This window comes from Nansenia antarctica (genome assembly GCF_963989245.1).
Source record: "Nansenia antarctica genome assembly, chromosome: 7".
Taxonomy (NCBI): Eukaryota; Metazoa; Chordata; class Actinopteri; order Argentiniformes; family Microstomatidae; genus Nansenia; species Nansenia antarctica.
Window position 1 is genome coordinate 27,295,014 of NC_137677.1, and position 72,089 is coordinate 27,367,102.

Sequence of the window (72,089 nt, forward strand, 5' to 3'; positions counted from 1 at the left end):
CAGTAAACGGAGCTCAGTTTGTATACCTGTGTGGATCTACATTTATTAGCACAACACAAACATAATAGATACTCCTGAACTCAGTGGTGTGCCGTCAGGGCCAGCAAGGCCTTCTCTGCTGGCCTAAACATCATCAGAATATACATTTTATTTTAATATATATTTTCCACAAATATGTATTAATGATTCCCCATAGTCTATTCTCTTCATTTCATAGCTTTCCTCTTGGTTGCGCTGCTTCCAGTCTCCGATTGAGATTTGGAGGGCTGGCCTTTATGTTAGAGCTTTTATCCAATCAAAATGTGTTGCTAGGGGGCTCAAAAATCTGCCCACCTGCACATTAAACGGTGCCGCGGATTCGACCTGTAACTTAACGTTGGAACGAGAAAACCTGTGGCGTACCTAGTAAACCTACGTAGATGCGAGCAAAAGCAACAACGGCGCCTGCTGTAAGGCTCAATGATGTCAGCACCCAGCACGTCTTTTGATTGGATCTGCACTATTGATACGCACTATTGATACGCACTATTGATATTCACTATTGAGATGCGTAGATGCCGGTAGATGTGAAACTTTTGAAAGTGCGCAGGGAAACGGAGCCTCACAACGAAAGCTTTCGTTGACTGATCGATAATACTGATCGATTGTGTCCTGTTTTTGGGTAAACAATAACTTTCATTTAGGGGACACAATGAAAGCGCCGAGTCCACAAACAGAGGAAACTACGTTGAGCTTCTTTCTTTTCTGGCTGATGTCGTATATTTCTAACCTGTTGGCTACTAAAATGAAGAATAGTTATTGAGCAGGTTAAGACCATTTATTCAAAATGCAAAAGTACACAGACATCAAAGATGGACGCTGGTCTGGCAGAGAGAGACAGAGAGAGCAGAGAGAGGGGGAGGGGGACCGAGAGCAGCTGCTGGGTTAGGCACAGAGAGAGAGAGAGAGAGAGAGAGAGAGAGAGAGAGAGGGGGGGGGAGGGGGACAGAGAGAGAGAGAGAGAGGGAGCTGCTTGGTCAAGAGGTGAGGGAGAAGAGAGGCAGGGCCAGAGCCCACATCCTTACTTATAAACTTGGTCAAGATGCAGTCACAGCCAGTGGTCCTATCAGGTCAGGGGGAGGGGCCAGGAGGTCATAAATACCTTGCCCCACAGTCAGGAGCAAACATATAGGCCCATTATTAAGTACAAATAAACTACAGATTCCCCCCTCGGAATACCCAGAGGGTGTTCCGAAACTAAATGACCACAAAACAAAAACAAAAACACAAAACTCCACCGACTGCAACTAAGAAACCAAAGAATTTTCTTTTTTTTAAAAATAAACAACATGTTCCAATAAACAACAGAAAAACTACATCAACACACAACACAAGAAACATAATAACACAGACCAACCCATCACCAGTACCAGCAACCAAAGATATCATATAAACCAAATACAAAACAATCAACAATAAAAAAGAATCCTAAAAATAACAATACAAATTAATCTAAACACAGTACATCATACATATTTCAACACAAAAACTTCCAACGACCGATGTCTTCTCTGTCCTTGAAGCGTCAGGGTCAGAGGTTGCTAGCACGTGTACCCAGTTGGAGAACAGCCTTTACCGCTGTCTCAGATTGATAACACTTTCATAGTCAGGAGCTTCCATTTTCGTTGCGCTAGGAACAGAACCTCTCTCCTAGCTTTGTATAACCACCACATCACTTCTCAACTGACCTCAATCACACGATATAGAAACAAACAAACAATACACAAATAATGACATTCAGTTATCATAACACATAATTCTCCAACAGTAAGCATAGGACAAAGGGAATGCATTAATGCATAGATCTTCACCTCAGGTGAGGACTAGTCTTCTGAAAAGTTCATTAACGTGGACTGAGTGACTGATTTCCCAAAAACAGTCAATGAGGCCCTGCCTCCTAAGAAAGTCAAAAATCATGTCTGCTATAATAGGTGCTCCTATCTTAGCAAAATAAGTTTCCCATGCCCCTAAGACCGTTTCCAGCCATGCTATCATCTGCTGTCCATTCCCGTCGTTCCCTTTGATCTGCTGCTTCACTACCCTATTCATAGTCTTTAATCTTTTCCTAACTGGTCGTCGTCCGTCAGTGTCATTGAGGTTCAGGCAGCCGCCTGGTCCCCTCCCACGCTGATCAAGGTCTGGGGAGTCGCCCTCAGCATCATCTGAAGCATGGTGCAGGCACTCGCCAGCATCCCCAGTAGCACAGGTGTCCAGGCTTTGGACACCCCCAGGCTGGACCTCCAGACTGTCAACACTCTCTGCTTCGTTGGTTTCTGGTTCATTGGCATCTGGACAGCTTTCCACTGTCCCCTCGGTTTCAGGCACTGCCGGTAATGTCACTGGCTGTAACACTGGCATTGCCACTGGCTCAGGCAACACCACAGCATCTCGTCGTAGCTCCTCCTTCTCAGGTTCTCTGGGGACCTCGGCACCTGTTGGCACAACATCCTGCCTACTCTGTACATCCACCCCCCTGTCCACCACCCGTGGCCCTATTGGGGTAGGGATATGCCCAGACACCACTGGTGTACCCACTCTGATGTTGTTTCTCCAACAGACCCCACATTGACCTAAAGCATGGTCAATCTGTTCCATCAAATATGGACTCCAAAACCCATATTCCTTGGTGATCTTGCGTCTTACCTCCCCCCTAGCCACATGTGCTAATCCATGAGCTTCCCGTATTAACATGCCTATTAAATCTGAGGGTGCTACAACCAACCCCTCATGATTCCTCCATAGACCTGTGTCATCCTGACTTGCCCCCCTTGCTAAGCCAAACGTTCTTGTCTAACATAGTTGCTCTACTCTGTAACATCAATAAATCCTCAAGTGTGACCATGCCCTGTAATTGCTTTTCATGTGTGACCAGAAGACATCTTCTGCAGCCCTGTTACCTTGTGTGACATGTGATGAGTCAGACCTGTGTGTGGCACACTTCACTATGGCTAATTCCTTTGGCTTCATCATGGCTTGTAACAGCTTCATGATCTGTGCGTGATGCTGTATAGGCGTACCATCAGTTCTCTTAAAACCCCGCCCCCTCCATACAGCCCCATTAAAATGACAAACATTATGTGCATAAGCAGAGTCGGTGTACACTGTCACTCTCCGTCCGGTTCCCAAGTTGCATGCTTCTGTGAGGGCAATCAACTCAGCCAACTGAGCCGAGCAAGGCTGAGGAACTGCCTCAGCCTGTTCTACAATAAACTTTGAATTCTGTGCTTTAACTAAGGAATACCCAGCGCACAACGTTTCTCCTACCCCGTAACAAGACCCATCAACCCAATATTCTATATCAGCTCCCTTTAAAGGCAAAGCTTGTAGGTCTGTTCTATGCTTAATCACTCTGGCTGTCGATGGAATCTGAACATCGGATGGCACCGTCACCTGACAGCCGTCAGGTGTGCATTTTACTGTACAGTTCAATTGGCATAGAGCATCTCTCCCTAGCAGCCCTGTTGGCGTGTGTTCTGACACAGGTGTTGACAGAGTTGCTCTCTGTCCCTTGTACTCTAAGTCTACAAGCTCAGTTGTAGGAATCAGCTGTTTAATTCCCTCAAATCCGATTGTCTTGACATATTCTCCAGACATAGGGAGGTGCGTGGCGTCTTCAGGCTTCTTTGTCACCACCAGCTGGCACCTCCCACTCGGATCTTCCGGGCACCCCTATAGGCCAGCTGCTGGGCCTCCGTAAGGGTTCATCACTCCTGGAGCAGGTGTAGTAGGGGGCCAATATCCTCCTCCTTGGCTCCCCCCTGCGCCCCCCTGGGGCCTGTTGCAGCAGGTACAGGCTAGATGTCCATTCTGGTCGCATTGGTAACACGGTTCTAGCATCTTCTTCCCTGCTGCTGTCCATCCCCCTGGTGGTGGTCCTTGGCCAGGCTGTGTGTACGGCTGGTATGGAACCGCTTGCACCCCTGGTGGCCCTTGTGGGTATGGATACCCCCCTTGTGGCCCCTGTGGGTAGGACTGGTAAGTAGCAGGATACCCCCCTTGTGGCCCCTGTGAGTAGGACTGGTAAGTAGCAGTCTGCACTCCAGGTGGCTGTTGCTGTGGGGCTAAAGCCTGCACTCCCTCTATGTTCCTCTCGCTTTCAGTCAATTGCATATGAGTCAATATTCTGAGTGTTTCTTCGTCTCGTGTCTTCTGTATCTGAATATTCTTTCGATATAACTCAACTTGATGAGCTACGTGGTCTATATAAACAGCTTTGTTCATGTGTCGTAGCCCCACCACTTCTGCTAGCTTATCCTTAACTGGGGTAGGAAGCCCTTCTTGTATTTTTTCCCTGATTATGGATTTTTCTAAGGGGTTATCTTCAGCGTCTTTCCCTGTCACACTTCTCCATTGAGAGTGCACACGGGCCACAAAACCCCGGGGATTTTCATCCCCCCCCAGTGGCTTCACAATGATATTGTCTGGGTGAATGTGAGTAGGGTAGGTCTCTCTGATTGCTTTCCACAGCCTGCCTCTGTTTGCTGCGAAGAGCTCTGGATCATAAACTGATGTATTGATATATCTATGAAGTCCTGCCTTCATCAATATTTCCTGCATTGTATCCAATCCTGCAATAAAAGCTAAGAGTCTTTTCAGGTCTCCCATTGCGGCCTGCGTTCCTGTCAGTATCACGTCGACCTCTCGCGTCCACGAATGTCCTCCCTCCTCCAGAACTGGGAGTTTCTCGATCACTTCAGACAGATCTGTATGATGCCACGGATGATATTCCATCTTGTTACCCCGAATCAGCACTGGACAGTTCTTTAATGTATTTGATGACATTCGGTGACAATCTTCCTCTTTTTCCGCTTTCTCCGGGCGTCTTCTCCCACCTTTCCTTTCGGCTGTGGCTATCATCTTCCTGACCTGCGCGTTGTAGCCTCCATCTGCATTGTCGTCATCACTTGAGTCTTCACTGCCATCTTCGCTGTCATCTTCCTCGTCACTCCTGTCGTCCCCTTTTCCCCTTGGCTCCTTCTTCTTCTTCTGGGAATGGTCCTCCAGTGCCTTAGCATATGGAGGGGGACTGGAGACAGGACACATGTCTGGGGATGAAATGTTCAATTTCTGTTCCAGTGTTCTGGCCAATTCTTTTTTCTTTTCCGGTTCCATCTGAGCTATTTTCTGTCCCTCTACCTTAAATAGATCTAAAATAGCTAACTCTAACTTGCGTTTCTCTGATCTAATCTTTCCTCTTTGATGTGCTTTGTGCCCATTGATAAGTATTTCCAATGTTGCAATTATTTGTAAATTAAGGCTGCCCTCTTTCGGCCACGGCTGTTCAATGTATGCCCAACGGCTATTCCATTTCGTAGACATTTTGCTAATTTCCCTAACAAGAGGATTCATTTTTTCCACTACAGCCATAGGGGATAACGTAGCCAACATTCCACGATGTTCACTAATATCTTTTAACAGCTTCGTTGAATTCGACCCCATTCTACTTGCTCAATATGCTGACAATATTCTATATTAGATAAGGTGTACGCTTCTTACAACCCACCTTCCTATTGTCTTGTTTGCTAAACAAATGCTAGTCCAATATAACTGTATTAACCATCCCCACAAAACCCTGCAACTCAGAATAACAGATTTGCCTCTTGTGTATGTCAGTGCAGTATTAACTTAAATCTAATCTCTGTGTAAGTACTTTATACTTAAATGTGTTTCCTAATTGTTTATGAATATGTGTCACTTAATTACTCATTCAATACTAATTACAGTTCTGGTCAACACAATTATTAAATCACAAAGGCTGGTCAACACCTAAGTATTCACCGATTTACAAAAACCCTTTTACTGCTTAATTATCAATACAAACTATTCTGCTATTCCTAATCAAATACTGTGAAAACGAACTTAACTTGAAATAAAAAGATGTAAAACACGAATATTAATTACAACCTGTAAAGAAATCGACTTGTTATTTGGAAAAGAATGAATGATTAATTATTAATTACAATCTGTAAAGAAATCGACTTGTTATTGGGAAAGAATGAATGATTAATTAGACTTAGTCATTGTACAATCGTACACTTCATTGATGTAAACCTGTGAAGTCATTCAGCTATTATCGAAAAAAGAAATGATTATTATTAGATTATCACAAAACAATTGATCAAAGTTCTGTGAAACAGAAAATGAAATGATCTGAATAATTAATTCAATCAATTAGTAATTAATTAAATTAATTAAAGTAATATATAACGATCATTTACAAACATCATCAATGAAGGAGGGTTGTATTTCATCAATTTACAGAGAGCCAATGTTTTAAAAATGTCTTGTCGTATTTTGTCCAGCAGGCGGCGCCAAGCAACCGACTTGCGTATCGATTGCGCATGCGCCAGCTCCTCCGTGTAAAATGGAGTAGGGGAAGGAGGGGCTAGTCTTTGTCCTTCTCCTCTGAGGGGAAACCCGCTGCTGTGAAAAGATTAGTCTCACAACATATATTTTGCTTTCCACAATACTTGTTATTTTCCACGACACAACAATTTCACGATTATCTTTCAATCCAGTTAAACTATTATTTATCTCATTCAAATATTCTACAATGTATTCACGTTTTCCTCATAGAGATGGCCTCTGTGTGTCCGCGCGTGTCTGCGCGCGTGCCCGAGCGTGCGTGTTATCGCTCCGTTTACAACAATGGACAATGCAAATGGCGCCTAAGCTCCGCTGAAAGGACACTGCAAATGGCGCCTAAGCTCCGCTTACACAATGGCGTCCTTTCACACATACAAAGAGTCTCATATGTTTTTCACTGCTACAATACAAAATAGACTACACAGTCCATTTATACTTTAACACAATTCTACACACACACTCACGATATTCCGTAATACCGTCCAAACAATATCTATTAGTTACAAAACTAATATCTTAACACAATATTACACAAAACAGCGAATTACCAAATTCGGCTCTCTCCCCAACCCCAGCTTAAAGACTATGAAAGATGTGTTTCCTTTTCCAACAAGTTACTTTACTTTAAACCTTAAAGTTGAAGGTTGTTTTAGTCTCAAAGAAAATGCTTGAAAACACAGCTGTTGCACACGCGCCTCTAGCAGTTTAAACAGAAAATAGCGCTATTTTCGTTCTTACCGTCTTCAGAGCTGTGGCTTCAGCTTAAGTTTTCAAACGTAGATTTCCCTTTTTAGACTCCGTTGCTAGGCTCGCCATGTGTCGTATATTTCTAACCTGTTGGCTACTAAAATGAAGAATAGTTATTGAGCAGGTTAAGACCATTTATTCAAAATGCAAAAGTACACAGACATCAAAGATGGACGCTGGTCTGGCAGAGAGAGACAGAGAGAGCAGAGAGAGGGGGAGGGGGACCGAGAGCAGCTGCTGGGTTAGGCACAGAGAGAGAGAGAGAGAGAGAGAGAGAGAGAGAGAGAGAGAGAGGGGGAGGGGGACAGAGAGAGAGAGAGAGAGAGGGAGCTGCTTGGTCAAGAGGTGAGGGAGAAGAGAGGCCGGGCCAGAGCCCACATCCTTACTTATAAACTTGGTCAAGATGCAGTCACAGCCAGTGGTCCTATCAGGTCAGGGGGAGGGGCCAGGAGGTCATAAATACCTTGCCCCACAGTCAGGAGCAAACATATAGGCCCATTATTAAGTACAAATAAACTACACTGAAAACAACCCAGATTTACATTACCACCTGTCCACAAACAAAGTGTTTACTGGGACGTCAGGCAAAATACAAAACGACCTGATTTTTGCTATTGCTGAAGTGATGGAAGAAGAGATCAAAATGGAGATTAAAAAGGCACCCTTTGTCGCTATTATGGTGGACGAGACGACAGACGTGGGTAATGTAGCGATCTTAAAGATGTTAGTTTAACACTCTTCATTGTAAATGCGGATTTATTGATTAAAAATGCTTCGGAAATATTAATATAACTCTGTTGTACTTGTCTGACTATGTTAAGGTGATGCAACGCCCGGTTATACTGTGTTTCTGTCTAGTTTCTAGAGCCATGGCGTCATAACTGTTATGACACGGGGGCGAGGGAGCTCAAGGACACGACACCGGAGGCAGAATATAGTGTTAGCCCCGTAGGGTATTTATTTACAGTGCAGGTGGGTGGAAACACAGATGATGAGTCCGGAGGTTTCAGCCTGGCGGGCTGGGGGTTTCAACCTGGCGGGATGGCGGTAGTGGTTGGCATAGGCTGTGGAGGAACAGGAAAGCAGGGTAAGTCTCCACGGTAGGCCAGTACACAAGATATCAACGAATCATAAGAATAGGCACAAGAGCAAAGTTCATAACTAATCACAGCGGATACTTGCCAGGTCATTCTTAGGGAAGAACTGACGGTGATTGAAGGGAGTCCAGGGTAGATGTAGCCAGAGGGTTGATTGGGGAGTGGAGACAGGTGTGTGGGTTTGACTGTGGCTGGATAACCCTCCAATCACCGGGAACGAGCTTCACCTGCGGCGGAGAGCACGCTGTGCTCGGGTTGTGGGGGCGGGGGAGGGCGTGTGTGACGGCCCAGCCGTAACAGGACCCCCCCCCGAGGGGGAGCCTCCTGGCGACCGGCCCGGAGCCTCCGGGTGGGCCCGATAGAAGTCCCTGAGGAGGACTGGGGACATGATCTGGGACCGGGGAATCCAGCTCCGTTCCTCTGGGCCATATCCTTCCCAGTCCACCAGGTACTGGAAACCCCGGCCACAGCGACGAGCCCTGAGGAGCCTCCTTACCGCCCACTGGGGGTGGCCATCCACCAACTGAGGAGGGGGCGGTGCAGGGGCTGGTGGCATCAGGTCGCTGGCGACATGGGGCTTAACCCGGGAGACGTGGAACACCGGGTGGATCCGACGGAGGGAGTGAGGGAGGACCAGCCGGATGGCAGCGGGGTTGATGACCCGGTCGATGACGTAGGGGCCGATGTACCTCGACGCCAACTTCCGGGAGGGGACATTGAGGGGGAGATCCGCCGTGGAGAGCCAGACCCTCTGGCCCACCTGGTACACCGGAGCTGGAGTGCGACGACGGTTGGCGCTTCGGGTAGTTCGGGCGGTGGCCCGAAGCAAGGCCGAGCGTACGGAGGTCCAGACCCGACGACAGCGAAGGAGGTGTGCCTGGACTGATGGTACCGACGCTTCGCCCTCCTGGGTAGAAAGCAGGGGTGGCTGGTACCCCAAGGAGCACTCGAAGGGGGACCGGCCGGTGGCTTCATTCACCATGGCGTTCAGGGAGTACTCCACCCAGGGTAGGTCCTTGCTCCAGGAGGATGGATGGAGGGAGGACATGCAGCGGAGTGCCGACTCCAGGCTCTGGTTGGCTCTCTCCGCCTGCCCATTGGTCTGGGGATGGTAGCCGGAGGAGAGGCTGGTCGTGGCCCCAATCCCCGAACAGAAGGCCTGCCACACCTTGGATGTGAACTGGGGGCCACGGTCGGAAACCACATCCTGGGGAAGCCCGTAAAGCCGGAAGACGTGGGTGGTGAGTAGCTCCGCCGTCTCCGCCGAGGTCGGTAGCTTTGCCAGAGCTACCAACCGCACGGACTTGGAGAAGCGGTCCACGATGGTGAGGATGACCGTGTTGCCTAGGGACGGGGGAAGGCCGGTCACGAAGTCCATGGCGAGGTGGGACCACGGTCGACCGGGCACGGGTAGAGGCCGCAGCAGTCCTGAAGGCGGCCGGTGGGATGCCTTGCTGCGAGCGCAGGTAGGGCAGGCCGAGACGAACTCCCTGACGTTCGCGGCCATGGTGGACCACCAGAACCGCCGGCGCAGGAAGGACAGTGTGCGTAGGGCCCCAGGATGGCAGGCGAAGCGGCTGGCGTGGCCCCACTGCATCACCTTGGTTCTGACGGCGTCCGGGACGAAGAGACGGCCGGGGGACCCCGGTCGGGGATCTGGCTGGGTGCGCTGTGCAGCTCTGACCACCGCCTCGATCTCCAGGGTGACCACTCCAACGACCCGGGAGGATGGAACGATGGTGTCAGGAGTGGTGGGTTCCTCCTCTGCGGCATGGAGCCGAGAAAGGGAGTCAGCCTTGGCGTTCAGGGAGCCCGGACGGAACGTGAGGTGGAAGTTAAACCGCCCGAGGAACAGGGCCCAGCGTGCCTGACGGGAGTTCAACCGCCTGGCCGACTTGATGTAGGTTAGGTTCTTGTGGTCCGACCAGACGGTGAAGGGGTGCTCTGCGCCCTCCAGCCAGTGCCGCCACTCGTGGAACGCCTCCACCACCGCCAGCAGCTCGCGGTTCCCGATGTCGTAGTTGGCCTCGGCGGAGGTATAACGGCGGGAGTAGAAGGCGCAGGGGTGCACGGTCTGGTCCTCCGATCGTTGAGAGAGCACGCCACCGACGCCCGTGTCTGAGGCGTCCACTTCCACAATGAAGGGCCTAGAGGGGTCTGGGTTGATTAGGACCGGCGCCGAGGTGAAGAGCCTCTTCAGGTCACTGAAGGCAGCGCTGGCTGCTGGTGTCCACGTGAACTGGCGCAGGGGGGAGGTGAGGGCAGTGAGGGGGGCGGCTACCCGGCTGAAGTCCCGGATGAATCGCCGGTAGAAGTTGGCAAAGCCGAGAAATGACTGCAGCTGTTTCCGGGTGGTAGGTTGGCCCCACTCGACGACGGCCCGAGTCTTCTTGGGGTCAGGCCGAGTCAACCCACCCTCCACGATGAGCCCCAGGAATTCCACAGAGTGAGTGTGGAACGAGCACTTCTCAGCCTTAATAAAAAGGCGATTCTCCAGTAGGCGCTGGAGGACTAGGCGGACATGTTGGACATGCTCCTCAGGGTTCCTGGAGAATACTAGGATGTCATCCAGGTAGAGGACGACAAAGATGTCCAGCATGTCCCTGAGGACGTCGTTCATGAGGGCCTGAAAGACGGAGGGGGCGTTAGTGAGACCAAAGGGCATGACCAGGTACTCATAGTGGCCACGGGGGGTCTTGAACGCCGTCTTCCACTCGTCACCCTCACGAATCCGGACCAGATGGTAGGCGTTCCGGAGGTCCAGCTTAGTGAAGATGGTGGCCCCAAGGAGGGGCTCAAAGTTGGAGCTCATGAGGGGGAGAGGATAGGTGTTCCGGACGGTGATGGCATTGAGCTCACGGTAGTCAATGCATGGCCTGAGGGTTCCATCCTTCTTCTTCACGAAGAAAAACCCCGCTGCCACCGGGGAGTGTGATGGACGGATGAGCCCCTCAGCCAGACAGTCGGAGATGTAGGTGTCCATGGCTGCCTTCTCCGGGGGGGCAAGGTTGTAGAGGCGACTGACCGGAAGTTTGTTGCCAGGGCGGAGCTCGACGGCACAGTCGTAGGGCCGGTGAGGCGGCAGGGTGCGAGCACGCTCCTTGCTGAAGGCCTCTCCGAGGTCGTGGTAGACCTCTGGGATGGAGGAGAGGTCAGGGGGAGCCGGAGGCGGTCGCAGAGGCGATGTGGGGGTATGGGCGGCACGGAGGCACCGGGCGTAGCATGCGGTACTCCAGCTCAGGATACGTCCCTCACCATAGCTGACATGGGGAATGTGGAGCTCGAGCCACGGTCGTCCCAGGATGAGCGGGGACTGGGGGGTCTTGAGGATGTAAAACCGGATCTCCTCCACATGGTTCCCCGAGACGGTCAAGGAGAGGGGTGTAGAGCGGTGGGTGAGAGGCCCCAGGCTGTGTCCGTCTAGGGCTGAGACGGAGAGGGGGGTCTCGAGGGCAACGAGGGGAACGGCAGCTGAGCGGGCCAGCTGGGCGTCCATAAAGTTCTCGTCTGCTCCTGAGTCAATAATGGCCTCGACCGTGAGGTTCTGCCCCTGCCAGGAGAGGGTGACAGAGAACCTGGCTGGGCTGGTGGTAGGTGGGGATTGAGAGAGACGGCTCACCCGGATTCCCCCTTCGGGTGAGCCTGCCCTTTTGATAGGGACGGGCAGGTGTCACGGAGGTGTCCCTTCTCTCCACAGTAGAGGCACAGGCCCTGGGCCCTTCTCCTCTCTTTCTCCGCCGTGGTGAGGCGGGCTCGACCAAGCTGCATCGGCTCCTCGCCAGTGCATGGGGTGTAGGTCGACTCCCGTGCGGAGGAGGGGTTGGCTGTGACGATAGGGTCCTGGGGGCGTGGCGAGCTGGTCTGGTAGCGCCCTCTCTCTCTCCGACGCTCCCGGGAGCGCTCGTCAACGTCGATGGCTAGGGCCACTAGTTCGTCCAGGGCGGCGGGTCTGTCCCGGACGAGCTCGTCCTTGATGGCCTCACTCAGCCCCTGGCGGAAAGCAGATCGCAGTGCCCTGTCATTCCATCCGCTTCCGGCTGCCAGGGTGCGAAACTCGGTAGAGTAGGCCGCCGCGGTCCGGTTCCCCTGGTGGAGTGACATCAGTCGCGCCCCGACCTCCTGTCCTGCAGTGGGGTGGTCGAAAACCCTCCTGAACTCCGTGAGGAAGGTAGCGTAGTCACCGAACAGGTCAGGGCGGGCGCAGAGGGTGGCCTGGACCCAATTCAGGGCGTCGCCGGTGGTGAGGTTGGTGATGAACGCCACCCGGGCTGCCGGCGACCAGAACTGGCTGGGCTGATGGGAGAACACCAACTCGCACTGGAGGATGAAGCCTCGGAACTGGGCGAAGGCTCCGTCGAAGGGGCGGGGGCTGGCTAGGTGGGGCTCCCGTGGCTGTCCAGTAGGTGGTGCCGGTAGCTGGGCAGGGTCAGGGAGAGCAGGGGGGGGGGCAAAGGCTGCGAGCGCGGCCACCTGTGCTGTAAGCGCTTGGGTCGTAGAGATGAGGTGCTGCATCTGGGTGGCGCGGTGCTCCTGGTTAGCCTCCTGGGTTGTCAGGCGAGTGTTCAGGGCCTGGCACGCTGTAGCGGCCGCCTGGAGGAGGTGAGTGTGTTCCGCGAGGATCTGGATAGCCGTCGGGCCGGATCCAGGGGTGGGAGATGGTGTCCGGTCCTTCGTGTCGTCTGAGCCCAATTGCATGGTCAGTTCTTCTGTTATGACACGGGGGCGAGGGAGCTCAAGGACACGACACCGGAGGCAGAATATAGTGTTAGCCCCGTAGGGTATTTATTTACAGTGCAGGTGGGTGGAAACACAGATGATGAGTCCGGAGGTTTCAGCCTGGCGGGCTGGGGGTTTCAACCTGGCGGGATGGCGGTAGTGGTTGGCATAGGCTGTGGAGGAACAGGAAAGCAGGGTAAGTCTCCACGGTAGGCCAGTACACAAGATATCAACGAATCATAAGAATAGGCACAAGAGCAAAGTTCATAACTAATCACAGCGGATACTTGCCAGGTCATTCTTAGGGAAGAACTGACGGTGATTGAAGGGAGTCCAGGGTAGATGTAGCCAGAGGGTTGATTGGGGAGTGGAGACAGGTGTGTGGGTTTGACTGTGGCTGGATAACCCTCCAATCACCGGGAACGAGCTTCACCTGCGGCGGAGAGCACGCTGTGCTCGGGTTGTGGGGGCGGGGGAGGGCGTGTGTGACGGCCCAGCCGTAACAATAACGATGGTATTAAGAGGTAGAATAATTCAGGTAGGAATGTGTCGGACATCACTGAAGGCCTAGGTGTGAAATGCACCGCCCGCCACTGCCTGAACTTCTCATTGGCTGGTTAGAAGGACTACATTTCCCATCATGCCGAGGTTTGTAACATCCGGGGTGACACAAGCACGTGTTTACATCCAAGGCCGGTTTAAAGTTCTGCGTAAAGTCGACGCCGTAGCCTTGCGTAGTCCCGCGTGGGCCCGCCTTGCCTACGGAGAGGCTTGACGTGCACATCTCCAAAAGGTCCAGCTGCGGACATCACGCCTATCACCCGGACGCTTGATTGACCATATTTGGTTGGAGCGCGTCATCAAACCGCGCCTGCATATTTGCATATTGCGCCTGCATATTTGCATATTTGGTTCGGACTACGTCATCGCCTTACGACGGTGGAAACCAAATAAACACATTTCCAGCAATGGATTCGACAGTTAGGCCCATATATATATTTGGTCACAGACAGAATTTGTGTTATTTTAGCTGTTTACCAAAACCTCTGTTAAAGTCATACACAAGTTACAGTCATATAATGAATATGAATGAATGAATGAATCTTTATTTCGAACATGATTTAAAAATAAAAATAATAAATAACTAATAACTAATATGTAGAGTACAGTCCTATCAATTGTTCGAAAAGGAGTAGGAAGAAGCCTGTCCTACCCCTGTTTATACTTAACAATTATGCTTACATTATATAATCCAATTAATTAATACATATATTTCAGTATCATCCGTTCTAATACTTTTTCATTCTTAATATTGACACAAAATAAATAAATATATTTTTTCCATTCTTAATACTGAAACAACACAACATAAATAAATAACAAACGTCAGTATCCACAATGTAATACAGAAGAAAAAGACACAGAAAACCACACCTTAGTTTCCAGAAGATTAACAACCTTCCCTTTCCTAATTTTGGTATTTAACAAAAAATAATAATTTAAACCTTTTTTTTAAATAGAGCAATATTTCTGCTTTCCTTCATATTTTCCTCTAGCCCATTCCATATGGTAACTCCGTAGAATGATATGCACCTGCTCCTGAGATGGGTGCGAGCATAACCCTTGTTAAAGTTGTGGTTACCTCTCAAATGACCTCTCCCCTTATCCCTCTCTATAAATCATTTGTTAATGTTACGTGGGAGTTCTTGAGTCTTTGCTTTATACATTAACTGTGCCAATTTAAATTTGAATAAGTCCATCAGCTTTAAGGCATTTGACATTAGGAACAAGTTATTAGTGTGATCACGAAATCCGACCTTATGTACAATCCTCATAGCTTTTTTCTGTAGTGTAATCAATGGTTTAAAGTGCTTTTGTATGCATTTCCCCATATCTCCACACAGTAACTCAAATAGGGTAAGACAAGACAACAATATAGAGTATCCAACATCCTCTGTTCCAGAATATGTTTTGCCCTGCACAATACTGCAATACTCCTTGATACTTGGGATCTAACGTATCTTATATGAGATTTCCAACATAATTTACTGGGCTTAAAGTGCAGACTCTCAGCTTTAGGTTAAGGGCATACACATCCAAATTGAAGGAAGGGTTTATGAATTATAGCTCTTTTATATATAATAACCAAAAGTAATTAGACAATTGACTCAAAAGCTGTTTCATGGGCCAGTGTGGGCTATTTATTCCTTCATTATTTCTTTATCAATTAAGCAGGTAAAAGGTCTGAGTTGATTCCAAGTGTGGCATTTGCATTTGGAGGCTGTTGCTGTATACGCACAACATGCATTCAACAGAGCTCTCAATGCAAGTGAAACAGGCCATCCTTAGGCTGTAAAAACAAAACAAAAATCCATCAGAGAGATAGTGGGAACATTAATAGTGGCCAAATTAACTGTTTGGTACATTCTGAGAAAAAAATAATGCACTGGTGAGCTCGGCACCACAAAAAGGTCTGGACGTCCATGGAAGACAAGAGTGGTGGATGATCACAGGATCCTTTACATGGTAAAGAAAAACCCCTTCACAACATCCAGCCAAGTGAAGAACAGTCTCCAGGAGTTAGGCATATCATTATCCATGTGTACCATAAAAGAAAGACTTCACACAAGCAAATACAGAGGGTTCACCACAAGGTGCAAACCATTCATAAGCCTCAAGAATAGAAAGGCCAGATTAGACTTTGACCAAAAACATCTAAAAAAGCCAGCCCTGTTCTGGAACAGCATTCTTTGGACCGATGGAACTAAGATCAACCTGTACCAGAATGATGGGAAGAAAAAAGTATGGCTTGGAACGGCTCATGATCCGACGCATACCACATCACCTGTAAAACACTGTGGAGGCAGTGTGTTGACATGGACATGCATGGCTTCCAATGGCACTGGGTCACTAGTGTTTATTGATGATGTGAAGACAGAAGCAGACAGATGAATTCTGAAGTGTTTAGGGATATTCTGTCTGCTCAGATTCAGACAAATTCAGCAAAGTTGATTGGATGGTGCTTCACAATACAGATGGACAATGACCCAAAATATAGTGTGTAAGCAACCCAGGAGTTTTTTAAGGCAAAGAAGTGGAATATTCTGCAATGGCCAGAGTCAATCACCTGATCTCAACCCAATCAAGCAGTTCACTGCATTTCACTTGCTGAAGACAAAACTAAAGGCAGAAAGACCCACGAACAAACAACAACTGAAGACTGCTGCAGTAAAGGCCTGACAAAGCATCACAAAGGAGGAAACCCAGCATTTGGTGATGTCCATGTGTTCCAGACTTCAGGCAGTCATTGCCTGCAAAGGATTCTCGACCAAGTATTAAAAATGAACATTTTATTTATGATTGTTAATTTGTCCAATTACTTTTGAGCTCCTGAAAATAGGGGACTGTGTATAAAAATGGTTGCAATTCCTAAATGTTTCATACAATATTTTTGTTCAACCCCTTGAATTAAAGCTGAAAGTATGCACTTCAATTATATCTTGATTGTTTCATTTCAAATCCTTTGTGGTGGCATACAGAGACAACATTATGGAAATTGTGTCACTGTCCAAATACTTCCAGACCTAACTGTATATAAATAAAAGAATGTCAATGACCCCATGTGTGGGACTTTATTAGGTCAAACAGGTTTGAGGGGTCAGGCAAAGGACTTGGTGGAGTCAGGCAAGGGTCAGGCGATCATCATTGTAATCCATGGAGCAGGGCAGGAACCGTGGTGCAAGGTGCTGGGCTGGAGGTGTCCATGGTGCTGAGTGCCCAAGTGTTACAACCCTTCTGTCTACAGTAAAATAAGGGCCTAACAGGGTAGAGTGCAGAATGTACAGGTGTGTTGCAACACAAATGCCAAAAAAAGTGTACAAGGGATCAAATCAATTCAAGTTTTATTTGTATCTCACCATTATATGGTCTTTGAGCAAAGAACAGAAAAGGAAGCTGAAAGACCATAGAGACAATGTTGAAAGAGCACTTGCGATAAAGTGCAAACAGCAATGATGTCTTGATTGAAGCGCATTCAGTCGCATCTTGTGAGATGCGCTATAGCTGCTTCTCACTGTTGAGACAAAATGTTATAAAGAAGTGATTAATAAATAATTTAAGAAACTCACATTCATCAGTGGTTGCAAACTGTCATGGAAATTGTATTAGGACTCTCCTCATGTTTCCAGCTTACCTCAAGTCATACTGTGGTCCACATGTATACATTTCCATGGCTTTCTCATTGGAAACACAGTTTACAGCTGCAATGGCGTGGACTGTTGCCTGTGTCATGAAGTGATTAAAGCCACACGTTCACCAGTTATAGTCAAATGTAGATGATTTACACTAATGTCACCATTGGAGGGGCTACACAACCAAATGTGTTCTGGTTTCCTGCCGGGCGAGATTACAGGCCTGCCCTTACAATGGCAGCAAATGACCACATCTATAGCAACTTCAGTTTGTTTCTGTCTGTTTTCCCTGCAACTGGAAACATCCAATGAGGCAAAGATTCACTATCCAGGCTTCTGACATCTTTGTCCATGGTAACATCACTTTCCTAAATGGATACACACATAAGCATGACTATGTGTACAGCTGTGAATGGTGGATAGTATGTTTGTATGCAATAAACTTCATTCACACTAACCAATTCTTTAGGAGGAAAGCTGTAAGGCCTCTTGAAGTACGCGTGGTCCTCGTCAGTGTCCAGTGGCATCTGTACAGAGTCCACCATTATTGCCAGTATGTTTTATATGAAAGGGTTAACTACTTCAAAAAGAGATCCAGGCTGGATTCAGAATGACACAGTACCACTAAACATATTGCATGTGCCATAAAGTTGCATGGAGTATGTGTTTTAGGAGCAGTAGCCCATTCAGAAACAGGCACACGGTCATAGATACTTAGTGAGAGATGCACTGACCATGGTGTTGCTTGCATGCCTCCTTTTAAGACTTGAATAGGTCCTGAATACAGGTGGGACACTGTCGTGAAGGGTCGCTCTGCCTTCCTCACTAAAGTGAGCAAACTTCCTTCCAAATCTGAAATTAACACACATTCTCTTCACCGGAAGGTTGAATTGTAGGGCCAGGTGTTACCCCAAAGTCCTCTTGATAATAAATGTACAAATACAATTATTATTTTTGTAGCACTGCAGCATACCCTTCCAGCCCAAGGTTTTCCACCAGGACAATACACCACCACCTTCTCAGGAGAGACATGTCATCCTAAAGAAAGAGCAGTTACTCAATTTGCATTCAACGTCTTATAGCATATTGATATAATGGGTTCTTGTTTTCTTAATACTTACAATGCTGAAGTCAAAGGTAGCCTCCATGGCGAAATACCAGGCATACTGTAATGAGAAAAGACACAAATGGCGCTTTTCCACTACGTTGCAGACCTGGTGCTGACCTGGTGCTGACCTAGGTCTGCCCGCTTCGGTTCCCTTTTCCATTCGTCGGTCCGGGTCGCTTCAGTCCTAGGTCCCAGGTACCACATCCGAGCAGGGTCCCAGGGTCCCAGGTCCCAGGTCCCACACCGTTGATTGGTCAATGGACAATCGTCATCCCATGTCCCATCCCATATTATTTCTTCACTAACCGCCATCTTGAAAATACCACATTCACTAGGAAAATGTCACTACATTTTCTGTAATAGCTTATTAATAAAGATTCGGAAAATTATTCTGACCATCGTATTATCTTAGTTTAATGTCATTTCAATGAATCATATAACTTTTATTTACAACAAGCACAACACAAAAATCGCTATTATGCACCGTGTTTGTCCGTGAATAACACCGGCTGTGGAGGTGGTAAAAAAACACAATACTCCTTTGCTAACTTCACCATCACGTTTGCTGTGTTTTAATTGTATTTCACTACACTTTGCACCTTAATAAATACCGTGATCTAATCTCTGTGTGTGTGTGTGAACCTAACAATGATGCCACAGTGACCTAAAGTAGTAGCCATCTCATATGCTGAGCATAACAATGCTGCTACAGTTCATAAAGCAGACAAGTGAAGGCAGTGTTAAGGCTGTAGTACTGTGTGTGTCCAGCAGAGGGCTGTAGTACTGCAGTGGTTTTAAGGGTTCAAAAAACATGACTTTATTATGTGTAGAACAACATCTGTGCAGAACAATGTCCACTAGCAATGATTCAAACAGGCAGACAATCACAATGATGCTACAGGGAGGTAAAGTAGCGCATCAGCACCAACACATTGTGGAACCCCCCATCTATGCTCGAAGTAGTCAGCCATTTCCTCAAACTTTGCCTGGGTTGGAACATGAATGAGTTCTGGTACTAGTATCGCTTGTACAGCAGCGCAGAAGTCTCTCACACACCGCCACACAGTTGTGATACTGACACCAAACAGATGTGATACACTTCTGTACTCGGAGTTGGTCGCCAATTTCCACAGTGCCATCGCTACTCTTTTGTTGAGGGGGACACACAAACGGAAGGCTGTGTCTCGTCTCTCCATGGCTGGTCGAAGTTTATGGCACAGATACAGGAATGTTCCCTCCGACATTCTGAAGTTCTGTACCCACAGAGCATCGGTGAAAGAAGGGACCACGAAATCCCACCACTGGTTAGCTCTGTTGATGGCCCACGCTGACGGGGCGCTGCGAAGATTTCGCCAAACATTAAGCATCTGGAATAGATCAGAGATAATGTGTTTTGTCAATTCGGAATAAACCCAAACCAGTCATATACTAGAAATAGCCGTGAAGGATAACAAAACCCACCTGTGTTTGTTGTTTACGCCGACGATCAAAGCTCCTTACGACAGCCCACATCAGTTTCTTTCTCTTTTCAGCATTCCTCTTTAGAGCATCCTTCATTCGGTCTTCTCTCTTCTGTCTTCTGTAAAGTCTCTTCTGTCTTCTGGATTCCCTCTTCCGTCTTATCTCTTCTGTGTTCTGGATTCTCTCATCCAAAATACAATGTTTAATGATATACCACAGGCATAGGATAACTGCAACTTCCTCCATGCTGCTATTGTTGGCGCTGTGGTGTGTTGTGAAACTGTCTCGTGGAAATATACGTCACCACCATGGCGCGCTGTTATGACGCATAACTCCGCCTACTATCGACGACTCCTCCTACTAGTCCGGGTCGGTTTGTGTAATGGAAACCAGAACAGATCAAAAGTGACCCGACCTGACCCGACCCGACCCGACCCGACCCGGGCCGGTCAATGGAAAAGCGCCAAAAGACAAGATTACCATGTGACAGCTTATAACTCAGTGAGAAGGTAGTCACACACATCCAATGAAATGTACATGGCTGATAACTCCATAGGAAAGTGATATGAGAGGTCTGCACACATGAATGCTCCTTAATACCTTTTATTGCACACCTTTTTATTTGCAAATGCACAAACAGATTGTTGGTCAGGTCTAAGTGGTGGTCATTCATTGTTACATACATTTACAATTTTTTTGATGGTTTTAAGGAACAATCAAGTGTGCCATATCACTTGGTGGCATTACCATAACTCACCATTATCATGAAGACACCACAGTCATTGCCACTGGTCTGCCTCGGAAGCCCCTGTACGAAGAAAAGTTACAGTTAGAGAATAGTAGGTAATTATGACTATAGCTATAATATGATAGTAACATTCAAACAATACCTCCAAATCCAGACCAGGCTTCTCTGTCCAAGTCAAACAAAGAAGTACACACCTCCTACAGGAGAGAAAAAAGGAACAACATTCGTACCACTGCTGCTTCAGAACCACTTCACACCATGCAAGTCGGTCGATCATGCTTATTTGCAAAAGTTCAATGAGGAGGATTTCTCTGTGTCTCTCTTTCATTGTGTTGGAAATGTGTCATCATAGGCAGGTCAGGAGACCGCCAGGCAGGTCAGGGGAACGTGACTGCCAGAGCAAAAAATATTTGGGGCAACCTTAATAGTGTTCTGTAGGCTTCAGAGGTGAATCCCCTTGGAGTTTTGAAATACTGCCAATCTAGAAAGAAAATTTCTTTCTGGTGTGGCCTCATTACCTACAGGGAATAACGCATTCTGGACAATAAGCAAAAAGGACACTTTGGGGGTAATACAATAGACACAAACTCACAAGCAAATGGCATATGAAGGTTAAAGCTGAGAAATGCTCAACTACATTGTATGTCTTTATAATCTACTACTGTGGATGAATGAATGAATGAATGAATGAATGGTCTTTATTGTCATTGCTATAGTACAGGTACCAAACAACGAAATTTAGGAGGGGTGGCTCCCCTGTATGGAGGACCAAGTCTGACAAAATTAACAATAAATATATACACACATAAATGAATGTATGAACAAATACACATACAAATACACACAGTATACCGCAATACATTTCTATATGTATTTATTCTTTTCCACATTCATTCTTTCTTTTCCACTTTATCAGTAATGTATGCAAATATATGGGGGCGTATCTTGCATGTTGTCCACGCCCCTACGCATTTTCATTGGTTGATACCACCCGTGACGTATGAAAGCAGCGACACTGTTATTACCACAGACGGGTAGAGAGTCTATAGCCCTGTTCTCTCACAGCGTCTTTCTCCCTATAATTTCCATGGAATATCAGCACTGTATGGGAGAACTTGGTGATAACCACAATACCAGTTGACTCAATAACGCTCCGTGCACACCGCGGACCGTGACCCACCGTTCTGGCGCAACCTGGTGGGATGGACTTGACGTACTTCAACGTGCGATGCAGATGCAAAGCTCTACTCCTGTTGCTAGCGAAGTTTCCCACAGAAGTGGGGAAAAAAACGTCAGATAAGACTTGATACATAACTATGAGGTAAAGAAGAAGCACTACATGGTGCTGTCACGGGGGCAATAGGAAAGATAGACACTGATTGATCTAGCTTTTCAAAATCTTTGGAATAACTAACCCAGGCAATGTCGCTCAGAACAGCAATGGCTAAAGTAGGCTAACTAACTAACAACAACAGACTACAGTGTTGGGCTGGCAGCACCTCCTCTCTCCCTAGAAGGCTAGGGTTAGGCTAGGCTAAAAGAAGCTACTTGTTATTAATTAATTATTAAATTAATTTGGTCATTTAGCAGATGCTTTTATCCAAAGCGACTTACAATTACGAATTATTATGTTATTCTATTCTTATTATTATATGTTATAATACAGATACAGATCTATTCTAGTATAGTACATGATAGTAGCCTTTAGCTACGGCGCTAGTTGTTGTGCTAAGTTGATTGATTGACTGTGTTCGCGAATGCTATGCTATGGTATGCTATCATGTGCTGTACTCGTTTTCACTGAATAAATCGCGATTTCTTTCAAAGAAGGTAGCAGGTGTGTTTGTCCATGTCAAGGAGAAGGTACGACTTGTATGACAGGTGTGTGATTAGGACATAAGTTAAGGATATTAGTGTAGTTGTAACATTCTCCAATCTCCAGCACTGAACGGCACAACTGCAGTCGTTTGATCATGTTTGCTCCCCGCTTCTAACACATAGAGCTGCACCACACGGTCATCATTGTTGAAGGAATAACTGTTACGGCTGGGCCTTCACACCAGGGTTTCCGTTAGAAAAATTTGCCGCCGGACATCGTGTCCGGGAAGATTTCGATTTACCGGACAAACGTGAATTATTCCGGTCATCATATTAAAATATAATAAATTTTTTTTTTTTCAAAATCATATTTTTTTTTCTCCAAATCTAATATAGCTGTTTGTCGCGGTGATTACTGTTGTGTAGCGGCCTATATATGCCATTTAATGTCTATTTCTCATCCGATACGATTAGATGCGAGCTATATAATAATATAACATGATTCGCATGCGCGCTATGCCATTATGTCCAGCGCTGAACGGGCGCCTCACTGGGAACTGAACAGACAGCATCGATCAATGAACGGACTCCACATTACGTTAACTGAAGTTTGTTAAATTGTTTGGGATTAATGTGAGTTTTCAATTTTCTCTTTCCAGTTTTACCCTTTTTAATTTTTTTTATCAATAAAACAACGTCATTTCTATAACCAGGGGGGTGTTCCATCGACGTCGCTGGAGGAAAGTCTGGGCTTGTTTTGACAAGTCTCGCGAGATCTATCAAGATATGCCTGGATCTTTTTAAGAGTCTCGCGGGACTTGGCGAAGTGGGCCTAGGTTTCCCTTTGGCGACGTTGATGGAACACCCCCCAGGTCTCGCTGGTTGGGAAGGCATTTTCGTTTAGCTGCCTGTCAAATCATACTTAGGGGATAGCCCTGTAAGCTCATACGGGTCTGTATGTCGTCCTGAAGACCGGCTGTTAGATCATATAGCTGAAGTTTGTCTCCATCTTACAACACTACTTTACATTGTTAGCAGGCTCATAAAACAAGCCGTGTTAGTTGACTAGCGATGTGTCATTGATTTTCGACAACGCGGAAATGTATTCACATTTTTCGAAAGAAAAGTCAAAGCATTAGAACGTAGAACGGAACATCGCACGCGCGCGGAAAGCCACCGGCCCCGATTTGGCCAGAACTTTTTTTTCCGTCAGGAGATTTTCTTTTTGTTGCTTGAATCCCTGGGCTCCCCGCACACCGTGATTTAATTCGCACACTGTCTTAGTGTAAATGTTGTCCGTTTCGTTTGTTATCCTTGTTATTGTGCGATAAAGATAAGGCTTTCCGCTTCGGGCCACCATTTTCAGCTGGGCACCGGACACACACACACTCGTGCACGCGCGGCACTGCCCGAGAGAGAAGGACCCGCCCCCTTTGGTTAGCCTATAGGCTGGCTGGAGGGGGCGGGTCCTTCTCTCTCGGGCAGTGGGTGTGTGTGGGTGTGTGTGTGTTTGGTGCTCAGCTGAGAATGGTGGTGATTATTTTCACCGGACATTTTGTCCGGCGAGTTTTCAGTTTGTCGGACTTCAACAAATGTTACCGGACAAAGACCGGTAATTACCGGTTAACGGAAACCCTGCTTCACACACGCCCTCCCCCGCCCCCACAGCTCGAGCACCCGCCCCCACAACTCGAGCACAGCGTGCTCTCCGCCGCAGCTGAGGCTTGTCCCCCTAATTAGATCTTCAGCCAAACCTGCACACCTGTCTCCACTCCCAATCAACCCTCTGTCTACATCTACCCTGGATTTCTACTCACTCATCGTCAGTTCTTCCCTAAGAATGACCTGGCAAGTATCCTCTGTGACTAGTCGTGAACTTTGCTCTCGTGCCTAACTTTGTGATTCGTTTATATCTTATGTACTGGCCTACCGTGGAGACTTACCCTGTTTTTCTGTTCCTCCACAGCCCACGCCAACCACTACCGCCAGCCCGCCAGGTTGAAACCCCCGGACTCATCCTTTCAGTTTTTCCACTGTAAATAAATACCCTACGGGGCTTCACAGTATTCTGCCTCCGTTGTCGTGTCCTTGAGCCCCCTCGCCACCGTGGCTTAACAATAACAGGCGGTGCGCCCCTCGTTCAAACTGACAAAACCAGTGACATTTTCAGCCTGTGATCTCATGAAAAGTCCGAATGTCTGATCAGGATAATGCTTCTTCCTCTTCCGCGGTGCCAACACTAGCGATCCCAGCCGGTCGATCTCGGCGTCTGATCCGATGTCATTGAAATCCATACATGCGAAATCATCACAAGTAGCCATTGTTGAGTCTTTGACATTAAAGTGATAGATACAGCAAGTCTATTTAAACACATTTCAACCCTTGCCAGTCATTTGGGGGAATCCCCTTCCTAACACCTCCTCCTCTACGTCAACTTTCGTTTTGACCCAACCCTCCGTTTGGGGGGGTGTTGTGAACAAATGGCTGGGTGAATAAAACCACAACGCTGGGGCAAATAAGCCCCCTCCCTTCTGTAAAAGAGCTTATGTTTTATGACCCCCCCCTCATAAAAAAGCAGGATTCATTTGATTCATTCATTGTGGTTCTCTCTAAACCTGTCTGCGATGGGGCGCTTCAATCACACTATCATATACCGCATAAAATACCATCAATCTAATAATTTATGTGGTATATGATAGTATGATTGATGGTATTAGGCAGAGGGTTCCTGAAAAGTGTCTCCTGAGTTGTCTCAGATGTCGCTCATTGAGTGAGTTAGGCTAAGGTTTTATTTTCGTGCGTAAAATGATACAGTTCTGTTTTTGACTTGACAATCGGTTGACAACCGTGCTGATATGAGGTGTTGAGGTGAATTCCGAGTAGCCTACTCACAGTAGCCTTATAATACCTGCCCTGTATTATAAGTTCACCCGTTCGCCAGGACTCGGCTGTGCGTCCAAGCATTTGGGTACCGTTAGTGCGTTCTCAAAAAGACGCGATGATGAAACAATCTCAATGCTCTGCCAAGCAACATCTACAACCCTGAAATGTTTAGTTTTCAGGGTTAACAAGTTTCAAATACTCATGTTGTCTTACATTTTTTCCCGATGTCTATGTATGACACATCATTTGAAAGCTTACAATCTGGAAATAACGCGATTACTTTGATTCATTTGATTCATGTTTTGTTGCGATAAAGCCAATTGTTGCCATTACTACAATTTACAGTCTATTTCTATAAACATGTTAATAACATTGTGAATGTTGGCGATAGCTGAAAAAGTAATATGCCAGGGATGGGGTAGTCACTACTATTGGTATAACTTGGTATAAATTGGGTGTCCAAGAGGTCCGCTAAAAGACAACTGATGTTCTAACAGGTCTATCTGTAATTTACAATGGCAATTTTGGGATGCAGGGTATTTTGGGATGCAGCTGGTTGGAAGGTATCACATTCAGGTTGATCAAACCTGGCATTCTAGATGTGTTTTTGCGGGGGTGTCCTTTTGGCAAAGTTTGACAGGATTGTACACGTTCCCCATTTTGCGCAGTCGATGTCGACGCAAACTCTAGGACCATTCTGGTAACCAAGATCACCCAACAGTAGTCTACCCTAGCCTGTTGTCTCTTGCTGTCAGAATGACGCTTCAGAGAGAGGGGTTGGGAGTAGCAGAGAGGCAGGAAAAGCAACTCGATGTGTCTGTCCACATGAAAGCCCGAAAGGACATGATAATGTGAGTATTATATGTCATTATATATTGTATCGACCGGAGAGAGAGTTCGCTCCCCCCTCGGCATCTTTTCCTCTAATTTCATTTCTAACCCTAAGTCTCTTTCTAACAAGTTGAGTCTTTGACAATTTAACTGATAGACACAGCTAGACAGCTACATTTCACCCCTAGTCATTTGGGGCATCCCCCTTCCTAATTAAGGGTTAGGGTTAGGGTAACCCTGTGTGTGTGTGTGTGTGTGTGTGTGTGTGTGTGTGTGTGTGTGCGTGTGTGTCAACTAACACCTGCGTCAACTATCGTTTTGGCCCCCCCCCTTCCTAAACACCTGCGTGTTCTGAACAAATGGCGAGGGTTAATAAAACCACAACGCGGGGGTTAAATAAACCCCCCCTTCTGTAAAAGAGCCCATGTTTTATGACCCCCCCCCCCCTCATAAAAAAGAACAAAGGAAATCGAGATCAAAGAAAAGTGCCCCATATTAACTATTCTAGTGTTAGCTAACATAAATTAACCATGCACTGGGCAGTGTTTGAATAGGACCAACATATGCGTGGCGTTAAAGACAGATCGCCTCTGTCAGGGGAAGTGTCTGATCGGTCAAAACTGGATGTGTAGAAAATGAATGTGGTAAATAATTAAGGCCTCGTAGTAACGTAAACGACAGTGACTGTAGTGTGTAGCCAATCTATTGGATTAGTGAAGCAGCTGTGCATAGACTACGTGCATAGCTAGCAAAGAGCCAGTCAAAGAGCCCACATGTAATGGATGTTAAACTGTCACTACCTCAGTCCCCCCTTCAACTGACACTACCTCAGTCCTTCAACTGTCACTACCTCAGTCTCCCCTTCAACTGTCACTACCTCAGTCCTTCAACTGTCACTACCTCAGTCCTTCAACTGTCACTACCTCAGTCCTTCAACTGACACTACCTCAGTCCTTCAACTGTCACTACCTCAGTCCTTCAACTGACACTACCTCAGTCCTTCAACTGTCACTACCTCAGTCCTTCAACTGACACTACCTCAGTCCTTCAACTGACACTACCTCAGTCCTTCAACTGTCACTACCTCAGTCCTTCAACTGTCACTACCTCAGTCCTTCAACTGTCACTACCTCAGTCCCCCCTTCAACTGTCACTACCTCAGTCCTTCAACTGTCACTACCTCAGTCCTTCAACTGTCACTACCTCAGTCCTTCAACTGTCACTACCTCAGTCCTTCAACTGTCACTACCTCAGTCCTTCAACTGTCACTACCTCAGTCCTTCAACTGTCACTACCTCAGTCCCCCCTTCAACTGACACTACCTCAGTCCCCCCTTCAACTGTCACTACCTCAGTCCTTCAACTGTCACTACCTCAGTCCTTCAACTGTCACTACCTCAGTCCCCCCTTCAACTGACACTACCTCAGTCCTTCAACTGTCACTACCTCAGTCCCCCCTTCAACTGTCACTACCTCAGTCCCCCCTTCAACTGACACTACCTCAGTCCTTCAACTGTCACTACCTCAGTCTCCCCTTCAACTGTCACTACCTCAGTCCTTCAACTGTCACTACCTCAGTCCTTCAACTGTCACTACCTCAGTCCTTCAACTGTCACTACCTCAGTCCCCCCTTCAACTGTCACTACCTCAGTCCTTCAACTGACACTACCTCAGTCCTTCAACTGACACTACCTCAGTCCTTCAACTGTCACTACCTCAGTCCTTCAACTGTCACTACCTCAGTCCCCCCTTCAACTGTCACTACCTCAGTCCCCCCTTCAACTGTCACTACCTCAGTCCTTCAACTGTCACTACCTCAGTCCTTCAACTGTCACTACCTCAGTCCCCCCTTCAACTGTCACTACCTCAGTCCCCCCTTCAACTGTCACTACCTCAGTCCCCCCTTCAACTGTCACTACCTCAGTCCCCCCTTCAACTGACACTACCTCAGTCCTTCAACTGTCACTACCTCAGTCCTTCAACTGTCACTACCTCAGTCCCCCCTTCAACTGTCACTACCTCAGTCCCCCCTTCAACTGTCACTACCTCAGTCCTTCAACTGACACTACCTCAGTCCTTCAACTGACACTACCTCAGTCCTTCAACTGACACTACCTCAGTCCCCCCTTCAACTGTCACTACCTCAGTCCTTCAACTGACACTACCTCAGTCCTTCAACTGACACTACCTCAGTCCTTCAACTGACACTACCTCAGTCCCTCCTTCAACTGTCACTACCTCAGTCCTTCAACTGACACTACCTCAGTCCCCCCTTCAACTGTCACTACCTCAGTCCTTCAACTGACACTACCTCAGTCCTTCAACTGTCACTACCTCAGTCTCCCCTTCAACTGTCACTACCTCAGTCCTTCAACTGTCACTACCTCAGTCCTTCAACTGTCACTACCTCAGTCTCCCCTTCAACTGTCACTACCTCAGTCTCCCCTTCAACTGTCACTACCTCAGTCCTTCAACTGTCACTACCTCAGTCCTTCAACTGTCACTACCTCAGTCCCCCCTTCAACTGTCACTACCTCAGTCCCCCCTTCAACTGTCACTACCTCAGTCCTTCAACTGTCACTACCTCAGTCCTTCAACTGTCACTACCTCAGTCTCCCCTTCAACTGTCACTACCTCAGTCTCCCCTTCAACTGTCACTACCTCAGTCCTTCAACTGTCACTACCTCAGTCCTTCAACTGTCACTACCTCAGTCCTTCAACTGACACTACCTCAGTCCCCCCTTCAACTGTCACTACCTCAGTCCTTCAACTGTCACTACCTCAGTCCTTCAACTGTCACTACCTCAGTCCCCCCTTCAACTGACACTACCTCAGTCCTTCAACTGTCACTACCTCAGTCCTTCAACTGTCACTACCTCAGTCCTTCAACTGACACTACCTCAGTCCTTCAACTGTCACTACCTCAGTCCTTCAACTGTCACTACCTCAGTCCCCCCTTCAACTGACACTACCTCAGTCCCCCCTTCAACTGTCACTACCTCAGTCCTTCAACTGTCACTACCTCAGTCCTTCAACTGTCACTACCTCAGTCCTTCAACTGTCACTACCTCAGTCCCTCCTTCAACTGACACTACCTCAGTCCCCCCTTCAACTGTCACTACCTCAGTCCTTCAACTGTCACTACCTCAGTCCTTCAACTGTCACTACCTCAGTCCTTCAACTGTCACTACCTCAGTCCCCCCTTAAACTGTCACTACCTCAGTCCTTCAACTGTCACTACCTCAGTCCCTCCTTCAACTGTCACTACCTCAGTCCCTCCTTCAACTGTCACTACCTCAGTCCTTCAACTGTCACTACCTCAGTCCTTCAACTGTCACTACCTCAGTCCCCCCTTCAACTGTCACTACCTCAGTCCTTCAACTGACACTACCTCAGTCCCCCCTTCAACTGTCACTACCTCAGTCCTTCAACTGACACTACCTCAGTCCCTCCTTCAACTGTCACTACCTCAGTCCTTCAACTGTCACTACCTCAGTCCTTCAACTGTCACTACCTCAGTCCTTCAACTGACACTACCTCAGTCCTTCAACTGACACTACCTCAGTCCCCCCTTCAACTGTCACTACCTCAGTCCTTCAACTGTCACTACCTCAGTCCTTCAACTGACACTACCTCAGTCCTTCAACTGACACTACCTCAGTCCCCCCTTCAACTGACACTACCTCAGTCCTTCAACTGTCACTACCTCAGTCCCCCCTTCAACTGTCACTACCTCAGTCCTTCAACTGACACTACCTCAGTCCTTCAACTGTCACTACCTCAGTCCTTCAACTGACACTACCTCAGTCCTTCAACTGTCACTACCTCAGTCCTTCAACTGTCACTACCTCAGTCCCCCCTTCAACTGTCACTACCTCAGTCCTTCAACTGTCACTACCTCAGTCCTTCAACTGTCACTACCTCAGTCCTTCAACTGTCACTACCTCAGTCCTTCAACTGTCACTACCTCAGTCCTTCAACTGTCACTACCTCAGTCCTTCAACTGTCACTACCTCAGTCCTTCAACTGTCACTACCTCAGTCCTTCAACTGTCACTACCTCAGTCCCCCCTTCAACTGTCACTACCTCAGTCCTTCAACTGTCACTACCTCAGTCCCCCCTTCAACTGTCACTACCTCAGTCCTTCAACTGTCACTACCTCAGTCCCCCCTTCAACTGTCACTACCTCAGTCCTTCAACTGTCACTACCTCAGTCCTTCAACTGTCACTACCTCAGTCCCCCCTTCAACTGTCACTACCTCAGTCCTTCAACTGTCACTACCTCAGTCCTTCAACTGTCACTATCTCAGTCCTTCAACTGACACTACCTCAGTCCTTCAACTGTCACTACCTCAGTCCCCCCTTCAACTGACACTACCTCAGTCCCCCCTTCAACTGTCACTACCTCAGTCCCCCCTTCAACTGTCACTACCTCAGTCCTTCAACTGTCACTACCTCAGTCCTTCAACTGTCACTACCTCAGTCCTTCAACTGTCACTACCTCAGTCCCCCCTTCAACTGACACTACCTCAGTCCCTCCTTCAACTGTCACTACCTCAGTCCTTCAACTGTCACTACCTCAGTCCTTCAACTGTCACTACCTCAGTCCTTCAACTGTCACTACCTCAGTCCTTCAACTGTCACTACCTCAGTCCTTCAACTGTCACTACCTCAGTCCTTCAACTGTCACTACCTCAGTCCTTCAACTGTCACTACCTCAGTCCTTCAACTGTCACTACCTCAGTCCCTCCTTCAACTGACACTACCTCAGTCCTTCAACTGTCACTACCTCAGTCCTTCAACTGACACTACCTCAGTCCCCCCTTCAACTGTCACTACCTCAGTCCTTCAACTGTCACTACCTCAGTCCTTCAACTGTCACTACCTCAGTCCCCCCTTCAACTGTCACTACCTCAGTCCTTCAACTGTCACTACCTCAGTCCTTCAACTGTCACTACCTCAGTCCCCCCTTCAACTGTCACTACCTCAGTCCTTCAACTGACACTACCTCAGTCCTTCAACTGTCACTACCTCAGTCCTTCAACTGTCACTACCTCAGTCCTTCAACTGTCACTACCTCAGTCCCTCCTTCAACTGACACTACCTCAGTCCCTCCTTCAACTGACACTACCTCAGTCCTTCAACTGTCACTACCTCAGTCCTTCAACTGTCACTACCTCAGTCCTTCAACTGTCACTACCTCAGTCCTTCAACTGTCACTACCTCAGTCCTTCAACTGTCACTACCTCAGTCCTTCAACTGTCACTACCTCAGTCCCCCCTTCAACTGTCACTACCTCAGTCCTTCAACTGTCACTACCTCAGTCCTTCAACTGTCACTACCTCAGTCCTTCAACTGTCACTACCTCAGTCCCCCCTTCAACTGTCACTACCTCAGTCCCCCCTTCAACTGTCACTACCTCAGTCCCCCCTTCAACTGACACTACCTCAGTCCCCCCTTCAACTGTCACTACCTCAGTCCTTCAACTGTCACTACCTCAGTCCCCCCTTCAACTGACACTACCTCAGTCCCCCCTTCAACTGTCACTACCTCAGTCCTTCAACTGTCACTACCTCAGTCCTTCAACTGACACTACCTCAGTCCTTCAACTGTCACTACCTCAGTCCTTCAACTGTCACTACCTCAGTCCCCCCTTCAACTGTCACTACCTCAGTCCTTCAACTGACACTACCTCAGTCCCCCCTTCAACTGTCACTACCTCAGTCCCCCCTTCAACTGTCACTACCTCAGTCCCCCCTTCAACTGACACTACCTCAGTCCTTCAACTGTCACTACCTCAGTCCTTCAACTGTCACTACCTCAGTCCCCCCTTCAACTGACACTACCTCAGTCCTTCAACTGTCACTACCTCAGTCCTTCAACTGTCACTACCTCAGTCCTTCAACTGTCACTACCTCAGTCCTTCAACTGTCACTACCTCAGTCCCCCCTTCAACTGTCACTACCTCAGTCCTTCAACTGTCACTACCTCAGTCCTTCAACTGTCACTACCTCAGTCCTTCAACTGTCACTACCTCAGTCCTTCAACTGTCACTACCTCAGTCCTTCAACTGTCACTACCTCAGTCCTTCAACTGTCACTACCTCAGTCCCCCCTTCAACTGTCACTACCTCAGTCCTTCAACTGTCACTACCTCAGTCCTTCAACTGTCACTACCTCAGTCCTTCAACTGTCACTACCTCAGTCCTTCAACTGTCACTACCTCAGTCTCCCCTTCAACTGTCACTACCTCAGTCCTTCAACTGACACTACCTCAGTCCTTCAACTGTCACTACCTCAGTCCTTCAACTGTCACTACCTCAGTCCTTCAACTGTCACTACCTCAGTCCTTCAACTGACACTACCTCAGTCCTTCAACTGTCACTACCTCAGTCCTTCAACTGTCACTACCTCAGTCTCCCCTTCAACTGTCACTACCTCAGTCCCCCCTTCAACTGTCACTACCTCAGTCCTTCAACTGTCACTACCTCAGTCCTTCAACTGACACTACCTCAGTCCCCCCTTCAACTGTCACTACCTCAGTCCTTCAACTGTCACTACCTCAGTCCTTCAACTGTCACTACCTCAGTCCCCCCTTCAACTGACACTACCTCAGTCCTTCAACTGTCACTACCTCAGTCCTTCAACTGTCACTACCTCAGTCCCCCCTTCAACTGACACTACCTCAGTCCTTCAACTGTCACTACCTCAGTCCTTCAACTGTCACTACCTCAGTCCTTCAACTGACACTACCTCAGTCCTTCAACTGTCACTACCTCAGTCCTTCAACTGTCACTACCTCAGTCCTTCAACTGTCACTACCTCAGTCCTTCAACTGTCACTACCTCAGTCCTTCAACTGTCACTACCTCAGTCCTTCAACTGTCACTACCTCAGTCCTTCAACTGACACTACCTCAGTCCTTCAACTGACACTACCTCAGTCCTTCAACTGTCACTACCTCAGTCCCCCCTTCAACTGACACTACCTCAGTCCCCCCTTCAACTGTCACTACCTCAGTCCTTCAACTGTCACTACCTCAGTCCTTCAACTGACACTACCTCAGTCCCCCCTTCAACTGACACTACCTCAGTCCCCCCTTCAACTGACACTACCTCAGTCCTTCAACTGTCACTACCTCAGTCCCCCCTTCAACTGTCACTACCTCAGTCCTTCAACTGTCACTACCTCAGTCCTTCAACTGTCACTACCTCAGCCCTTCAACTGTCACTACCTCAGTCCCTCCTTCAACTGTCACTACCTCAGTCCTTCAACTGTCACTACCTCAGTCCTTCAACTGTCACTACCTCAGTCCTTCAACTGTCACTACCTCAGTCCTTCAACTGACACTACCTCAGTCCTTCAACTGTCACTACCTCAGTCCTTCAACTGTCACTACCTCAGTCCCCCCTTCAACTGTCACTACCTCAGTCCTTCAACTGTCACTACCTCAGTCCTTCAACTGTCACTACCTCAGTCCTTCAACTGTCACTACCTCAGTCCTTCAACTGTCACTACCTCAGTCCTTCAACTGTCACTACCTCAGTCCTTCAACTGTCACTACCTCAGTCCTTCAACTGTCACTACCTCAGTCCTTCAACTGACACTACCTCAGTCTCCCCTTCAACTGTCACTACCTCAGTCCTTCAACTGTCACTACCTCAGTCCCCCCTTCAACTGTCACTACCTCAGTCCTTCAACTGTCACTACCTCAGTCCTTCAACTGACACTACCTCAGTCCTTCAACTGACACTACCTCAGTCCTTCAACTGTCACTACCTCAGTCCTTCAACTGACACTACCTCAGTCCTTCAACTGACACTACCTCAGTCCTTCAACTGTCACTACCTCAGTCCTTCAACTGTCACTACCTCAGTCCCCCCTTCAACTGTCACTACCTCAGTCCTTCAACTGTCACTACCTCAGTCCCCCCTTCAACTGTCACTACCTCAGTCCTTCAACTGTCACTACCTCAGTCCTTCAACTGTCACTACCTCAGTCCTTCAACTGTCACTACCTCAGTCCTTCAACTGACACTACCTCAGTCCTTCAACTGTCACTACCTCAGTCCTTCAACTGTCACTACCTCAGTCCCCCCTTCAACTGACACTACCTCAGTCCTTCAACTGTCACTACCTCAGTCCCCCCTTCAACTGTCACTACCTCAGTCTCCCCTTCAACTGTCACTACCTCAGTCCCCCCTTCAACTGACACTACCTCAGTCCTTCAACTGTCACTACCTCAGTCCTTCAACTGTCACTACCTCAGTCCTTCAACTGTCACTACCTCAGTCCTTCAACTGTCACTACCTCAGTCCTTCAACTGTCACTACCTCAGTCCTTCAACTGTCACTACCTCAGTCCCCCCTTCAACTGTCACTACCTCAGTCCTTCAACTGTCACTACCTCAGTCCTTCAACTGTCACTACCTCAGTCCTTCAACTGTCACTACCTCAGTCCTTCAACTGTCACTACCTCAGTCCTTCAACTGACACTACCTCAGTCCTTCAACTGACACTACCTCAGCCCTTCAACTGTCACTACCTCAGTCCTTCAACTGTCACTACCTCAGTCTCCCCTTCAACTGTCACTACCTCAGTCCTTCAACTGACACTACCTCAGTCCTTCAACTGTCACTACCTCAGTCCTTCAACTGTCACTACCTCAGTCCCCCCTTCAACTGTCACTACCTCAGTCCTTCAACTGTCACTACCTCAGTCCTTCAACTGTCACTACCTCAGTCCTTCAACTGTCACTACCTCAGTCCTTCAACTGTCACTACCTCAGTCTCCCCTTCAACTGTCACTACCTCAGTCCTTCAACTGACACTACCTCAGTCCCCCCTTCAACTGTCACTACCTCAGTCCTTCAACTGTCACTACCTCAGTCCCCCCTTCAACTGTCACTACCTCAGTCCTTCAACTGTCACTACCTCAGTCTCCCCTTCAACTGTCACTACCTCAGTCCTTCAACTGACACTACCTCAGTCCTTCAACTGACACTACCTCAGTCCCTCCTTCAACTGACACTACCTCAGTCCTTCAACTGTCACTACCTCAGTCCTTCAACTGTCACTACCTCAGTCCTTCAACTGTCACTACCTCAGTCCTTCAACTGTCACTACCTCAGTCCTTCAACTGTCACTACCTCAGTCTCCCCTTCAACTGTCACTACCTCAGTCCTTCAACTGTCACTACCTCAGTCCTTCAACTGTCACTACCTCAGTCCTTCAACTGTCACTACCTCAGTCCCCCCTTCAACTGTCACTACCTCAGTCCCCCCTTCAACTGTCACTACCTCAGTCCTTCAACTGTCACTACCTCAGTCCCCCCTTCAACTGTCACTACCTCAGTCCTTCAACTGTCACTACCTCAGTCCTTCAACTGTCACTACCTCAGTCCCCCCTTCAACTGTCACTACCTCAGTCCCCCCTTCAACTGTCACTACCTCAGTCCTTCAACTGACACTACCTCAGTCCCTCCTTCAACTGTCACTACCTCAGTCCTTCAACTGACACTACCTCAGTCCTTCAACTGTCACTACCTCAGTCCTTCAACTGTCACTACCTCAGTCCTTCAACTGTCACTACCTCAGTCCCCCCTTCAACTGACACTACCTCAGTCCTTCAACTGTCACTACCTCAGTCCTTCAACTGTCACTACCTCAGTCTCCCCTTCAACTGTCACTACCTCAGTCCTTCAACTGTCACTACCTCAGTCCCCCCTTCAACTGTCACTACCTCAGTCTCCCCTTCAACTGTCACTACCTCAGTCCTTCAACTGTCACTACCTCAGTCCTTCAACTGTCACTACCTCAGTCCTTCAACTGTCACTACCTCAGTCCTTCAACTGTCACTACCTCAGTCCTTCAACTGTCACTACCTCAGTCCTTCAACTGACACTACCTCAGTCCTTCAACTGTCACTACCTCAGTCCTTCAACTGTCACTACCTCAGTCCTTCAACTGACACTACCTCAGTCCTTCAACTGTCACTACCTCAGTCCTTCAACTGTCACTACCTCAGTCCTTCAACTGTCACTACCTCAGTCCTTCAACTGACACTACCTCAGTCCTTCAACTGTCACTACCTCAGTCCTTCAACTGTCACTACCTCAGTCTCCCCTTCAACTGTCACTACCTCAGTCCCCCCTTCAACTGTCACTACCTCAGTCCTTCAACTGTCACTACCTCAGTCCTTCAACTGTCACTACCTCAGTCCTTCAACTGTCACTACCTCAGTCCTTCAACTGACACTACCTCAGTCCTTCAACTGTCACTACCTCAGTCCTTCAACTGACACTACCTCAGTCCTTCAACTGTCACTACCTCAGTCCTTCAACTGTCACTACCTCAGTCTCCCCTTCAACTGTCACTACCTCAGTCCCCCCTTCAACTGTCACTACCTCAGTCCTTCAACTGACACTACCTCAGTCCTTCAACTGTCACTACCTCAGTCCCCCCTTCAACTGTCACTACCTCAGTCCCCCCTTCAACTGTCACTACCTCAGTCCTTCAACTGTCACTACCTCAGTCCTTCAACTGTCACTACCTCAGTCCCCCCTTCAACTGACACTACCTCAGTCCTTCAACTGTCACTACCTCAGTCTCCCCTTCAACTGTCACTACCTCAGTCCCCCCTTCAACTGTCACTACCTCAGTCCTTCAACTGACACTACCTCAGTCCTTCAACTGACACTACCTCAGTCCCTCCTTCAACTGACACTACCTCAGTCCTTCAACTGTCACTACCTCAGTCCCTCCTTCAACTGACACTACCTCAGTCCTTCAACTGTCACTACCTCAGTCTCCCCTTCAACTGTCACTACCTCAGTCCCCCCTTCAACTGTCACTACCTCAGTCCTTCAACTGACACTACCTCAGTCCTTCAACTGTCACTACCTCAGTCCCTCCTTCAACTGACACTACCTCAGTCCTTCAACTGACACTACCTCAGTCCCCCCTTCAACTGTCACTACCTCAGTCCTTCAACTGTCACTACCTCAGTCCTTCAACTGTCACTACCTCAGTCCTTCAACTGACACTACCTCAGTCCTTCAACTGACACTACCTCAGTCCTTCAACTGACACTACCTCAGTCCTTCAACTGACACTACCTCAGTCCTTCAACTGACACTACCTCAGTCCTTCAACTGTCACTACCTCAGTCCTTCAACTGTCACTACCTCAGTCCTTCAACTGACACTACCTCAGTCCTTCAACTGTCACTACCTCAGTCCTTCAACTGACACTACCTCAGTCCTTCAACTGTCACTACCTCAGTCCTTCAACTGTCACTACCTCAGTCTCCCCTTCAACTGTCACTACCTCAGTCCCCCCTTCAACTGTCACTACCTCAGTCCTTCAACTGTCACTACCTCAGTCCTTCAACTGTCACTACCTCAGTCCCCCCTTCAACTGTCACTACCTCAGTCCCTCCTTCAACTGTTACTACCTCAGTCCTTCAACTGTCACTACCTCAGTCCCCCCTTCAACTGTCACTACCTCAGTCCTTCAACTGTCACTACCTCAGTCCCCCCTTCAACTGTCACTACCTCAGTCCCCCCTTCAAGAACAGAAGAGAGAGAGAACAGAAGAGAGAGAGAGAGAACAGAAGAGAGAGAGAACAGAAGAGAGAGAGAACAGAAGAGAGAGAGAACAGAAGAGAGAGAGAACAGAAGAGAGAGAGAACAGAAGAGAGAGAGAACAGAAGAGAGAGAGACAACAGAAGAGAGAGAGAACAGAAGAGAGAGAGAACAGAAGAGAGAGAGAACAGAAGAGAGAGAGAACAGACTGTATTGAGAGTCGACTCGTTTAACAAGGAGCCTGTCATCGCAGGATATCTCTTGCGAACGCTCTCTATTCCCCCCCCCCCCCCCCAAAAAAAACATTGCTTTTTTTTGGGGCCCAGAGAAGAAGTAGATATTTATCAAGTTCGCATATGTCATTCGGTCGCGTGGTTGTTACCCCTGGTTTCCACGGACACGCCCACTTAAGACTTTTGGCAGTGTTATTTCAAATGTCTAGTGGTTGCCTATTCACCTTTATTTTTAGGACCATGCTTAGCCTCTCTTTACTTAGCTTGTGTACGAGGGAACTATACATTGTAGCTAACGTTAATTTATTACCAGCAGCAACTTTTTCTGGGAGTGGCACCGGAACTCCAGCGCCAGGAACTCCAGCAGTGCCAGGAACTCCAGTGCAAGGAACAAGCACCCCACGGCACCCTACTGATGGTAGGAAATTATTTTTTACTCAAACTGCATTTACATGCATCTACATCAGTTTCAAATGAATATAAGCTGTGCGGGCCTGTGTAGTAGTGTCTCTGTGCACAGCAGCCTTGTCAGACACTAGTCTGCACTAATCTGGACTCAAATGCCTCAAATCATGGTGAACGGGGCAGAGGTAATCTAAATACCTGGAAATCCAGGAATTGAACAACATGACCTTGGATTAACTGTCAACTTTTCTTTTGTTAGTAGACGTTGTGAGACTGTTCCTTCCGTACAATGCAGCCTCCCGGGGAAACAATACAGCCTCCCGGGGAAACAATACAGCCTCCAGGGGAAACAATACAGCCTCCCGGGGAAACAATACAGCCTCCAGGGGAAGGCGCCTCCAGACTCAGAGAAGCCCAGCTCAGGGATTGGGGGTAACCATCTACACCCACAATTTCTGCTGCCTGGAGAAGAAAGACATGAGGATGGTCCCTACAAGGGTTGTGAAAGACAACCTGCTGGGCATGGGTTTGGGGGACGGTCGCCTGACCTTTCGAGGTATGTCACCTGAAAGTCTGTACTGTGTGTAGCCAGTTGTACACTGTAGTGTGTAGCCAGACAGTCTGTAGTGTGTAGCCAGTTTCTGTCATCTCAACCCAGCACCTGATCTGTGCATTATTTGTCTTGTCTGTCCCTCTCAATTTCACAGGAAACCAACGCAGTGCAGAGGAATTGGCAGAATTGCGCTTCTCAGCCTACCCTAAACTGCGTGAGGGGGGTGGGTTTGAGCTAATGAAAGTTGCGGGGTCTACACAGAGCCGCAATTTGGAAGTGATTCCATGCCCAAATGAGGGGTACACGGTTCAGTATCTGAAGGAGATACTGAACCATGCAACGGTTTATGTCCGGCCACTGCAACGCAGTCTGACCTCTGTGAATGTAAGATTCGATATCAGGTTGTGTTGTGTCCCAAATATTAATAAAATACTGAATGAATGTTCCTGAAGTTGAACTAATTTATATTTAAATGTGATTTGTCTCCACAAATAGGTCGTGAATAACAGACAGGCCCAGTGTGGACCCTCGGTCCAGTGTGTAAATTGTGGGGAGGAGTTTGACTTCTCCACTATAAGGGCACACAATGCAGTGTGTTCCAGGTAATACTGAATGTAAAGCAATTTAGAAAAGTATCTTCTAACATGCTAAATGTAATTACTTACCCCTGATTCCGTATTGTGAATTGGAAACAACAGTGTTTGTTCAGGAAATACTGTGTCTACTCATTATTACAAGTACTGCAATACTCTGGTAGGAAAATAATGATTTACTGTTGTAAATAAATAGTTCTTGTGTGTAGACAAGTATAAGTATGTGATAAATCCCTGATGTTATTAACTGTTTTACCGCCCTCTTAAGTATACTGCAGGGTGAGAGAAGGAGAGCTGACAGTGCCACACAGCAGGATCTTATAGGTTAGTCAGTGTAGACCGAGGGTTTCTGACATTTTTAGTGCTTTAAGACATGGCTCAAATGTGAATTAATTTCTGTGAAAATGGCGAACTGCTTTTGTACTAGGAAAAAACTGAACTTTTACTGTTCACGTTTAGATTAAGAATCTGAACTTTTATTGTTTACCTAGATGATCAAAACATTTACAGTTTCCTGGTGACTAAGCTGTGGACTGTGCTAACTGCTTTTACTTATTATTTCTTTATTAATTGAACCAGCAGGATCCTCCACAGCCTCTCTCCTGTCTGCTGCAGCTGGGTCCTCTGCAGCCTCTCTCCCGTCTGCTGCAGCTGGGTCCTCTGCAGCCTCTCTCCTGTCTGCTGCAGCTGGGTCCTCTGCAGCCTCTCTCCTGTCTGCTGCAGCTGGGTCCTCTGCAGCCTCTCTCCTGTCTGCTGCAGCTGGGTCCTCTGCAGCCTCTCTCCTGTCTGCTGCAGCTGGGTCCTCTGCAGCCTCTCTCCTGTCTGCTGCAGCTGGGTCCTCTGCAGCCTCTCTCCCGTCTGCTGCAGCTGGGTCCTCTGCAGCCTCTCTCCTGTCTGCTGCAGCTGGGTCCTCCACAGCCTCTCTCCTGTCTGCTGCAGCTGGGTCCTCCACAGCCTCTCTCCTGTCTGCTGCAGCTGGGTCCTCTGCAGCCTCTCTCCTGTCTGCTGCAGCTGGGTCCTCTGCAGCCTCTCTCCCGTCTGCTGCAGCTGGGTCCTCCACAGCCTCTCTCCCGTCTGCTGCAGCTGGGTCCTCTGCAGCCTCTCTCCCGTCTGCTGCAGCTGGGTCCTCCACAGCCTCTCTCCTGTCTGCTGCAGCTGGGTCCTCTGCAGCCTCTCTCCTGTCTGCTGCAGCTGGGTCCTCCACAGCCTCTCTCCTGTCTGCTGCAGCTGGGTCCTCTGCAGCCTCTCTCCTGTCTGCTGCAGCTGGGTCCTCTGCAGCCTCTCTCCTGTCTGCTGCAGCTGGGTCCTCTGCAGCCTCTCTCCTGTCTGCTGCAGCTGGGTCCTCCACAGCCTCTCTCCCGTCTGCTGCAGCTGGGTCCTCTGCAGCCTCTCTCCCGTCTGCTGCAGCTGGGTCCTCTGCAGCCTCTCTCCTGTCTGCTGCAGCTGGGTCCTCTGCAGCCTCTCTCCTGTCTGCTGCAGCTGGGTCCTCTGCAGCCTCTCTCCCGTCTGCTGCAGCTGGGTCCTCTGCAGCCTCTCTCCTGTCTGCTGCAGCTGGGTCCTCTGCAGCCTCTCTCCTGTCTGCTGCAGCTGGGTCCTCTGCAGCCTCTCTCCTGTCTGCTGCAGCTGGGTCCTCTGCAGCCTCTCTCCTGTCTGCTGCAGCTGGGTCCTCTGCAGCCTCTCTCCTGTCTGCTGCAGCTGGGTCCTCTGCAGCCTCTCTCCTGTCTGCTGCAGCTGGGTCCTCTGCAGCCTCTCTCCTGTCTGCTGCAGCTGGGTCCTCTGCAGCCTCTCTCCTGTCTGCTGCAGCTGGGTCCTCTGCAGCCTCTCTCCTGTCTGCTGCAGCTGGGTCCTCTGCAGCCTCTCTCCTGTCTGCTGCAGCTGGGTCCTCCACAGCCTCTCTCCTGTCTGCTGCAGCTGGGTCCTCTGCAGCCTCTCTCCTGTCTGCTGCAGCTGGGTCCTCTGCAGCCTCTCTCCCGTCTGCTGCAGCTGGGTCCTCTGCAGCCTCTCTCCCGTCTGCTGCAGCTGGGTCCTCTGCAGCCTCTCTCCTGTCTGCTGCAGCTGGGTCCTCTGCAGCCTCTCTCCCGTCTGCTGCAGCTGGGTCCTCTGCAGCCTCTCTCCCGTCTGCTGCAGCTGGGTCCTCTGCAGCCTCTCTCCCGTCTGCTGCAGCTGGGTCCTCTGCAGCCTCTCTCCCGTCTGCTGCAGCAGGTTCTGCCGTGGCAGCAGGTTCCTCTGGCACCCTACAGTCAGAGGATCACATCATGGATGGTAAGCACATGTACAGTGTTAAAGCTGGTTGCTAGGAAAATCAGCTAATGGGGATCCTTAATAAAATGCAATAAAATACTGGTGACAACTGTGGACTTATACTGGTGACAACTGTGGACTGTGGACTTAATTGATTATCTTTTCTATATCGATAACAGACCTTGATCCATCTGAGTCGTTGGACTCCATTGCTGGTAAGCACAAGCTGTGAATAAGAAAAACAAAGGTTCTACACTATGTTTAAGTGTGTGTACACCATGGATGGGGTTGAATCCTACAATCACATTCAGGCTATTGACAGGCTACATGTCTGACTAAGTTATATCAATTTAGAACTGTGTACAGTGAATGCAATCTTGTGTGTAGTGTAATTTGAGTTTCTTTCTGTTAAAGCGTGGGTAACGGAAGCAGACTCTGCAAAGGCTGCCAAGCTCTTCTGCGCGTCGGCCCTCGCAGATATGAATAATCAGTCGCCGCTCAACTTCACTCTCAGTTTGAGCGGTTCTCTGGAGGAACGAACACGAGCGATCGTTTCGTTCTACAAAAGGCCAAAGGTGAACTGGGCGAGTCCTCTCACCTGCAAACTGATTGGTAATGATCTTAATAATTTTTCTTGTTTTTAAATGTATTTTTGGGGCATTTTATGCTTTATTGTAGAGAGATAGTAGAGACAATGACAGGAAAGGGGGATAGAGAGATTGGAGAGGACATTTGGGGAAGCAAAAAACCAGTTACCCATGGGCCAATCAGGATAATCTATAGATCTGTACAGTACCATTACACTAATGGTTTTCAATAACTTGTTAAGCTAAACTTGTTATTTAAAAATTACTGATTATTTCATTTTTACAAGGGGACGCCGCCGTCGGTGAGGGTGTGGCCAGATTTGTCCTCGCCACTGCAATGGAGAGCCTCCAATATGGCTTCCACCTTGATGAAGAGAAAGGTAATTAAGTCTTGTTACTCGTACATATGTGATTATTATTTTTTTAATGCATAGGCTATATTTTCCTAGCCTGGTGGTCATGTTAATATTTTCCAGATGTCTAAAATAAATGTTTTACCTTTTTATTCTTTTAAGGGAAAACCTTACTTTTCCACGGGGAGACGGACCATCTGGTTCCGTCTACTGACCAGACCCTCCTCGACAGCGACTTCTTCATTGTCGCGGGCCGCATGATGGGGCACAGTTTCCTGCATGGTGGACCATGCTTGACCGGCCTGAGCCCAGCCATTGCACATGTCCTGTGTGGGGGGGCGCAGCACATGACAATTGTCTCCCCATTGGATTGTGTGGACATGGATGTTCGGGAGGCGCTGGAACTGGTTAGAAATAGCTTTTTAATTGCTAGTATTGTGCAGTATTTCATGATGTTATATTGCTCTCTATTTACAATGTGTTAAGTAATTGCTTTTTACATTTGTTACATTTCACAATTACATTTCTTGTCAGCTGAACAATGGTCATGACCTCACCGAGGACAACAAAGAGAAGGTCCTCTCCCTATGCCAGGCATGGGATTTCCCAGGGCCTACATCAGCAAACAGGATGTGGCTGGCGGAGAAACTATTGGTGCATGCTGTAAGTTTGTCTTTCTTAAGTCTTTGAATTTAAACGAAACCACTGGTTCTCATTGAATTCACTGTTGCCTTAATATAACCATGACACGTTTTTTGGGGGGTTTATTTGTTTTACAGGTGCTGGAAAGGACGAAACAGCAGGTCAAACACCTGAGGAGGGGGCTAAAAGACACCGGTGTCTGGGAGCTATTAAGTTCCAGGCCGGACACTGTGCCAGTCTTATGGCCAAGAGCCGCAGAAACCAGGATCACGCCACAGGTAATGCAAATGAAAACATTAAAGCTACATATGACAGCATTTTTATTGCTAAATATTCACTTGTTTTTGTTACGAGAGTATGGATTGGCCTTAGCAAGATCCCCAAAATATTTTTTGTGACATGAGACCCTGTGAATTTCAGATTTTAGACATAGGTGTCTAGGCTAGATAGTGGGAAATATTGCCAGAAGTGACTTTTTAAGCATGCAACGACATCAACACTACCCCCTCGGAATCCACAAAGCAGTGTCACAGCAAGAGAGGAGGGAATTGTAGGAGATATGGTTCTTAAAACACATGATCATTTTTATCATGACCAGTGGGGTCGCCAAAGTGCGAACTTATCACATGTAGCTTTGCATTAAATGTGTCTTGATTATTTTTTTTAAAGATTGTGTATTGAAACGGCTTTTGTAATTGAAAAAGCATAAAGGGGGAGCAAATTTTAACCGGTGCATTTTATATTAGATGATTCTGGAGAAAATTGAATGGCCGGAGGCAGATTTGGAAGATGGCGATGAGGAGGGCCAGGAGAGGATGCTGGGATACCTGAGGACCTTCATCGAAACAAGTATGGCTATTTTTCATTATTCGATACTGATGCCCTTACATGGATGTGTATACAGAACAAGCACCAAGCGCATTAGACCACAGCACTCTCTAGGGCACTTGCAATTAATTACTTTATTCTGCCAAAATCTGCCACCTATTGCTCTAGGATAGGTCTCCTAGGGCGGAGACATTCGTGTTGGCCCTTGTTGAAATGGATTGTTTCTGAATTGATATCCTATCCACTACCTAGGTTCGTCTGAAGGTCTGAAAAGACTTCTGGCTTTTTGGACTGGGTGGGATGTCCCTCCAGAATACCTGCAAGTGGAAGTGGTTGACTGTGTTCTACCACAGTCATCCACTTGCTTCATGAAGCTGAAATTGTCAAAACATCCACGGACATATGAGAACTTCCAGTGCGACCTGATGGCCAGCATTTCGACCGCTTCCTATGGCTTTGGCCAGTATTAAAGGTAAATAACATTGAATAAAAGAAATAATAAAGTATACTTTCATGACATGCAGGCACACACATATACACACACACAGACGTACATCTGGAGATACCACTATCATTACATCCATCTATCATTTATACAGAGCGATTAAGACCCCAGTCATGTAGCTCTATACCATAGATCTGACATGATCACCTTTTCCTTCCCTCACAGGTGCCTGATCTCCCTCTGTGTTTTTTGTTGTTGTTCCTGGAGATGGTGTCAGGTGTGTGCTTGTAGCGTTTCCAGCCTTATGTGAACTACGGTAGCTTGTCTCCGGTTGCCATGGTAGCGGTAGTAGCGGCAGCTTTCAGTTGTAGTATACAACTTTGTATATATTTATATTATATATAATATTATTGGGAATATGGGAATTAAATAGTAACTTTGTACATTGAGGAATTAGTTTAAGTTTAAATTAGAATAAGAAATGTTGTAAGATTTTGTAACAAGAAGAAGTAATGCCAAACCGGAAACAGTACCCAACTCCAGATCCCCAAAACACCATCCCCCATCCCACTCTGCACTGGTCTCCTGAACACAGCATGAACGTTTCAGCCTCACCCACCACCGCCAGAGACTGTCCAAAATTGTGTTTTATATTTTTATGTTGTATTTCATTGATGTTCACGTGAATACATTTTCTTTGTATTTCAGTTTCACAAAATGCAAAAAGAATATTCAATAAAGAAACCTGAATTTGAATTTGAACTTGAACTTGTTAATGTATTCATTGTTGTTTATTGTATAAATTGCTACAGCTCACCCGTTTTTTTTGGTTTTGGTCCACCCTCTGGTCTGCATCTGGTCACATCTAATGTCTTCCCTGGCAATGCATCTAGTCTATTTCATTTCATTGTATATATTCTGCTAATATTTTCTAGACATGTCAATATGATTACTGCAAATAGTGAAAATACCACCGCTCATCCCTTATCAGACTTTGCTGAGGTGCTGGAACTGAAGAGTGTCAATAGAGTGCAAAATAACAGTCACTCAAACACTGTGCAAAAAACTGTTTATTGTGAGCTTTCTGTCATATATGATAGGAATATGATTACTGCAAAAATACACCAAATCATTTAGTTTTGAACGTGTTCTTCACCGTTTTGAACACAGTATGTTAACAATGAAAACATGTGTTGCAAATACATAGTGTTTTGCAGGTGGGGGAGTTTGAATGAGAGAAGTGTTATGGATTTTGGAGAACGTAGTCATTGAATGCATTTTGTATGAAAGCAATGCACAAATCACAGAGAAAGAGTTACAGTTTTGTTCACATGGGCTTCTGCTTTGCTGACTGGATGAAGAGTTGTGACTCTGTGACTTCAGTATTGCACACTGTGACTTAGCGACCGTAAAAAACTGTAATAAAATGATACACACAAAACAGATCTGCAGTTTTCAGCTATATAATAATTTTAATTTTGCCATTTAGCAGACACTTTTATCCAAAGCGACTTACAATTACGAATTACAGGGACATTCCCCCTGGAGTAACTGAGGGCTTACTCAAGGGCACACTAGTAGTGGTGTGGCTTCAGGCGGGATTTGAACTCACAACCTTCCGATCCCGAGTCCAACTCACTATGCACTAGACCACCACTACCCCCTATTTCAATACACACACAACTCAATTTCAATGATAAAGACTCACACTACTGTACATATTCTTCCTTAGATTATGCTAGTTAGTGTCTCTTTTGTGTCATTAAATACATGCAACGCATTGACCAAAGGACCTTGGGGATCAGGCAAACTCTGAATCTCTGCATCAGTCAGTGGTCGTGGAAGCTGGATGTCTGGGATGTGAACTCCTTCTCGGTGGTGCCCGTGTGGACCTTCCCAATCAATACCATACTCCAGGTCTACCTAATGTTATAGTTGCAAATGAAATCTGATTGGATTACTGAGATGATTATTTGATATTAAGAACAATAAATATAAATTGTACATTTTCCAATGTTGGGACTGAAAGTGTGTTGTGCAATTACATGAGGTTGGAATTGTGCTTCCTCTGAGTACAAACCTGGGTTGGGTCCTCATCTCCTTCCCGGGGGTTGAAAGTCCACAGCTGCAGTGGTGTCCGATTGCCCTCTGTACGCAAGCGATGGTGGTTCCAGCCATCCCGGAAGGAGTGTAGATGCCTTCATTACATTTACATTACATTAGTAATTTAGTAGACGCTTTTATACAATGCGACTTACAATCAGTGCATTGGGCATTGAAGGTCAGGAGAACTGCCAGTCATCAGAAATGGTAAGTAGCTTATGTTAAACCAGCATCCAAGAGCATAACCAGTGTTGAAGTACCCGTGCCAGAATAAGAAATAACAAATGCATGCCTTCGGATGTGTGGCATGAAGGTCCAATGGAGGGCATACATGTGGACCTCATCATCAGGATCCAGCAAACCCTCCCTCTCCATACGGTTGAACATGGTGTAGAAGAGGTCCAACACTCCCCCAAACACATCCCTCCACAATCTCTCGATTCTAGATAGGGTATGGAAAAGGTGGGAGGGGGGAAACACACATATTACCCAAAGCAAAAAACATACTTAAAAAAAGAGTTTTTGAGAAATGTTTGGGACATGTATATTTTGGACGTTGATTTGGAGAAGCATGATATACCTCTGGTTGTGTGTGCTTCGGCCTGTGAGGTGCGAATTCCGGCCTGGGCCTCTGGCGGACACCATGAAGTGCGCAACCTTGACATTCTCCCCTCCCTTGTCAGACCTGACACGGGACGGCACTCCATAGATATGAACTGCTTCAAGGAAGCTTGTCAATACTGTGGAGGCACGGTTGTTGGTGGCAGGATTCAGGAATGTCACCAGACGGCTAAAGCCATCAATGCCACCGTGAACTACGATTCGCCACCTGTAATGTAAGAAATTGCAAATTGTGTATACAAAAAGAACGATTATACCATCCCCTTACACACATGGAAAACAGCATTGCATAATTTTGGTAGGCTACTGTATCATATGCAGTGTATCTTTCAAAACCATAGCCTTACCGTATAAGTTTATGGTTGCCATCGATGTGCCATAAACTATTGGGGGCCGGAACAGTATACCTTCTGCGCCTTACTGTACGCAGCTGGAGAGTGCGGCTCGCAACTCCCTCTGGACTGACACGGCGCATGGTTTCTTGGACACGCTGTCCTTTATAGACAGGGGTGCACATAACTTTTTGGGGCCAGTGCTCAGAGGAGCACCTAGGGATGCTGCTTGGTGCTCCCCGAGCTCGCGAGTCACGACCCGTCCCACAGGATGGATGAAAAAGGGATACATGGATAACTTATATTAGCAAAACGACATTTATTCATAAATAAAGATGAACGAACAAATGATTGTGTGCAAAACAAAAGAAACAAATGCAAAATCAAATGACTGCTCTTTAAGCATGAAAGTCTGTCAGACTCCTTTAAACACAATGAAATCAACTGACATCTCTTTAAGCACTAACTGAATGTCTGTTCTTTAAACACACTGAAATAAACGGACATCTCTTTAAGCACTGCTCTGTTCTGTAAACACTGAAATCAACTTTTCAACAAAAAGTTACAGCCTAAGCATTTATTTATGCTACAAGCTTGATCATCATCATCACTGCTCTCTTGACTGCTGTTATCACTGTCCTCCATTTCAACCATGGTAGAGGATGTTTTTTTTGTGATCAACTTTTTATATATATATTTTTTATTTCATTTTTGGTGCGCAAAAGCGCCCTCATGCGGCTGATCTGTCGCGCAGCATGCATTTTGGCGACGCATGCGCACTGGCGCACCAGTTATGTGCACCCCTGTTTATAGAAGCAGGAAAAAACAAAATAAGAACCCAAAGCAAATAACGATTGCTTATACAAAGTTCAAAGCTTTATTGTCATTATACTGTAGCCTAGTGTATTAGCATGGTTGATGGGGAAGTAGCCTATAGGCCAAGTAGTCAATATAGGACAAGTCAGGTGGATTTATGACCAAATACAGGAGAATCTCCCTATTTGAATAGACCTGGGATACTTTCATTGATCTTTCAATCATATACTAATACAGGTAGCCTATTACACAATATGACTTCAAACAACCTAGAAAATTCTTACCTGGCTACGGTTAAATGGTGAGTAATCCATCAACATTAGGCTAGACGTTAGTCGTAATTAACTTACTTTGTATCCGTATGCCTCGAGCATCAAGGTGAGAAACCATTGCTTTATAGCCGGAATTTGGGTGATACTCGAGGATTTCCTGGACTACTTCATCCAACTCAGCATCCCCCATGTTGGCATACATGCCAGAAACCCTAAAGAAGAGTTTTTATGGTCAGACTCAGGACTTTTTGGGATAGGTAAATAGGTAGCCTACGTTATTGATTTACATAGCAAGGCCAACTGTAGGCTATTTATCCATAGTATGATAGTTTATAGCATAAACTAGCCCCGTACGCCTTCAGATGAGATTAGATGAGATTAGATGGAGCAACAGTGGTTCATCTGAAGTCACTACGGGGCTAAACGTGAGCTACTCGTAAATCGGAATATCATACCGGTAAACAAGACTTACCTTAGGCCAATGTCTGCCATTCGTCGGTGAATTGTACGGTCACTGACTCCAAAAAGCCTGGCAATGTCGCGTACAGACAACCCCGATGATAAATAACCCTCAAGTGTCTCCACGGGCAGTACATACGAGGGCCTACCCACTGTCGTGGTGTTAGCTGAATGCAGCTGCGCAACATTCATGTCATGGACGACTTCATTCAACATGCGGAAGATGTCAGGGTTAACTTCTTCATCGGTCGATGCCGCAAACTCCGCCAAACGATCAACAACAGCCTCCACGCGGAAAAGTACATAATCAAGAGGAGCAGTGTCGGCCAGGTCAGCTATGGCGAACAATTCTCTGGCCAGCAAGGCTCTCTGATTCTGATTCTCAGGTAAGGTGACAGCCATTGTGCTCTTCTCTTCTGTGGTGGACTTTTCAACTTTGTCGCTTTTACCACGTCACGCGCGGTATCAACCAATGAAAATGGGTGGGGCATCAACCAATGAAAATGCGTGGGGCGAGGACAACATGCAAGACACGCCCCTATATTTGCATACATTACTGATAATCGGGGAAAGAATGAAAGAATGAATGTGGAAAAGAAAGAATAAATGTGGAAATAAAAATAAATACATATAGAAATGTATTGCGGTATACTGTGTGTATTTGTATGTGTATTTGTTCATACATTCATTTATGTGTGTATATATTTATTGTTAATTTTGTCAGACTTGGTCCTCCATACCCCTGGTGCTAGGAAAGAAAAAAAGAAAAAAAAAGACAAGAAGGACAGGAGCTGGTTGACATAAATAAAGGCTATGTACACTATCCACTATACTATACTGTACAGATAGACGACTAGGGTTGTCATATTGCACATAGTGTTATTGCACATTCATTTAAAGTGTCGCAGTTTGCAGGCTTGAAATGTACATATTTGTGCCTCAGCACTACACCTGATTTTTTTTCAGTCCAGCAGCTGCGGATGTGGATGTCATATGTTGCATATAAAGTTATGCTCTGTATATATATATATATATATATATATATATATATATATATATATATATATATGGGTATAGTGTGGGAGTTGCAACAAGGAGACGACAGACGTAGGTTGGAGTCGAGGTTGTTTTACTTCTCTCACTTTCTGCTACATGCTAACATACACTCAGTGACAACAACAATAACATTACCCGGAACCGGAAACCCTTGCCCCTTTAACCCCCACTCTTAAAGGTACCAGCCTTTCTTGGTGAATGTCTCTTAATGTGAATCACCACACAGGCCCCCCCAGAATTCACCAACCCAGAAGGTACAAAAAACCAAGATAACCATTAAAAGTCCAACTGAACAGGCAATCCATGAACAGTACTACAGTTAACGTGGCGGGGGGCGGATCAAGCGGCCGAAACGGCTGCGCTTTGCAGGAGGGGGATTAAGGGTGAGAACTGGAACTGGAGCCCGGGCCATGGAAGGGACTGGGACAGGGACAGAGGTTGGGGCAGGGACAGAGGTTGGGACAGGGACAGAGGTTGGGACAGGGACAGAGGTTGGGACAGGGACAGAGGTTGGGGCAGGGACAGAGGTTGGGGCAGGGACAGAGGTTGGGACAGGGACAGAGGTTGGGACAGGGACAGAGGTTGGGGCAGGGACAGAGGTTGGGGCAGGGACAGAGGTTGGGGCAGGGACAGAGGTTGGGGCAGGGACAGAGGTTGGGACAGGGACAGAGGTTGGGACAGGGACAGAGGTTGGGACAGGGACAGAGGTTGGGGCAGGGACAGAGGTTGGGGCAGGGACAGAGGTTGGGGCAGGGACAGAGGTTGGGACAGGGACAGAGGTTGGGACAGGGACAGAGGTTGGGGCAGGGACAGAGGTTGGGACAGGGACAGAGGTTGGGGCAGGGACAGAGGTTGGGGCAGGGACAGAGGTTGGGACAGGGACAGAGGTTGGGGCAGGGACAGAGGTTGGGACAGGGACAGAGGTTGGGGCAGGGACAGAGCTTGGGACAGGGACAGAGGTTGGGACAGGGACAGAGGTTGGGACAGGGACAGAGGTTGGGGCAGGGACAGAGGTTGGGGCAGGGACAGAGGTTGGGGCAGGGACAGAGGTTGGGACAGGGACAGAGGTTGGGACAGGGACAGAGGTTGGGGCAGGGACAGAGGTTGGGGCAGGGACAGAGGTTGGGGCAGGGACAGAGGTTGGGGCAGGGACAGAGGTTGGGACAGGGACAGAGGTTGGGACAGGGACAGAGGTTGGGACAGGGACAGAGGTTGGGGCAGGGACAGAGGTTGGGGCAGGGACAGAGGTTGGGGCAGGGACAGAGGTTGGGACAGGGACAGAGGTTGGGACAGGGACAGAGGTTGGGGCAGGGACAGAGGTTGGGACAGGGACAGAGGTTGGGGCAGGGACAGAGGTTGGGGCAGGGACAGAGGTTGGGACAGGGACAGAGGTTGGGGCAGGGACAGAGGTTGGGACAGGGACAGAGGTTGGGGCAGGGACAGAGGTTGGGACAGGGACAGAGGTTGGGACAGGGACAGAGGTTGGGACAGGGACAGAGGTTGGGGCAGGGACAGAGGTTGGGACAGGGACAGAGGTCGGGGCAGGGACAGAGGTCGGGACAGGGACAGAGGTTGGGAGAGGGACAGAGGTTGGGACAGGGACAGAGGTTGGGGCAGGGACAGAGGTTGGGGCAGGGACAGAGGTTGGGGCAGGGACAGAGGTTGGGGCAGGGACAGAGGTTGGGGCAGGGACAGAGGTTGGGGCAGGGACAGAGGTTGGGGCAGGGACAGAGGTTGGGACAGGGACAGAGGTTGGGGCAGAGACAGAGGTTGGGGCAGGGACAGAGGTTGGGACAGGGACAGAGGTTGGGGCAGGGACAGAGGTTGGGACAGGGACAGAGGTTGGGACAGGGACAGAGGTTGGGACAGGGACAGAGGTTGGGGCAGGGACAGAGGTTGGGACAGGGACAGAGGTTGGGACAGGGACAGAGGTTGGGACAGGGACAGAGGTTGGGACAGGGACAGAGGTTGGGACAGGGACAGAGGTTGGGGCAGGGACAGAGGTTGGGGCAGGGACAGAGGTTGGGACAGGGACAGAGGTTGGGACAGGGACAGAGGTTGGGACAGGGACAGAGGTTGGGACAGGGACAGAGGTTGGGACAGGGACAGAGGTTGGGGCAGGGACAGAGGTTGGGGCAGGGACAGAGGTTGGGACAGGGACAGAGGTTGGGACAGGGACAGAGGTTGGGACAGGGACAGAGGTTGGGGCAGGGACAGAGGTTGGGACAGGGACAGAGGTTGGGGCAGGGACAGAGGTTGGGGCAGGGACAGAGGTTGGGGCAGGGACAGAGGTTGGGACAGGGACAGAGGTTGGGACAGGGACAGAGGTTGGGGCAGGGACAGAGGTTGGGACAGGGACAGAGGTTGGGACAGGGACAGAGGTTGGGACAGGGACAGAGGTTGGGACAGGGACAGAGGTTGGGGCAGGGACAGAGGTTGGGGCAGGGACAGAGGTTGGGGCAGGGACAGAGGTTGGGACAGGGACAGAGGTTGGGACAGGGACAGAGGTTGGGGCAGGGACAGAGGTTGGGACAGGGACAGAGGTTGGGACAGGGACAGAGGTTGGGGCAGGGACAGAGGTTGGGGCAGGGACAGAGGTTGGGACAGGGACAGAGGTTGGGGCAGGGACAGAGGTTGGGACAGGGACAGAGGTTGGGGCAGGGACAGAGGTTGGGGCAGGGACAGAGGTTGGGACAGGGACAGAGGTTGGGGCAGGGACAGAGGTTGGGACAGGGACAGAGGTTGGGGCAGGGACAGAGGTTGGGGCAGGGACAGAGGTTGGGACAGGGACAGAGGTTGGGACAGGGACAGAGGTTGGGGCAGGGACAGAGGTTGGGGCAGGGACAGAGGTTGGGACAGGGACAGAGGTTGGGGCAGGGACAGAGGTTGGGACAGGGACAGAGGTTGGGACAGGGACAGAGGTTGGGACAGGGACAGAGGTTGGGGCAGGGACAGAGGTTGGGACAGGGACAGAGGTTGGGACAGGGACAGAGGTTGGGACAGGGACAGAGGTTGGGGCAGGGACAGAGGTTGGGGCAGGGACAGAGGTTGGGGCAGGGACAGAGGTTGGGGCAGGGACAGAGGTTGGGGCAGGGACAGAGGTTGGGGCAGGGACAGAGGTTGGGGCAGGGACAGAGGTTGGGGCAGGGACAGAGGTTGGGGCAGGGACAGAGGTTGGGACAGGGACAGAGGTTGGGGCAGGGACAGAGGTTGGGACAGGGACAGAGGTTGGGGCAGGGACAGAGGTTGGGGCAGGGACAGAGGTTGGGGCAGGGACAGAGGTTGGGGCAGGGACAGAGGTTGGGGCAGGGACAGAGGTTGGGACAGGGACAGAGGTTGGGGCAGGGACAGAGGTTGGGGCAGGGACAGAGGTTGGGGCAGGGACAGAGGTTGGGACAGGGACAGAGGTTGGGACAGGGACAGAGGTTGGGGCAGGGACAGAGGTTGGGGCAGGGACAGAGGTTGGGACAGGGACAGAGGTTGGGACAGGGACAGAGGTTGGGACAGGGACAGAGGTTGGGACAGGGACAGAGGTTGGGGCAGGGACAGAGGTTGGGACAGGGACAGAGGTTGGGACAGGGACAGAGGTTGGGACAGGGACAGAGGTTGGGACAGGGACAGAGGTTGGGGCAGGGACAGAGGTTGGGGCAGGGACAGAGGTTGGGACAGGGACAGAGGTTGGGACAGGGACAGAGGTTGGGACAGGGACAGAGGTTGGGGCAGGGACAGAGGTTGGGGCAGGGACAGAGGTTGGGGCAGGGACAGAGGTTGGGGCAGGGACAGAGGTTGGGGCAGGGACAGAGGTTGGGACAGGGACAGAGGTTGGGACAGGGACAGAGGTTGGGACAGGGACAGAGGTTGGGACAGGGACAGAGGTTGGGGCAGGGACAGAGGTTGGGACAGGGACAGAGGTTGGGGCAGGGACAGAGGTTGGGACAGGGACAGAGGTTGGGGCAGGGACAGAGGTTGGGACAGGGACAGAGGTTGGGGCAGGGACAGAGGTTGGGACAGGGACAGAGGTTGGGGCAGGGACAGAGGTTGGGACAGGGACAGAGGTTGGGGCAGGGACAGAGGTTGGGACAGGGACAGAGGTTGGGGCAGGGACAGAGGTTGGGGCAGGGACAGAGGTTGGGACAGGGACAGAGGTTGGGACAGGGACAGAGGTTGGGGCAGGGACAGAGGTTGGGACAGGGACAGAGGTTGGGGCAGGGACAGAGGTTGGGACAGGGACAGAGGTTGGGGCAGGGACAGAGGTTGGGGCAGGGACAGAGGTTGGGACAGGGACAGAGGTTGGGACAGGGACAGAGGTTGGGGCAGGGACAGAGGTTGGGGCAGGGACAGAGGTTGGGACAGGGACAGAGGTTGGGGCAGGGACAGAGGTTGGGACAGGGACAGAGGTTGGGGCAGGGACAGAGGTTGGGGCAGGGACAGAGGTTGGGGCAGGGACAGAGGTTGGGGCAGGGACAGAGGTTGGGACAAGGACAGAGGTTGGGGCAGGGACAGAGGTTGGGACAGGGACAGAGGTTGGGGCAGGGACAGAGGTTGGGGCAGGGACAGAGGTTGGGGCAGGGACAGAGGTTGGGGCAGGGACAGAGGTTGGGGCAGGGACAGAGGTTGGGACAGGGACAGAGGTTGGGGCAGGGACAGAGGTTGGGGCAGGGACAGAGGTTGGGGCAGGGACAGAGGTTGGGACAGGGACAGAGGTTGGGACAGGGACAGAGGTTGGGGCAGGGACAGAGGTTGGGGCAGGGACAGAGGTTGGGACAGGGACAGAGGTTGGGACAGGGACAGAGGTTGGGACAGGGACAGAGGTTGGGACAGGGACAGAGGTTGGGGCAGGGACAGAGGTTGGGACAGGGACAGAGGTTGGGACAGGGACAGAGGTTGGGACAGGGACAGAGGTTGGGACAGGGACAGAGGTTGGGGCAGGGACAGAGGTTGGGGCAGGGACAGAGGTTGGGACAGGGACAGAGGTTGGGACAGGGACAGAGGTTGGGACAGGGACAGAGGTTGGGGCAGGGACAGAGGTTGGGGCAGGGACAGAGGTTGGGGCAGGGACAGAGGTTGGGGCAGGGACAGAGGTTGGGGCAGGGACAGAGGTTGGGACAGGGACAGAGGTTGGGACAGGGACAGAGGTTGGGACAGGGACAGAGGTTGGGACAGGGACAGAGGTTGGGGCAGGGACAGAGGTTGGGACAGGGACAGAGGTTGGGGCAGGGACAGAGGTTGGGACAGGGACAGAGGTTGGGGCAGGGACAGAGGTTGGGACAGGGACAGAGGTTGGGGCAGGGACAGAGGTTGGGACAGGGACAGAGGTTGGGGCAGGGACAGAGGTTGGGACAGGGACAGAGGTTGGGGCAGGGACAGAGGTTGGGGCAGGGACAGAGGTTGGGACAGGGACAGAGGTTGGGGCAGGGACAGAGGTTGGGGCAGGGACAGAGGTTGGGACAGGGACAGAGGTTGGGACAGGGACAGAGGTTGGGGCAGGGACAGAGGTTGGGACAGGGACAGAGGTTGGGGCAGGGACAGAGGTTGGGACAGGGACAGAGGTTGGGGCAGGGACAGAGGTTGGGGCAGGGACAGAGGTTGGGACAGGGACAGAGGTTGGGACAGGGACAGAGGTTGGGGCAGGGACAGAGGTTGGGGCAGGGACAGAGGTTGGGACAGGGACAGAGGTTGGGGCAGGGACAGAGGTTGGGACAGGGACAGAGGTTGGGGCAGGGACAGAGGTTGGGACAGGGACAGAGGTTGGGACAGGGACAGAGGTTGGGGCCGGGACAGAGGTTGGGGCAGGGACAGAGGTTGGGACAGGGACAGAGGTTGGGACAGGGACAGAGGTTGGGGCAGGGACAGAGGTTGGGACAGGGACAGAGGTTGGGACAGGGACAGAGGTTGGGACAGGGACAGAGGTTGGGGCAGGGACAGAGGTTGGGGCAGGGACAGAGGTTGGGGCAGGGACAGAGGTTGGGACAGGGACAGAGGTTGGGGCAGGGACAGAGGTTGGGGCAGGGACAGAGGTTGGGGCAGGGACAGAGGTTGGGGCAGGGACAGAGGTTGGGACAGGGACAGAGGTTGGGACAGGGACAGAGGTTGGGGCAGGGACAGAGGTTGGGACAGGGACAGAGGTTGGGACAGGGACAGAGGTTGGGACAGGGACAGAGGTTGGGACAGGGACAGAGGTTGGGGCAGGGACAGAGGTTGGGACAGGGACAGAGGTTGGGACAGGGACAGAGGTTGGGACAGGGACAGAGGTTGGGGCAGGGACAGAGGTTGGGGCAGGGACAGAGGTTGGGGCAGGGACAGAGGTTGGGACAGGGACAGAGGTTGGGGCAGGGACAGAGGTTGGGACAGGGACAGAGGTTGGGGCAGGGACAGAGGTTGGGGCAGGGACAGAGGTTGGGGCAGGGACAGAGGTTGGGGCAGGGACAGAGGTTGGGACAGGGACAGAGGTTGGGACAGGGACAGAGGTTGGGACAGGGACAGAGGTTGGGGCAGGGACAGAGGTTGGGACAGGGACAGAGGTTGGGACAGGGACAGAGGTTGGGACAGGGACAGAGGTTGGGGCAGGGACAGAGGTTGGGGCAGGGACAGAGGTTGGGACAGGGACAGAGGTTGGGACAGGGACAGAGGTTGGGGCAGGGACAGAGGTTGGGGCAGGGACAGAGGTTGGGACAGGGACAGAGGTTGGGACAGGGACAGAGGTTGGGACAGGGACAGAGGTTGGGGCAGGGACAGAGGTTGGGGCAGGGACAGAGGTTGGGGCAGGGACAGAGGTTGGGGCAGGGACAGAGGTTGGGACAGGGACAGAGGTTGGGGCAGGGACAGAGGTTGGGACAGGGACAGAGGTTGGGACAGGGACAGAGGTTGGGACAGGGACAGAGGTTGGGGCAGGGACAGAGGTTGGGACAGGGACAGAGGTTGGGACAGGGACAGAGGTTGGGACAGGGACAGAGGTTGGGACAGGGACAGAGGTTGGGGCAGGGACAGAGGTTGGGGCAGGGACAGAGGTTGGGACAGGGACAGAGGTTGGGACAGGGACAGAGGTTGGGACAGGGACAGAGGTTGGGGCAGGGACAGAGGTTGGGGCAGGGACAGAGGTTGGGGCAGGGACAGAGGTTGGGGCAGGGACAGAGGTTGGGACAGGGACAGAGGTTGGGACAGGGACTGAGGTTGGGACAGGGACAGAGGTTGGGACAGGGACAGAGGTTGGGGCAGGGACAGAGGTTGGGACAGGGACAGAGGTTGGGGCAGGGACAGAGGTTGGGACAGGGACAGAGGTTGGGGCAGGGACAGAGGTTGGGACAGGGACAGAGGTTGGGGCAGGGACAGAGGTTGGGACAGGGACAGAGGTTGGGGCAGGGACAGAGGTTGGGACAGGGACAGAGGTTGGGGCAGGGACAGAGGTTGGGACAGGGACAGAGGTTGGGGCAGGGACAGAGGTTGGGGCAGGGACAGAGGTTGGGACAGGGACAGAGGTTGGGGCAGGGACAGAGGTTGGGGCAGGGACAGAGGTTGGGACAGGGACAGAGGTTGGGACAGGGACAGAGGTTGGGGCAGGGACAGAGGTTGGGACAGGGACAGAGGTTGGGGCAGGGACAGAGGTTGGGACAGGGACAGAGGTTGGGGCAGGGACAGAGGTTGGGGCAGGGACAGAGGTTGGGACAGGGACAGAGGTTGGGACAGGGACAGAGGTTGGGGCAGGGACAGAGGTTGGGGCAGGGACAGAGGTTGGGACAGGGACAGAGGTTGGGGCAGGGACAGAGGTTGGGACAGGGACAGAGGTTGGGGCAGGGACAGAGGTTGGGACAGGGACAGAGGTTGGGACAGGGACAGAGGTTGGGGCCGGGACAGAGGTTGGGGCAGGGACAGAGGTTGGGACAGGGACAGAGGTTGGGACAGGGACAGAGGTTGGGGCAGGGACAGAGGTTGGGACAGGGACAGAGGTTGGGACAGGGACAGAGGTTGGGACAGGGACAGAGGTTGGGGCAGGGACAGAGGTTGGGGCAGGGACAGAGGTTGGGGCAGGGACAGAGGTTGGGACAGGGACAGAGGTTGGGGCAGGGACAGAGGTTGGGGCAGGGACAGAGGTTGGGGCAGGGACAGAGGTTGGGGCAGGGACAGAGGTTGGGACAGGGACAGAGGTTGGGACAGGGACAGAGGTTGGGGCAGGGACAGAGGTTGGGACAGGGACAGAGGTTGGGACAGGGACAGAGGTTGGGGCAGGGACAGAGGTTGGGGCAGGGACAGAGGTTGGGGCAGGGACAGAGGTTGGGGCAGGGACAGAGGTTGGGACAGGGACAGAGGTTGGGGCAGGGACAGAGGTTGGGACAGGGACAGAGGTTGGGACAGGGACAGAGGTTGGGGCAGGGACAGAGGTTGGGACAGGGACAGAGGTTGGGGCAGGGACAGAGGTTGGGACAGGGACAGAGGTTGGGGCAGGGACAGAGGTTGGGGCAGGGACAGAGGTTGGGACAGGGACAGAGGTTGGGACAGGGACAGAGGTTGGGACAGGGACAGAGGTTGGGACAGGGACAGAGGTTGGGGCAGGGACAGAGGTTGGGACAGGGACAGAGGTTGGGGCAGGGACAGAGGTTGGGACAGGGACAGAGGTTGGGACAGGGACAGAGGTTGGGGCAGGGACAGAGGTTGGGACAGGGACAGAGGTTGGGACAGGGACAGAGGTTGGGGCAGGGACAGAGGTTGGGGCAGGGACAGAGGTTGGGACAGGGACAGAGGTTGGGACAGGGACAGAGGTTGGGGCAGGGACAGAGGTTGGGACAGGGACAGAGGTTGGGGCAGGGACAGAGGTTGGGGCAGGGACAGAGGTTGGGGCAGGGACAGAGGTTGGGGCAGGGACAGAGGTTGGGGCAGGGACAGAGGTTGGGACAGGGACAGAGGTTGGGACAGGGACAGAGGTTGGGGCAGGGACAGAGGTTGGGACAGGGACAGAGGTTGGGGCAGGGACAGAGGTTGGGACAGGGACAGAGGTTGGGACAGGGACAGAGGTTGGGACAGGGACAGAGGTTGGGACAGGGACAGAGGTTGGGGCAGGGACAGAGGTTGGGGCAGGGACAGAGGTTGGGGCAGGGACAGAGGTTGGGGCAGGGACAGAGGTTGGGACAGGGACAGAGGTTGGGGCAGGGACAGAGGTTGGGACAGGGACAGAGGTTGGGGCAGGGACAGAGGTTGGGGCAGGGACAGAGGTTGGGACAGGGACAGAGGTTGGGACAGGGACAGAGGTTGGGACAGGGACAGAGGTTGGGACAGGGACAGAGGTTGGGGCAGGGACAGAGGTTGGGACAGGGACAGAGGTTGGGGCAGGGACAGAGGTTGGGACAGGGACAGAGGTTGGGACAGGGACAGAGGTTGGGGCAGGGACAGAGGTTGGGACAGGGACAGAGGTTGGGACAGGGACAGAGGTTGGGGCAGGGACAGAGGTTGGGGCAGGGACAGAGGTTGGGACAGGGACAGAGGTTGGGACAGGGACAGAGGTTGGGGCAGGGACAGAGGTTGGGACAGGGACAGAGGTTGGGGCAGGGACAGAGGTTGGGGCAGGGACAGAGGTTGGGGCAGGGACAGAGGTTGGGGCAGGGACAGAGGTTGGGGCAGGGACAGAGGTTGGGACAGGGACAGAGGTTGGGACAGGGACAGAGGTTGGGGCAGGGACAGAGGTTGGGACAGGGACAGAGGTTGGGGCAGGGACAGAGGTTGGGACAGGGACAGAGGTTGGGACAGGGACAGAGGTTGGGACAGGGACAGAGGTTGGGGCAGGGACAGAGGTTGGGGCAGGGACAGAGGTTGGGACAGGGACAGAGGTTGGGACAGGGACAGAGGTTGGGGCAGGGACAGAGGTTGGGACAGGGACAGAGGTTGGGGCAGGGACAGAGGTTGGGGCAGGGACAGAGGTTGGGGCAGGGACAGAGGTTGGGGCAGGGACAGAGGTTGGGGCAGGGACAGAGGTTGGGACAGGGACAGAGGTTGGGACAGGGACAGAGGTTGGGACAGGGACAGAGGTTGGGACAGGGACAGAGGTTGGGACAGGGACAGAGGTTGGGACAGGGACAGAGGTTGGGGCAGGGACAGAGGTTGGGACAGGGACAGAGGTTGGGGCAGGGACAGAGGTTGGGACAGGGACAGAGGTTGCGGCAGGGACAGAGGTTGGGACAGGGACAGAGGTTGGGACAGGGACAGAGGTTGGGGCAGGGACAGAGGTTGGGGCAGGGACAGAGGTTGGGACAGGGACAGAGGTTGGGGCAGGGACAGAGGTTGGGGCAGGGACAGAGGTTGGGGCAGGGGGCCGCCCCCGCCGCGGGGGTAGGGCCAACTGAACTTGCTCGTCAATGTTCAAGTGAGCGGGCTTGAGACGGTCTATAGCGACCCGCTCTGACCTGCCCCCCATGTCCACCACAAAGTGCTTAGCGCCCGCCTCCAGGACACGGAAGGGCCCGTCGTAGGGGGGCCGCAGCGGAGCCCGATGGCTGTCGTGTCGGATGAAAACGTACTTAGCCAATGGCAGGTCCCTGGGGACGTAGGACTGGGGGAGGCAGTGACGTGATGTCGGAATGGGGACGAGGTCATTCACAATGCCCCGGAACACAGTTCTATGAGAGGCGGCCGACCAGGGAGCTGCAGCCTCTGGAAGAAACTCCCCAGGAACCCGCAGTGGCTGGCCATACACCAGCTCGGCGGACGAGGCCTGGAGATCCTCTTTGGGGGCAGAGCGAAGACCGAGCATGACCCACGGGAGGCGGTCCACCCAGCCACTGTCCATCAGGCTGGCCCGAAGAGCGGCCTTCATGTCCCGATGGAACCGCTCACAAAGTCCATTGCCCTGCGGGTGGTACGCCGTAGTCAGCAACCGTAGTCCAGAGCTCCGAGGTGAACTGGGGGCCCCTGTCGCTCGTGATGTCACCTGGTGTGCCAAAGCGGGCCACCCAGCACCCAATGAACGCCCGGGCCACCTCCGCTGCCGTAGTAGAGGCCAGGGGAACAGCTTCTGGCCACCTGGTGGTCCGGTCCACCATGGTGAGGAGGTAGGTATATCCGTGAGACAGGGGCAGGGGGCCTACCAGGTCCACATGCACATGGTCAAAACGCCTCTCTGGCACCACAAACGGTGCCAAAGGGGCTTTGGTATGGCGGTGCACCTTAGCGCGCTGACATGCCACACACGAGCCAGCCCAGGTTCTAACGTCCCTCCGGAGGCCAGGCCAAACAAACTTAATCCCCACCAATTTAGCCGAGGCTTTCACCCCCGGGTGGGAAAGGCCGTGGATGGTGTCGAAAACCCTGCGCCGCCAGGCAGCCGGCACCATAGGACGTGGTTGGCCGGTGGAGACGTCGCAGAGGAGAGTGGCTTTGGCCGCGTCGAACACCACGTCCTCCAGCTGCAGTGCAGTAGGAGCGACCCGGTAGGCCTGAATGTCAGAGTCTGCGGCTTGGTCCGCCGCCATGGCGGCATAGTCGAGTCCTAAGTGAACAGACCCGACGACCACCCGTGAGAGGCAGTCGGCGACGAAGTTGTCCTTGCCCGCCAAGTGCTGGATGTCCGTGGTGAACTCGGAGATCGCCGAGAGCTGACGCTGCTGACGCCCAGACCATGGCTCCGAGGTCTTGGCCATGGAGAATGTCAGTGGCTTGTGGTCCACGAAGGCGGTGAACTGGCGGCCCTCTAACAGGAATCTAAAGTGTCTGGTGGCAAGGAAAAGACCCAGCAGTTCCCTGTCAAAGGTGCTGTACTTGCGCTCGTTGTCGCGGAGCTGTTTGCTGAAGAAGGCCAGCGGCTGCCAAGCCCCGTTCACCCACTGCTCGCACACCGCCCCCACTGCATAGTCAGAGGCGTCCGTCGTGAGGGCGACCGGGGCCGTGGGAGACGGGTGCGCCAGTAGAGCAGCGTTAGCCAGCGCGTTCTTAGCAGCCCCGAAAGCCTTGTCCATCTCCGGGGACCAGTCCAACACGTCCTTGGGCCCTTTTCCCCGCAGGGTCTCGTACAAGGGACGCATGAGGTGGGCGGCATGGGGAATAAAACGGTTGTAAAAATTTACCATGCCCAGGAACTCTTGTAGAGACTGTATCGTGCGGGGACAGGGGAAACTGGTGATGGCCTCCACTCTGGCGGGAAGAGGGGCGGCTCCCTGCGGAGCGACATGGTGTCCGAGGAAGGTGATGGATGACTGCCCGAACTGGCACTTGGCTGGGTTTACAATGAGGCCGTGGGCCCTGAGCCGCTCAAACAACTGCCGGAGGTGTGTCATGTGCTCCTCCATGGACGCGCTGGCCACCAGAATGTCATCCAGGTAAACAAACATGAATGGCATGTCTCGGAGCACAGAGTCCATCAGGCGCTGAAACGTCTGCGCCGCCCCTTTAAGGCCAAAAGGCATTCGCAGAAACTCAAAAAGTCCAAAGGGTGTGATGACAGCCGTCTTTGGCACATCCTGCGGATGGACCGGCACCTGGTGGTACCCGCGCACCAGGTCCACCTTGGAAAAAATGACGGCCCCCGCCAGGTGGGCAGAGAAGTCCTGTATGTGTGGAACGGGGTACCGGTCGGGGGTTGTGGCGTTATTCAGGCGACGGAAATCGCCGCAGGGGCGCCAACCCCCGTCGGCCTTAGTCACCATATGTAGGGGGGAAGCCCACGGGCTCTTTGAGCGGCGCACAATGCCGAGTCGCTCCATGGTCGAAAACTCCCCTCTGGCGATTGCAAGCTTGGCCACGTCGAGGCGTCGGGCCCGGGCATAGACTGGGGGGCCCACGGTGGTAATATGGTGCTCTACGCCGTGCTTAGCCACCTCCGCTGAGAACGTGGGTGTAGTGAGGTCAGGGAAACCGGCGAGCAGGCGTTGATATGGATCCCCGGTGGCCAGCGTGTTTGCCAGGCAAAGCGCTCCCGCCCCCCCCAGCGTACAGGGGTACGAAGCAAAAGAGAGGGCATCGATCAGGCGACAGTTCTTAATATCCACCAGCAGGTTAAAAGCACAGAGGAAGTCCGCGCCCAGAAGTGGCGTGGATACAGCAGCCATAACAAAGTCCCAGCCGAAACGGCGCCCGCCAAAACACACTTCCACATACCTGATGCCAAATGTTCGTATGGGTGTGCCATTAGCGGCGTCCATCTGGGGGCCGTGTCCGCCGGCCATGGTGTCCACGGCCTGCGCTGGCAGGATGCTGCGTTGAGCGCCCGAGTCGACCAGCAACCGCCGGCCAGATAAGGAGTCGGCGACGAACAACAGCTTGCAGTCACGGCCGGCGCCCATAGCCGCTAATGAGCGCCGGCCCTGGCGTTTCCCTGTACCCTGAAACTGCATGGCTTGCGACACTGCTTGGCCTTGGACCCAAACCTTGCATGGTAGTAACAGAGCCCGTCGTCGGCTTGGCGGCGGGCCGTCACCGCGGCCGCGGTGTCTGTATAGTCCTCCAGGGGAGGAGGTGGGGTCAAGTGGTCTGGGTGGGGCAGCAGCGCATGGATAAACTGCTGCCGGTTAGCGAGGTACACCCTGTCGGCCTCCGCAGCCAGAGAACGATAATCCTTGGTGGAGGAGAGGGGGGAACTGGCCAGTGCTGTGCGCACAGGCGCCGGGAGCTGCCGCAGAAAAATGTGTGTAAACAGGAACGAGGGATCAGCTTATCCCAGCACAGACAACATTCTCTCCATCAACTCCGACGGTTTGCCGTCGCCGAGGCCATTGAGTGACAGCAGGCGGTCTGCTTTCTCTAGTTCTGACAGCTCATAAAGTTTCAGCAGGAATGTCTTCAGTGCCTCGTACATGCCGACAGCCGGTGGATCCTCCAACAGCATCATCGCTCGTGCCGTTGTCGAAGCATCTAACGCAGACACCACATGGAAATATTTAGTCCCATCCTGCGTTATTCCTCTCAGCCGGAATTGGGCTTCTATGTGATGAAACCACGGCCGTGGGTTCTGCTGCCAAAAGTCGGGCAGCTTGACGGTTGCAGCGTATATGTTAGCATAGTCCGGTGCGGGCGCTGTGGGCAACGCGGCGGCGTTACCGGGGTTCTCGTTGACAGACATCTCGTTCGCTTTCGTCAGGGTCACCAATGTGGGAGTTGCAACAAGGAGACGACAGACGTAGGTTGGAGTCGAGGTTGTTTTACTTCTCTCCCTTTCTGCTACATGCTAACATACACTCAGTGACAACAACAATAACATTACCCGGAACCGGAAACCCTTGCCCCTTTAACCCCCACTCTTAAAGGTACCAGCCTTTCTTGGTGAATGTCTCTTAATGTGAATCACCACAATAGTACACTTACACACAGGACAAAGTGGCCTGGAACCCACAGTGGAAGGATAAGGGCATCCTTCTGATCAGCATGTTCCTGTTCAAAACCATGTACTGCATTTATCATTTTTATCCAACACTTAACTGGGGTGTGCATGATTATGAATTACATGATAATTTGATGAAGTCCTTTCTCATACATGTAGTGTTTTTTTTGGCTTAGTGTTAGGAAACCATTTAATTTACCTTGATGAAATCAAGTTTAAAAAAAAATAAGGTATTTAGGACCAACACAGCTAATGTGCTGATGTCCCATGAAGGGCATGCCAATTGTTCAGATTCAGATTCAGATAACGTTTATTGCCATTATGCATACACATATAGGAATTTGCTTCGGCATTACAGTAAGTGCGTTTATACTTTTTTCACGTGTATACAAAAACAAATGCAGAAAACAGGACAACACAGGACAGACAACAGTGCATTGGATAGTGCAACATATAAAGTGCAGTGCAGAGTTTTTTACAGTGAGTCCAGTGCATATTCAGTCCTGGGCAGACTTGGGGGCGGGGGGGGGGGGAAGCCAGGGTCATTTATCAGCCTGGCGGCTGAGGGGAAGAAACTGAGAGTGTGGCGGGCCTTCAGTGCCTTAGGCAGCCGCAACCTTCTTCTTGTAATGCTGGATACAATGTTGTCTACATAGCTGTTTATCTTATTCAAATACCGGCTCAATCATTTGACTTACTGGGAAATGGCTCATGGGATCACAGTTGTAGGGCTGGACCCACGTTGCGGTTACATGAAGGTCAGCAATGAAAACCTCCTTTCCCTGTAGAATTCAAGTGCATCTAAAATTAGTCAATGCTAGAAAATGGTACGTAAAACATATGGCTGAGTTCCAGCTATCTATTAAAATCACAACAAGGCATATAAGCCACAACATTACCTTTTCATCCAGGCACTTCAACAATCAACTATCCTTAGTATAAACATTTCTTGCATAAATGATTTGAAAAAAACATACCTTCATAGTAGCCATTTGGTGAATCAGCCTGAGGCAAGCGTTTCCTGCCTGGTGATGTAGTTTACAGATAGCGTTAGACAATGAATTCATGACAATTTATTTTCAAAACATACCTTCACCACTAACATGGATAGTTGTAACATACAAATGAGTCGATGTCCTTTCGAAGTCCAAGGGTCAACATGTTTTCCCTGTTCAGGCAAGTTGTTTGATCTTTGATGATGAGCTCATCATGTGGCCTTGTAATATCCAGGACATAGTTGATCTGGAGAGGACATGTACAAATCAATCAACAGCAAAACAAAGAACACAGCATGAACGTCAGTCGTTTTCCAAATGAATAATAAAATACGAAGGACAATAGTATACAGAAACATCAGTTTACCAGCCAGGGTTTCCGTTAGAAAAAATTGCCGCCGGACATCGTGTCCGGGAAGATTTCGATTTACCGGACAAACGTGAGATATTCCGGTCATCATATTAAAATATAATATAGCTGTTTGTCGCGGTGATTACTGTTGTGTAGCGGCCTATATATGCCATTTAATGTCTATTTCTCATCCGATACGATTAGATGCGAGCTATATAATATATAATAATATAACATGATTCGCATGCGCGCTATGCCATTATGTCCAGCGCTGAACGGGCGCCTGCTCACTGGGAACTGAACAGACAGCATCGATCAATGAACGGACTCCACATTACGTTAACTGAAGTTTGTTAAATTGTTTGGGATTAATGTGAGTTTTCTATTTTCTCTTTCCAGTTTTACCCTTTTTTTATCAATAAAACAACGTCATTTCTATAACCAGGTCTCGCTGGTTGGGAAGGCATTTCGTTTAGCTGCCTGTCAAATCATACTTAATCGGACTCGGGAGTATGACAATGAGGAGAACATAACTGTTTATTGAGAAACAATTGATAGGCAGGCTGGTGATACGTATATAAAGAAATACCACAATGTCTAGATGTATAACATTTTATTGAACAGTGCAAGCATGTAGGCTTCTGGCGTGACATCGTACCCCTAACGTTCTTAGGGCTTGTTTGAAAAGCTTAGACTGAAAGTTAGTGCCCTGGTCAGATTGTATAACAAGAGGAAGACCGAATGTGGAAAAAAACTTTGTTAAAGCTTTCACCACTGAGCTGGCTGATATGTTACGCAACGGAACAGCTTCGGGAAAACGAGTAGCAGCGCACATAATAGTGAGCAAATACTGACTTCCACTTTTAGTCCTAGGCAAAGGTCCAACACAATCAATTATTACACGTTCAAATGGCTCCCCTATAGCAGGAATGGGATGCAATGGTGCGGGTGGAATGGATTGATTAGGCTTACCCGCCATCTGACAAGTATGGCAACAGCGGCAGTGCTTGGCAACATCCGCCTTCAGTCCGGGCCAAAAGAAATGTTTCAATATCAGCTGATAAGTTTTAGTTATACCTAAATGTCCTGACCACTGGCTCTCATGTGCTACAGATAACACCTGTTGTCTATAACCCACAGGCACAACCACTTGTTTTACAGTATTCCACTCACAACCATTTGCATTAGGAGGAGACCATTTACGCATTAATATCCCATCGTTAAGGAAATAAACTATGTTGCCCCCTATTTCAGATTCCTCACTAGCTGCATGTAAAAAACATTTGTTTAATGACTGATCAGCTACTTGAGCGCCAAGCAATCGCTCGCCGGTTACAGGCAGAGATAGGCTGTCAGCGGATGGTATGGTAGGACTCGGGGAGGATGGTAACTCTACCACTTTCTCCCTGGGAGAAGCTGAAACAATCGGGTTCTCATCCCTTTCAGAAAAGGCTTGCATAATCACACTATCACAGAGAGAAACATCGCTATCTTCCTCTCTGCCTCGACTCGATTGTGCACGAGTTATAGCGCACACCGGAAACAACCGCTGTTTCGCATAGGCCAGCCTACACATTAGGAGTCATCATCATGCCGGTGTCAAATCATATCATAATAAAAGAAATACATAGCCTATATATTCGTCTTTTTTAAAATAGAAGGAATCAGAATGTGAACTTTAGCGAATTGTATTCAAATTGTGCTTAGAGGGAATTATTTTCACCGGACATTATGTCCGACGAGTTTTCAATTTGTCGGACTTCAACAAATTTTACCGGACAAAGACCGGTAATTACCGGTTAACGGAAACCCTGTTACCAGCTGCTCCTGAAGGGGAAGATGACCCTTTAGGGTCCATGAGGCTCTGCAGGGCTCCAGTGAGGACATTATTGTTATGTCCTCACATTTTTCTGAACATTGGTCAATGTTCTGCGGTTCCTTTTGCACTGTAGTAAAAGGTAGATCATCGTCATGACTTGATCCATACACATTTGTCCAGCTGAACCAGTTATACAGATGATAACAGGCTGTCATAATACCTGAGAGGTGTGCTGGAGATGAAGTGCCACTTGAATACAGTGTAGATGCTAAAAAAGATATGACCAATAATTGAAAAAACATTAGCAGTGGAGACAAAACAATTTCAAAGATAACAACATTTAACACACATATTTAAATATTTAACACGCACCCATTACTGCCTTTCCACTTGAATCAAGGGTGATGTCCTCTGGTGACACTTTCCGAAGGTCTGTCAGGGTCTTCTCATTGACCATGCTAATAATTAAATAATTAATAATTAATAATAATTTTGCCATTGAGCAGATGCTTTTAATCCAAAGCGACTTACAATTACGAATTACAGGGACATTCCCCCTGGAGTAACTGAGGGCTAAGTGCCTTACTCAAGGGCGCACTAGTAGTGGTGTGGTTTCAGGCGGGATTTGAACTCACAACCTTCCGATCACAAGTCCATCTCACTACCACTAGACCACCACTACCCCATGCTGTTGTGGTGATGAATAATACATCGCATGACAAAGAGATGGCTTCCCGGAGACATCATGTTCATAAAATAGTTATTTTTTCTCATTTTTGAGAAAAGCTGTTCGGCTGTTTGAGAGTTCACCCAGCCACAGAGCTCCGGGACAAGGCCTATCTTTCTGAGGCAATCCTTTGGGTCTTTTGTGTTAGCCTCATGGAAAGTGTCATAGAGAGCATAGTGATCCGAAGATCCTGTTGTAGGGTGTGCATTTATGTCCACGGGCTCCTTTTTCAATTTTAACCAGGGCAGGTTTATTTTCAGCCCACCTTTCTCAGCGGACTTCAGATTGTCAGGTGTGGCTTCGGTCAGTCTGCCTTCATTTGGTCTGAAGGGCAGTTCTTCGGATTCCCTCAAGTTGGTGTGAGTAGCCAAACCTCTGGCAAAGTCATATAATATATATACATATTATGGCCACATTTGGAAAGTGTTTAAAAGACAGCAGCATGTCCGCATAATCTCTTGGGCTTTCAGCTCTTATATTGAACTTAAGCGCATTCACAATTCCACATGGGCACATTATCACTGCCCAGCCGCCTTAACAGGAAAATAAATTGAAATATAAGTACATGATAATATAAGTACACTGGTGATATAAAGTGTTTAATTTGGACTTATTTTCTCTAAGCAAAAATATCATAAATTCCGATAATTGTGTTTTGCTAAACTTACCAGATGCACCCCAGACCTTTTGGAAGACCTTGTCATATGTACTGCGGCTTTTCATCTCCTCCCTCAAGCGAACGATAAGGTCCATTTTTGACCCGGTTGAGTCAAGCCCACAGTGTTTTACCAGGTTTCGCACTGCAAGAACCTGTGTTTTCATGGGCAAGTACATTAACAACCAGATAAGCTATTACATACAGACTTCAGTTAAATTATATTAAATGTGTTGCTTACACTTATGCATGACCATCTAATAACAATTAGTTTGAGGAAATCTTTTAAAGTAATCTCACCTTCAAGTTCATTATCTCATTGGTCAATCTCTCCTCGGTTACGTCCATCTCTGCCTCATCCATCAGTTGTGAAGGTCTCCTACCTCGACCCTTCATGTATTCTGTGTTGAAGACAATGTTGTTGGCCCTGGTCTGAGGACCTATCCATGGTGCTATCCAATTATGGTAGGAAGGAGATACCACACAAGGATTTGCAGCATTACCTAGGCAAGAGCAAACAGACAACACAAGCAAAAACACTAATGGTGGTCAACAAGGCTATATACTGTACATAATACAGGTACATGCACCTAGAAAACATATACAAAAATGTACACCTGTCTTCAGTTGGATACACTTGGCACAGATCACTCTTTAAATCCTTCCCTTTAAATTCCTCCAAGTTGAAAATCTTCACTCACTCTTCACAAAGCCTCGACAAAGGATCTCTTGGCTAACGGAACGCCAGAAGTCCTCAATGTCGACCCGGCCATCAAATATAGGTGGTGGCTCTGGGATATCACTGACTGAAAGACAAACAGTTAAATAACATAGTAAAAATAACAGTGGTCATTGTAACAGACCTCATAAGAGATAAGCACTCACTTGGCATGCTGAAGACTCCCTTCTTATGCAAATCCATCACCACAACGGGAGGATGATATCCACAGTGCACACATGAGAAATTATATGTATGCGAGGAAAGGGCTTCAAAATGCAGGTAGCCGTGGAGTATGGAGTCCTGGTCTGGATACGTTTGATTGTTTGTGGCTTGTAAAATCTCCACAACTCTTCCCACTGCTGTATGGTTCTACAAATGGACGTGGAGGGAAAACTGTCAGGTCAACATCAAATGGAAAGCACATGCTAACACATACAAAATATCAAACGTGTGTTACCTGTACAGAGTTCCTCAGGTAAAGGCATAACTGATGTGTCAAAATGACACGATCATTAACATTATGCAGCCCCTCTGCCCACTCCTGGTAGCGGTAAAATGCAGTAGTATCCAGCTGCAGCCTTGCAGCCAGGACGGAAAGGAATGTGCGACGGAAAGGAATGTGCCTTCTAGGACGGAAAGGAATGTGCCTTGCAGGACTGAAAGGAATGTGCAGTTAGCGCCACCCAGTGATAAATTGGAGTATTGCAGCAGAGAACAGTTTCCAGTAGTGTGCTATACAAATACCATTTATTACTATTATTATTATTATATTATTAAAGTGTGCTATACAAATACCATTTATTACTATTATTATTATTATATTATTAAAGTGTGCTATACAAATACCATTTATTACTATTATTATTATTATATTATTAAAGTGTGCTATACAAATACCATTTATTATTATTATATTATCATTGAGACAAAGTTACTAAAGTACATGGTTACAATAGCAGATGCTAGGAGTTCTATCTTCTTCTTCTTTCGTGTAACGTCAGAGGTCCAACTTGGTGTCGCGTAGCCATGCCCGCATCTCTGGTTCTAGGTCGAAGAGGCTGGCTTCTGAGGGTGGTCTATATAAGGGGCAGATGGTGATTATGTGGTCGGCGGTCTGCTCTGGGTCACCGCACTCGCATGCCGCACTGTCCGCCAGGCCCCACGCCTTCATTGATGTTTTAAAGCGACCGACACCAGTTCGTAGACGGTTCAGTGTGGTCCATTGCCGGCGTGGTAGGTCGTCTCCTCCAATGGCGCCATCTCCTGGGTCCCAGGAGGGCCCGGCTGACTCCCACTCCTGCTTCCAAGCTGCTGCCAACCATGCATCTCTGGAGATGTCCTCAGAGGTGGAGTTGAGCATGGCTTGTGCTGCCTTGTTGTAAGGGTGGCGGGTCTTGAGTCGGCTTGGAGGTGCTGGTGTTATGGTGGTGTTGTGCAGGATGTGCCAGTCATGCTTTTGTGCCTTCCTGGCCAGGGCGAGGGTGGCAGCCTCCCGTCGGAGGCCGGCCGGTGCTATTCCCACGAGGACTGGCAAGAGGGACACAGGGGTAGGCTTCAAGCATCCAGTTATTATTCTGAGGGAGGTATTGATAGCCACGTCGACCTTTCTCGCATGAGGGCTTCTGCTCCAGACTGGGGCGCAGTATTCCGCTGCAGAGAAGACCAGGGCTTGGGTGGATATTCTTAGCGTCTTAGCGGAGGCTCCCCAGGTTGTACCAGCAAGGCGGTACCATAGAACTCATACAGGAGTTCTATGGTACCTTGGTTATGATTTCAGTAGAAAAATACTGTACAATACTGTACATAATGGGATCCCTTGTTAGCCTTGTCCAGGACAGCTTTTTCATATAGTTTATTTAGGATCACATAGTCTCTTTCACCTACAATTTTCATAGCTGTTTTGTGAATGCTGACTAGTCTGTTTTTTTGTTGTACAGTTAAGTTGCCAAACCACACAATTATTCCATATCTGATTACACTTTCAACAATGGACTGATAGAAAATTCTCATGATCTGCTTTCTCACCCCATAAAGTCTGAGTCGCCTCAGGTGATAAAGCCTCTGCTGTAGTTTGTTACATAAGCTGTCTAAGTGTGTATTCCAGCAGAGATGGTTGTCTACTGAATACCTAAGTACTTATAAGAGGGCACCTGGATGATTGTTTGGTCTTTAACGACCACAGGCTCATGGTCAGTTACCTGCCTTGGGTCTAACACAACCTCCTGAGTTTTGGTGGGGTTTAAGATGAGATGGTTGCTGTCGCACCATTTAGTGAATATATTAATCTCATCATGGAGCACCGAGGGGTCTGTATCTTTATCAAGGAGACTTAGAATTGCAGTGTCGTCAGCATATTTTATAATATGGTTGCTTGGGTGGTTACTTTTACAGTCGTTGGTGTATACT

At 49.7% G+C, this 72,089-nt stretch overlaps 1 protein-coding gene and 1 long non-coding RNA gene across 2 annotated transcripts; one reads left to right on the forward strand and one right to left on the reverse strand.

Annotated features, from left to right (window-relative positions):
- Positions 1–16,954: 16,954 nt before the first annotated feature.
- LOC308163030 lies at positions 16,955–18,018 on the reverse strand. The gene is made up of 4 exons (XR_013937594.1): positions 17,890–18,018; positions 17,614–17,682; positions 17,158–17,246; positions 16,955–17,037 (listed from the first exon to the last, which is right to left on the reverse strand). It is a non-coding gene; the product is annotated as an uncharacterized lncRNA (long non-coding RNA).
- Positions 18,019–42,887: 24,869 nt separating this feature from the next.
- Positions 42,888–44,961, forward strand: LOC308162030 (uncharacterized protein). Its single transcript, XM_080536115.1, has 6 exons — positions 42,888–42,954; positions 43,082–43,210; positions 43,327–43,467; positions 43,936–44,038; positions 44,270–44,489; positions 44,688–44,961. The coding sequence occupies exons 1-5, from the start codon at positions 42,895–42,897 to the stop codon at positions 44,485–44,487; spliced, it is 651 nt and encodes a 216-aa protein (XP_080392241.1). The 5' UTR covers positions 42,888–42,894; the 3' UTR covers positions 44,488–44,489; positions 44,688–44,961.
- The last annotated feature ends 27,128 nt before the right edge of the window (positions 44,962–72,089 follow it).

Bases quoted from the DNA above. Each gene is read 5' to 3' on its own strand.
- LOC308162030 (XM_080536115.1), top strand. From the start codon at position 42,895: ATGACAATTGTCTCCCCATTGGATTGTGTGGACATGGATGTTCGGGAG. The intron at 42,955-43,081 runs GTTAGAAATAGC...ATTTCTTGTCAG, and splicing joins TTCGGGAGGCGCTGGAACTG to CTGAACAATGGTCATGACCT. The intron at 44,039-44,269 runs GTATGGCTATTT...TCCACTACCTAG, and splicing joins GAGGACCTTCATCGAAACAA to GTTCGTCTGAAGGTCTGAAA.